This window comes from Populus nigra, chromosome 12 (assembly GCF_951802175.1).
Source record: "Populus nigra chromosome 12, ddPopNigr1.1, whole genome shotgun sequence".
Lineage (NCBI taxonomy): Eukaryota > Viridiplantae > Streptophyta > Magnoliopsida > Malpighiales > Salicaceae > Populus > Populus nigra.
The window spans coordinates 722,081-785,528 of NC_084863.1; the positions used below are offsets into that span (position 1 = coordinate 722,081).

Sequence of the window (63,448 nt, forward strand, 5' to 3'; positions counted from 1 at the left end):
TCGAGATTCATACTCTGCTTGTGGGTTCTTGATGGGGACATGCAACGTCTGATTGATGGATGGACGGTTGACATTTTAGGTGTCCTTGATTAATTGTTATTTTTAAAAAATTGATGATTAATTCCCATGACTTTAAAAAATTGATTTATGGTATGAATTATTATCTTAAATGTTTATTATGATTTTGAAAGAAATATTTTTTAAAAATTCATCCATTTTTCCCATGGATAAAGCTTTACAAAATACGATTAAGAGCTGCAAGTTAATTTATTAAAGGAAAAAAAATAATACATACGAAGAAATCATGATATAAACTTATTAATCTCTTCACTAATTAATATTTCGAAAGTAGCATCAGCAAACGACAATAACAAAAACCATGGGTGTATTGATTCAATGCAAGACCCGTCTTCTAAGGCACAGGTACACTCTTGAAACATTAAGTTACAGCAAAATCCATAGGATCCTCTCACTCTTGGGCAGCCACCACGAGGCCAGGGTTCTGTGTCTTTAAACCCTGTTCTAATTAATTATTAATTATTAATCATTATCTAATCCTGTCTTAAACAATTCGTTAATCGGAATAAAGAGAACATGCTAATCTGTTGACATGTTGCAGAACACAGTGCCCTCTTCCCAGCAGTTCCTTCCTCTGTGCAAGAAAGAAGAATCCTGGTGTCCTAAAAAAAATTAAAAAAAGGCTTAACCCAATCCAAGCTTGACATGTGCCCAAGCAAGTTCAGTAGCCTATCATGGCCCGCGCTAGTTCATGGAGTTCCATGAATTTTCCAAAGAAAAGGAAGAAGCTACAATCCATGTTGCCCTCGCACATGACCCTTGCAAATCTTAAAGTAAAAAAATGGTCACTTGTTTAAGATATAATCTTTAAATTTAATGTCAATTAATCTGTAAATAATTTTAAAGATATTTACCATGGTAAAATTAAAAAAAAACACATATTTTACCATAACTATAAATCTCAAAATAGTTCATGGCCCGACTCAATACTCTCTGATCATGGATTAGATAAGTCAATGGATCAGATAAGTCAATCCCAAGCAATGTTATTTTAATTTTTTTTAAAAAAGTTAAAGTAAATCTTGATAGGACTGTCAATTGATTTGCCGGATCAACTTCTAACCTAGTACAACATCAAACCTTGCCCGAACAAGTTTAAATTGATAAATATCGAATTAAACCGTTGAAGAAAGTAAAACTTTACAGCAATGGCGTGTTGCTATGTGAAAAACCCTCGACAACATGTTTTTAATAAAAGAGGAAGCCTATGGTGGCAATAGGTTACTAGCCTGTAGGCACCAGGAATAAATGAGCTATGCCTAGCTAGTTCAACTGTCAACCTTCCAACGAGTTACTGGATTCTTTCCCAACCGAATCTTTAATTGGTTTCGTATTTTCAATGGTTCAGTGATTAATGACTGGTCTTCTCTGTTTATCTGTGAAAACCGGACCGGTCTTGACCCTGAGTGAACAGGGATTGACCCACCAAGACATTCAGGGTTTTGAAACCGTGGTGATAACATGCTATGGGATACTGGTATTTTCTCCATGTTCATGTATATGGTCTGTGTACATAACATCTAACCATGCATGCAAGAAAATGGCGAGAAGCTATGGCTTCCAATAGAGCCATGCTATTAGATGTTATAGCGCGAGGAACAACTAGGGCCTCTCGACCTGCACAAGAACAATCACTTCCTCAAAACAAACGAGCAATCCGAGCCCCGTTACTGGAAATGCTTGATGTGATGCTTCAATCACCCCAAATGAATCACATAAAAGTTTCAGTTTAGACCTGAATATAACATTATTTGCATGGCTAATAAATTAAGGTGATGATGGAGTGTCCCAAGAGCACAGTCCACAAGTTCAAAGCCTAACAAGAATGGGGTGAGAAGCAGGCGGCGGAAGGAATACCGTGAATCAAGCTTTAAGCTCTTCGGGCCTCTAGGAAAAGAAAGCGATGATGAAAAGCGTGGAAGGAATTGAATACATGGCCCAAGAAACGTTTAAGTCATAGTGAGAGGAAGCTCGAAAGGTAATTTCATTAAGCACAGAGGTAGAAAACCATAGACACGAGGCTGAGAATTATGAAATAAAACCCTAATAATAGAGCGAAGAAGCTCCTAATATCAATCATAAACCGTCATTAATGTTATTCATCAAACTACAGCAAACAGAAAAATTGCCACAACTTCATTAAAGAACAGAAGCTTACCCCTACTATCCAATACGTGGACAGAATTCTAGCCGTTAGATTGTTATATCAGTGGTTAATTCTTGACGAGAATCTGGAGGGAACTAATATCATTGGAAGGGAAAAGTGCAGTTGGAGGAATGGTTATTACAGGTGGAAAGAATATGGAGATGTGAGTAGTGATCATATTCTTCTTAAAAGAATGCAGAGGCAGCAGGTTACCTTAAATACAGTGGAAGTTAAATGAGAGAAAAGCCTTTTTAAAGCGCTTTACAAGGGTAGTAAATCAGAAACCAATTCATCAACCAAAGAAGTTAGAATCCCATCCTCAATTTCTACACCATCTTCAAATGCTTCTATGCTAAAGTCCAGCCATTTCCCATTCGGAGTGCTCATGTCCTGCTCTACAAGTTCATCCACCATCAAGTCACCCATGCTTTGCCAACCCAAAATTTCCTTGTACAGTTCCTCTGCCAACCACCCCTTCCTTTGAAACAATGTTGACAATTTAGCCCATGCTTTGCAGCTTCCTACAAAAGTTTGTCTGCATTTAAAGTCTAGGAATTCACTAACACAATCAAACAAAAGCTTTCGCGCAAGCTTGGAGTGCTCTACTTCATTACTTTCCATACCCTTGTCTTGATTCTCCAACAGATCAAAAAGATTGGGGTTTATGACTTTGGAGGTTTGACCCAATGCAAAACCTTTCAAGTTTAGCTCTGCACTGTTAAGTATATCCCTTATGAAATCCAGCTCCCAGTCGCTTAATTCCTTCAATTCTGTTGTGCTGCACGTTCTAGTTGTGTATTTTCTTACCACATCCACTATAGATATTGAGGAAGCTGAGTCTGATAACTCAGTTTCACCCTCCATTTCTACAGGTTCATTTGTTGAGCAATGGCTACTTCCTGAAAATATGAGTATATACTTTGGTCATTATTTTCATTAAAACACTTAATTTTATCCCAAAAAAAGAGAGAAAGGATCGTAACCAATCTAGAAAGGTAATTTCGGCCAAAAGTGGTTCTTTAAAGCTTGTGTTATACATCCCACATCACGTTACGAGGATCTCAAATGGTGCACACAGCCCCAGACCTGATGTGAATAATTATGGGAGAAGTAGATGCTCTTCTTCCTACAACGCACTTGTACATCTCTCATATTATAAGTATTAGTCCCAAATTACCACTGCTAGGCTCCTAATTGGCATTTAACTGATATTGGTTTATGTCCAAATTATAATGCATGGAGATAATCCAAATTTCTTTGTGTGCTTACATAGTAGAAAATAAGTCAGGGAAAACAGTGTACAACTTTACCATTGAGATAAGAGTAACTTCCACTTGCAAAAGAAGGTTCGAGAATTGAAACTGGGCTAGTACGTTGACACTCAAGTTCTTTTCCAGCTTCACTGTAATTGCTGCTACTGCTTTGCACTTCCATCTCTTCTGATTGCTGAAAAGGTTGTCCGAGTGAGATTGTCAGTGTGCCAAATAAGATGTCAACTTATATTCATTTCTAAAGATGAAAATGTGAATTGAATTATTTTTTGTGAGAACTTCCAACCATGTTAGTATCTGCTTAGCTTTTTAAAACATATTAGAGAATTCTGTCTGCTGACATACCCATTAGTTAAGGAGCGTGTCAAAATTGGGAAGTTAAAAAAAAGATGTTGGCAATAATTTGCACACAAGCTCCGAGTTCTACAGCTAAAACCAATTATAAGGACTTGCATCTTTAGCACTTGCAAAAATGAAAATCAGAAAATCTAAGGGACAGCTTCAAAAGCAATTCTACCCAGCTCATAGACACTGACAATTTATGCATAATGCCAAAGAATATACCAAGTGTGCAGCAAAACTAGGAGAAGCAAGCGCCCATTTCAATTAAGGTAGAAGGTTTTCTGAACATTATTGGAGTTGACAGAAAAAAAAAGAATTCTTCCTACTTTATCTACTATATCTATAATGATGTACATGTACAATACAGTAGAGCCATGGAATAAATTAAACCTATTGCCAACCAGATAGGTCACATACAAAGGCATCTAAAAAAAAAACAGAAGGATGCAGCTGCGGATTGTGAAAATAAGACTGACCTGCCACTTTTGGTTCATTGCAAGCTGTGATTTTTCCACCAAAACACAATCAAAGTAACCAAGGCTGTCTGACTTATTTTTATCGTGAACAATTTGAAGCATCTGGTCCAGTCTTGCAGAGGAGGTGCTTGCTACATTGGGAGTAGACAATGAGTTTTCTAAACTGGATGAAGAAGTAGCAGAAGTCTCCTCTCTGATCCCATTACAATGGGTAGACTCTACTTTATTTGTTAATTCTCTCAGCTTTTGCTCCAAAAAAACACCCATAACATCACCTCCCACTACATTCAACCCAGGGAGATAAGATGTTGAGCTTCTGAAGGAAGGATGATCATTACTACCAAAAGAATCAATAGCAGAGTTGTTGCATTTATCCGACATTTGTCCAGATGACTGATAACTAGGCATGGCTCTCTTTATGGGAGACGAGAACATAAATGAAACAACATCCATGCCATTTTTCCTGTTATCCATAGCCATATTCTTGTTCCCATCTATTACAGCATTACTTTTTGTAGACCTTCCATCCTTATTGAATGATACATTAGGAGAAACACTTCTGTCAATTTGAAGATCACCACTTACAGACTGTTTCTTCTTTTTCTCCTTTTCAGAATCCATCATAACCGAGCCGATCTTCCTGGGCATGGTTTCAGGCTTTACAACAATCTTATTTACGTTCCTATATTGTCCAACAGAACCACTTGTGGATTGTGTTTTATTACCTTGCTGGTTAGAAACTGAATTCTTCAAAGTTGAACTACCTTTATTGGGTACAGAATTTTGCTTGAGGTTATTTTGCTGAAGTACATTATTGGTCCTGCTTTCAAAGGTTCTCTTCTGTATAGCCTTTTGTGTACAATGCTGGTTCTTAAGCAACTGGTTTGCTTTGACCTCATTTTGTTCCTTCTGCTTCACAATGCTCTTACTTCTCAGTGGTGACCCGTCTCTTTTTTGAGCATTGGACTTTGCTTGTGCTGCAATTGGAACAGACTTTCCTTTATTCCTCAAACTGTTGGGAGTGCCTTTTCCTGAACCCGTAGAAGCCTTGGCTGATGACAGGCCTTCTGATCCACTCCGTCTCTTGTCACTTTGCTGTTCTTTTGTATTCCTGGCAATAGAGGGTTCATTGGATCTTTGGGGCCTGGATGTTAAATGTGCAGCTTCCATTTTCTGTTTCAAATCCCGAATTCTCAAGGGAACTGAAGAAGTCCTGATTGATGGCACTTTACCAATGCTACTCGCCTTAGGACTTGCCTCAATTATCTTTGCAGCTGCCTCCATTATGTAAGCCACATTCTTTGTTGGAGTGAATCCAGGATTCTTAATTGGAGACAACAACTTATGATGGGTAACTGGAATTGATTTAGCCAATTTTGGAGCCAGTGCTTCAGTTTGGAACCTCGCAATTGGCCGGTTTTCCACCTTCTGCAGCCTTGATTCCACGGAATTCCAAGCATACTTTTCTTGCTCATTTGGAATGCTGCGGTAGTCCATTGGGTTATATTCACTCCATAAATTAGGGGTGCTCCTATCACATGGAAATGCCCTAAGAGAGCGTGGATCAAAACCTAGGGTAGAAGAGGGCTCAGCAACATTTGATGCAGGCAAAGAATCCAGACCCATAAGTCTAGCAACTGCCCCAGGGGCCCTTGTTCTATATCCTTCATCACTAGTCACTGACGAAGCACAACTAAACTCACTACTCCCTCTGTTACTCGAGTTTGCTCTTCTATCATCCAGCTCTGTCTGGATGTACAGCAGAAACAGACCATTTAATCATGTTTAAGATTTTTTTAACTGAAGTTGGTAGAAAAGAAGATTACAACAGAAGAGAGATGAATGCTCACCATATGAAGCCGCGGCTTTGCCATTTTCTCAACATTTTCCTTTCCTTGCTTTAATCCTTCTACAATCACAATGCAGACAGACATTAATCAAGTTAAAAACAGGATAATGTATCAGACCATCAGAAATTAACACATGCACAAACATAATCTACCACAAAACAACTGTACCAGGAAATTCATAATTATTCACGAACAGCTTCTTGCGAGACTTCCCATTCCAATCAAACAAGTGGAAAAAGCCTCCTTTTGTACGTTTTCTCTCAACCTCCATTCTATTATCTACAAATCATAATCGATACAGTTTCAACAATAAGTACCACCCAGAAAAACCAAGTCAGAATAAATTCTATCACATTCTTTCTTAACCATGAGAAACATTCAAACAAGCAAGTTTCTCTCATCAAAAACCAAAATTTACCATGGCATTTCACAAAATAATCAAACAGAATCCATCAGCCAAATTAGATTGCCATCGAGTTCCAATTTTAAAACTGAAGAAGCTCCAAAGATGAATTGAAACACAACTAGGACCCAAAAGATTAGACCTTTAAATCACAAGCACACCTAACATTAGCTACATTGCTCACTCAGGAAGCAAAAATCTAAAAAATGCTAGATGTTTACACATAAATAGATAGAGAGCCCAGAAACAATTACACAAACTGCCAAGTAAATCAGATAATTCTTTCTTTAAACAACCAGCATTGCCAAAATCACAAGCATTGTAGAGCCATATAACCTTCACTAGAATGAATAATCTCCAATCAACCAAAGAAAACAGAAGGAAACAAACATGAGTCACATAAATAAAAATCTTACCTGACATCCTCCAAGAGTCAAACTTGCAGCCTTTACTCGCATAAAAAACAAAATCATCCAAATCCCATTTGTTGTAGAACCAGAAAACACAATGAAAGCACAAAAAAAAAACTTAAATCAAATGGGTTTTCTTCAAAAGTCACAAATTTTGCCAACTAATTATCCAAAAAACCCACATTTTTTCAAACTCAAAAGCTCGCAACTTTGCATAAAAGAGGATGCTTTTCGAGCAAAACAACCAGATGTCTAAAGGCTTAAAAAGTCAAGAAAAAAAATGGTGACATTAGCAGAAAGTGAGAAACACAGAGAGATTTTGGGTAAATAAGGAATGGTCCAAAAAAATGGAGCTAAAAGAAGTCAGTGCGTTTTAAAAAGTGTAAAAAGGTGTCAGTCCGGAGAGAAAGAGAGGGAGAGAGTAGCCTGTCCGTGTTGTGTCGTTGTTAGCATTAAATTTTGAAGAAGATGAGACACCGCTTTGATTTTATGGCAAGACGGCAAGAATTAACAAGTCTCCTCCCCTGTGAAACCGTGAGTGTTCAAAGATTTATTTATTATCATAAATAATCGAACTCGAACCAACCAATTGGATTATATTTATTTATTTATTTATTTTGTTTTTCCAAAGTCGGTGGTCTTTTTTTAACTAGTTTTTCACTTGCATCAAAGATTAAAGAATCATTTTCCTGAAGTATGTTCAAAGACAAACAATCTAGTCCAGACAAAAAATTTAAATTCTTGGGACTTAACTTGGAAATTTCTTTTCTGGTTTTAGGTGAGAATGTACGTACTGGGATTAGGTTCCATTTAGCAAGATTAAAAATGATTTCTCTCCAGACTCCAAGCCACTCCAATCTTATAGCTGGAAAGTGGCGTGGGTGATTCGGAAAGATTTGGATTCAAGCAAATGTTTTGCATCTCAGGCAACTTCATATGGTGTTGACACATGACCTTGCTGTTGGAGGTTGTTGACATATCATCGTCTACAAATCTATTTCTCCAAATTAACTAATCAAAATAATTACATGGTTGTTGCATATGCTCGTGTCAAGCATATTCCCATGGAGAAGACTTCATTGCTTTGTTTGGTTCCTAGTTATAAAACAGGATTGGCCCTTAGGTCATTTCGATCCGGCAAATCTAGAACGATTTAAAAAAAATTAAAAAAATTAATTTGATTCGACTCCATAAAATAATTAATTTTATTTATTCTCTAAAAGAAAAAAATAATTTAGGGCCATGGGAGGGAATGTGGCATCAGGACTATTGGAGCTAAAGAGTTTTTTTTGGCACGACTCTTGGTGCTATTTTCTGTTTGATGGTGATGGTTGTTGAACATCACAAACGGTGCCGTATCAGTTCACTAATAATATTATTTAATACATTTCTTAAGTTTAATTAAATTCTCAAACTCCCAAGTTTTAAAACGATCCTTTTTATTTTTAAACCTTTAAAATAAAAACTCAGAAAAAATAAGAAATATATAGATGCGTAATTTGAAAATATAAATCAAGATGAGAAATAAAGAAAAAAATCTTTTGTAAGGGATGGATTTATTGTAAAGAGATATCGAATAGTCTAAGCATTTTTTTGTGTGCCAAGTCTGCAATTCAATGCCAAGCTTACACGTTATTTCTCCATTCCCAAATCATGATCTCCTTTTTTTTTATCCATTTTTTCTGTTTTTTTAAATTAAATTCTTGTATTTCAAATCTCTACACATGAGATGTTAATTTAGAAGTTCAGATTGAGTAAGGCAATATATTATATAATTTATTATAAAGTTTATAAGTCTAAAATCTCAATTTTTTTTTGCCTTAATTTCCATTCTAGAATGTAGAAGTGAGAAAAAAAAATTAAAAAACTGATTAAATTAAAAAAATTAAAAAAAAAATCGAACCGTAAAAAAATAATAATTAAACCATTAAAATTCATTAAATTTATTTTATGTTACTTGTAACGTCTTGTGTCATAGATTATGTCTTTGTTTTTGGTTTGATGGTTAAAGACATGTAGATAATGATTAATCTTTTTTTTTTTAAAAGATATATCTCAATATTGGTAAGGTATTTTTATTGAAATAAAATTTTCTAAGTAACTAATACTTGCACAAGTTCTTACATCTACAAGATCGATCAGAAGCTAATGAATATGGTTTCCATGATCAGAAGCTAATGAAGATCGATCACAAGCTAATATATTAATTAATCCATATTTATCTTTAGGTAAGTTGATCTAAATTAACTTAATTTTTTTTAAAAAAAAAAATCTGGATGGTGCTTAGGTTTCGGATCAGATCAGAGCATCATCGAGTTGATTTGTTTGGCCAAACATATTCTTATAATTATTCAAATTTAGGCTATTAATGCATGAAGCTCTATCATCTTTCTTTATCATAATTTACGCTATAATTAATGCATGAATCCAGCGGCCATGATCAAGGAGCTTGAGTTTGCAATACGTTAATGCATGCTCTTGCCTTTCCTGCTAGAAAACATATGAAAGGTTGGATGGAAATTGTAATTAAGACCCCTAATTAATCCAAGATCCAACAAGCGATATATATTCTCCCAGTGCCAAGAGAGGAAGAAGATATATGTACGTAAATCTTTGTTTTTCAAAATTCATCACCAGATACAGGAAGATCAAAAACAAAAGGAAGATAAGAGAAATGGAAGGGAACTAATTGCATTAAACAATGAACAGATTCACATCCCTTTTACAGTTTCTTGTTCATGGAAACCACATGAAACAGATCTTAATATTTATATAAATATTAAACAACAGGAAGCATTCAACGGTCACAAAGCCAACCTTAATTCGCAAATGCAAGAAGGGTGTTGATCAAGTTAAAACATGCACCTTTCAAACCTTCATCTCCTTAATATCTTGACTATTATATGTATAATTTGTTTGATCCTCTCTTTCAGGATTTAGCTATAGATGGATAATTCTATAGCAGGTTCTCTTGACCCAGCAAAGCCCTTTCTTTATAGAAGACTTGACTTTTCCCTCAACAGCATAAAGCTTATATCTTGCAACACGTTTTTTCCTCTTCGTCTCTGGTGAATTCCACCATGACTTGGCAGACTTTGAAGATCTCTTTGCAACATGTTGATCATGATACCGGTGATGATGCTTCCTGGAAAAATCATAGTCTGGGCCATATTTTGATGTTACAGTTCTGTCATGAACATTGATCCCGTCCATCTTGATTGATCTCCCTCTCCCTCTCCCTCTCCCCCTCTCTCTGCAACAGGAGGGGTCAAATGAGAGAGACAAAGAGAGAGGGATGCTCTCTGAGGCCTTTTATCAAGGGAAAGAAAGGGGTATGATTTGTTAGGAGAGAAAGGTAAGATCATGTTAATATAGCTTTGTACTTCTAATTCTAATGGTGCATAAGGTTGTCAGCTTGTTAGATTCTGTTAATTATGACAGAATGTTTTATTATTTCCCATTTTCCCTCTCATTAAATGAAATGGACCATCGAAAAAAATAATATTTACTAATCGAATCAAATTCCTCGAATAATATCAACCATATATACCTTAATTAGCTGATATTATTTGAGAAATATTTCATTTCATATGGATATTAATTTCAAGAAAAATAACACGGAATAATATAAGCATATCCATACTTACTCTAGATTCAAAATAACATTGCTTTAGCAATTTTTACTTAATTTCTAATCCAAGTTAATGTGAATATCTACATCATGATAATCTCATATCTTATACACATCCATGAGGATATGACACACACACACGCACTCATATACACATATATAATTATGAATAATTAATTAAGGGTAATTCAAACTGTTTTAGTTTATGTTATTGGATTTAATTTATTTGAATTTTATTGTTATGTTGTTCTATTCTAGATTTGCGTTTATTTTTAGGGAGTCTAATTGTCAGTTGTTTTAGGATCTTGGTATTTAAAAACCTCTTTGTTTTACGGTCCATGCAGATTAGAAGCTATGGTACGTAGGTGGAGAGTACTGTCAAGAAAGACAAGCAAGCAAGACTAAAATACCTGGTTGGCCCAGAGGCCGTAGTTCCCAATGGTTGCCTCGTCTTGTTCAAAACCATTCCCAGTATTTTCTGAATTATTGATGCATAAACAACAATAAGTAAAGGCAAGATAAAGAATCGTAAACTGAAATGGATTTATTTCACCATGGATAAAGCAGCAGCAACAAACGAACATGCAGAAATACCAGGTACAATTTGTTGTCAAGGTAATCCATCTGGGATCATTGCTGACACAACCCAGTCCATGAGTCATATGAACTTTTACAGTGTACTCAGTGTTTGGCATCTATTCTGGCGGCACTTAAACGATGATTTTTTCTGGAATACCTGAATAAGGGTAAGAATTCACATTCTCAACCATGTGTATGAGAGCCCATTTGATCCAATATAGGCGCATTCTGACACCAAGACAACTGACAAACAATTACAGAGGATAAGTGCAGGATAAGCATGTGAGGGGCATCGAGCTATAAACCAAGTGCAAGGATTGGAGTTTTCTTTTGCTCCCCAAACAAATTTTCCTTATCAAAATAATGTGCTATTCAGAGCAGTGAGTGCATGAAACTCATCACTATGGAAAGAATGATGGGAGTATGGTCAGAATTTAGAGAAAAAAAGGGCAGTTCTCCATGCAAATTGAACGCTAGAGTTCACAGAAATTGCTGACAAACAATTCAAACTGTATCCAACTACATTTCATAGCCACATGCCACCAAGTAGATAGATACACTGCAATCACCAAACATCATTGTGACATTGTAGGATACTCAGCTCATGGTCATGAAAAGGGCAGAGTACTTACCTTGATAATGAGATAAGACTGCTTTTGGTGACCCTTTTTACCGGTAATGAGCCCTATATTGTGAAGTTAAACAGGCAGCTTCGAGACATTCAAGATCCATTACATCCAAGGAGACTTTATGTTGATTGCCAGCATCCTCACCCCATTTTCTCAAGACCTCAAGAATCTCCTTTAGAAATCATCACGTCATTATTATACATCTCCAGAAAATTTCCTTTAATATTCTAATTATTATTTGACAAGAACTAATTAAGGAGAGGAAATCAATGATTCCCTCCTCATAAGAGTATTGTTTATTGAAGCAGTACTTTGTTATTATTATTATTTTATTTTATTTTATTTTTTAATATTATATTTATTAAAAATTAAATTTTATAATTTTTTTTAGTTTATTTTCAATGATGTTATCTCAATCTTATAATTTAAATCACAAATTTTACGGGTTAATCCAATTAACTCAATTTTTTAATTTTTTTTTATAATTTATTTTTTCAACTTCCTCATTCACCTTTTATGTTGATTGGAAATTAAGGTTTATAATTTATTTTGGTTTGCTTTTTATAAGATTATTTCAGTCTTATGACTCGATTCAAGGGCTTGACGTGTTAAATCGAGTTGACTCAGGTCTTGTTTTTGTCATTTTTTAATTGATTTTTTTTTAATTTCATCCTTCAATATTTGATTGATTAAGAATTGAGCTTCATAATTTGTTTTAATTTGTTTTCTATTGAGTTATCCAGATCTCATGATCCAGGTTTCGCAGGTTAACCGAAGTTGACTTGATTTCAATTTTATTCTTCAACATTTGGTTGATTGAGAATTATACTTAAATATGTTTTTGAATTTGTTTTCCATAAGATTATCTCGATCTCATAATTTGGATCGTGGATTATATATGCTAACCTGAATTGACATGGATCGATCCAAGGTTGATCCAATATATTGTTGTCTCAATATTAAAAAAAATGTAAAAAAAATGTTGTTTTAATTTTTTTTTAATCAAACTATATTTTTCCCCTAATTGTCCAAGTTGTTTTTAGACTTACTGAGTTGATTGGGTCACATCAAATCATTTTTTACATAATTTAATTTTTTTTCTTCTTGAAAACATATTAACAATATTTGAATATGTTTTATAATTTTTTTTAAAAAAATTAATTTAACTCGCAGCATAGCGCATGTAAATTATCCATATTTAAAAGAGAAGGTTTTTGTTTCTCATTTATTTATTTATTTATTTATTATTATTATTATTATTATTATTATTTGATTTTTGTGATTAAGAATATTCATTAAAAAAATATTTTCTTGCAATCTTCTGTTGAACTTAAATCCTAAATAATATCTTAAGAAACAAAATCGACTTAATTACAATCTTAAGCGTACCCATGAAGTCAAGTGGTGGCTACCCTTCATGGGCTTTAATGCCGTTGTTGCAAAGCAGCCTTGCAGGGGTCAAACATAAACCTCATTGCCTCGAATTTTCTTCCTTTCTTTGAATCCTAACCTTTGTTGATTTACCTTTTTTTTTTTTTGGGTCTTATAATTAATTAAAGGAAGGAACAGTATACCAAGAGAAACACAAGTTCCCAGAATTTTCCCAGATGATGGGATTTTCCAAGAAAATACATTGATCTGAAAGTTAGAACAGCCGGAAATTGCACAGAAACTTTGGAGCTCCATCTCCGACCAGTTGACTGACAAACCATGACTGTTGAGTATTGACCATATGTGTGGCCACCATAGCCCCTACACACCAAGCAAATAAATAAAAGGGATTCTCGAATATTTACCAGTACTTAATGCTGATTCGTCTGTCTCCTTCCCCTTTCTTCTTTCAAAGCAAATCAAGGACCTTTGCGCTCTTCTTTTGATGGGTGAACAGACAGACGAGATAATGTCAATGAATTCGGTGTCATGTGAAGCCGCGTGAAAATTGTGGGATTAAGAGCAAATTAATGTAGATGGGGTTGTTGTCTGATCTTTCTATTTTAACAATGCAGTGTGTGGGTTATGTTGATTCTATTAATTGCAGTACCGGCATTGAATTGAATGGTCCTCTTGCGTGTTAATTCGGATTAATTTTTAATAATATTTATTAAAAAAATTAAAATAGTATTGTTGGTTAAGCGTATTTTAACCTAGTTTTTTTTTCACATCAACTAGGTTTTGTATAAACACCCATTTAAATAGTGTTTTGAAGTGTAATAATGATTGTTTTTCAAAGTATTTTTCGCTCAAAATTACTTCAAAATAATATTTTTTTAATTTTTAAAATATTATTTTTAACATCAGCATATTAAAATAATCAAAAAACAACAAAAAATATTAATTTAAAACAAATAAAAAACTTTAATTTTTTATTAAATATTTTTTTTTAAAAAAAACAACCTTTTAATTTTTATATCGTGTGTGCACGAATCTGATGATTGAGGGTAACATGGGATCATCAACACCTTCAAAATTATCTAATTACCTTATATCTAAATAATTTATTTGAAATTAAATTCTTATGATTTGTTTGTTTGCTTGTAAGTGTCTTTAATTTATTTTTTATGGTACCATTAAATATTGAAATATATATAATTTATTTTTTATAAAAACCACTTTATTTGACATTACACATTTTTGACAATCAATGGTATGTTTTGAGGTTTTTTATTTAAGAAAAAAAATTACAAACCATGTCAAAATATCTCTTGATTTATTTAAGAGATGATGGGGGGATAAAATTCAAGACAAAACTAAAAAATTAAAAAAGGAAAAGTAAAGCGATTTCGCTTCAGGCACAAATAATACATTTAGTTTAAATCCAATGATTCGAGCCCCTTTTCAAGTGAGATCCTAATTGAATTTGACAAGTATGATTTTTACTCTCTCTTTTTTTTTTTTTGAAAAGAAGAAGAAGAAGAAGAAGAAGAAGGAATATGACAATGAATATAAAGTAAAACAAAAGAATTTGTCAAGATCTAGTTAGATGTGTGCCTTTATAACACAGATTTACCTTGAATACAAATTGAATTGAATTCAAGATTCAAATTCTCCTAGACCAATTCAATGGAAATCTAGATTTTAATTCAAAGTTGATGAATTCTTTATTCCCTTTGCTGTTTGTGTCTTTGCATTGCATCGTGGTCTCTTTCAAGGTCGTCCCTTTGCAAATCTAGAACGCGTGCATGGAAATTTTGGCTGTAACTTCCAGCAGCCTTCTATTCCACCTCCGGTGACCCGTCAAGCTACCGTGTTTTTCTACTTTTAATTATACACTTCCAAATATAATAAGAACATCGATCGCTTCTGAAAACCGTTTTCAGCCTGGGTCAGGTGGGGCTCAAGGGACTGGGTTCAAATATTTCTAAACCCTACAAGGACCAACATGTATAGTTTATTAAAAAAAAACCAATAAAATTAATAGGACCAATCGATTATTTAAATTATTTGGATAATTTGATTGGAATTTTATAAATATTCATTTTAATTTATTTTTTATATTAGCATATCAAAATAATCTAAAAATATTTTAAAAATAATTTCTTAAAAAAATTAAATTTCTAACCAATATTATTTTGGCTGCAATGATAAAGATAGTAAAAGAAGAAGAAGAAAAACACCACGAGGCACACAAGCATAGTCGAGAGGAGTACAAAAACACACACATCATAATCACTTTCTTTTACTATTTTTAATGATTATGTTTTATTGTGGGCACATAACAATACAAAGGGATTAGTGGTGGTCTACCTTTCAATCATTATCCACGCGGTTCGTTCGTTAACTGGCATAAAATTCCGACTTACGTCTGATAGTATCTAAAGGCAGGTACTATTCGCGCGCCAAGTTCTTGGTCTTTTTTTATTCATTTATACTTCAGTTGACAGGTAACTCCTATGTCTCTGAGTCTGTTCTGATACGTTGGAGTGTCCAATATCAGAACTTCTTGTTGTTTTTTGTTGAACTTTATCAAAAATTCATCCTTGACTTTTGAGTTTTAGCGTGTCCTTCGTACATTGCATGTTGTTTTTTCTAGTTTCAGATGAAACTTCCCATGTAGCTTCTCCTAGTTGATTAAAGAAATCAAACCACTAGGTTTGAGTCAACCCAACTTCCTATTTAAACCCTCGTAGTTCGGGTGGTTGCTCTCTCTCTACTTACCACAATCTTTAGTTTCAAGTGTTTCTTGTACATTTCTTGAAAAGGGCCTTCTTGTTGTTGTTGTTTAGAAAGTACTGTAGTGATGGTGCTAAAGAGGCCCTTTCAGTTTGATGGCGGGGAAGATGGGTTTGGGATGGGAGGCCCGGGAGCTCAAGAATCAAAGAGATTTAGGAAGTGGGTTGATTTCTTTTTGGTGAATTTCTAAGTGTTTTTAGCTGATAGTTTTACAGGTTTTAAATAATTTGGGTTTGGTGGTTTTTTCTTGCAGCGCTGTTAGAGATGTGATGGGAAGGCTTTCTGTGAATGATTTTGTGTCTAAAATGGAACCATTACTTCGAACTGTGGTAGGATTTCTCTCTGTTATTTATTAGTTATTTTTTCCATTTTTAATAGTATTCTTCTTAGCCAAAATCCATTCCAGTTAGTTTTATGTCCAAATGGCAACTTGTGATAGTTTAGAACAGCAACTTGACAATTTTCAAGTTCAATCTGTAATTAGGGTTTGAAAGAGGTTCTGCTACTTTGAGCTGTTTTTGTCATTGCCTTGCCTTTCTACTTCTTGTGTGTATGTTGGCTATTTTGGTTTCCATGAGGAACACATGTGATTTCATACCAAGGATTTGCCTGTCTTTTGAGTATGGCAGCCTTCTATCTGTTTGAAATAGCTCAAATTCTAAATATTGAGAAGTACTAATTGCTTGGCAGTCTTTAAAATTTTGCTCTGCTTCTTGTTTGTTTAGGTCCGAGATGAGGTGGAAAGGACGGTTCTAAGAGTTCTTCAATCATCCTCAAGGTAAATTCTTGCCTCCGTTGCTTGTTATCTTTGAAAAATCTGTCAATAAGGGTTCTGGTTCTGTAAGAATTTGAGTTTGAGATCAAATCAAGCTTGATCCAATTGAACAACTATCATGACTGGATCAGTTTCTTTACTCTGTTATAAGGTTTCTGTCTCTGCAGTTCTAATCCAGCTTGTATAGATCTTGCAAAACCTATTCATTATTTCTATAAGCTTTGGTACCCTCATGGTTCTAATCATTTCTGCTCACCTTTTTGCAGACCCTCATTTAATCAGAACAAGACATCAGGAGGCCTGATGTTGCACTTTGTTAACAAATTGCCCTCCACCATCTTCACTGGCGGTAGGTTAGAAGCTGAGGACGGCTACCCAATCAGAGTTGTGTTGATGGATGCTAATACGAGGACCGTTGTCTCATCTGGTCCTCTAGCTTCCCTGAAAATCGAGATAGTTCCCCTTGATGCTGATTTTGGTTTCGATGATCAAGAAGATTGGAGTAGGGGTGAATTTGCAGCCAACGTGATTCGTGAAAGAGAAGGTCGAAGGCCATTGGTGACAGGAGAGCTCACTGTTACATTACGAGATGGTGTTGGCCAACTAGGTGATATAGTTTTCACTGATAATAGTAGTTGGCAGAGAAGTAGAAAGTTCAGGTTGGGTGCTAGACCTGTACAAAAGGTTTCTGATGAAATGAGGATTAGGGAAGGAAGAAGCCAAGCCTTTGTGGTTAAGGATCACCGCGGAGAGTGTAAGTTCGAAGCTCAACTCCAACTCTACATGCTGGCTGTTTTTAGCGAAATCTACCGTGAATCAATAAGACTGACAGTTAATTTTTTTTATTCAGTGTATAAGAAACATCACCCTCCACACTTGCATGATGAAATATGGCGACTGGAAAGGATTGCAAAAGACGGTGCATTCCATAAGCGGTTGGCATTTCATGGAGTTGTGTCTGTGCAGGAATTTTTGCAATTGTATATGACCGATCCAGCGAAGCTGCGCGCTGTAAGAGAATCTCCTTTTGTTTCATGCCCTTCTTTCTTTTATTTAGTTATTCTCAGTTTCATGAGCACCGACTTAATGAATCTGTCCTAACCATGGGGCTGCAGGTTCTTGGATGTGGCATCTCAAACAGGATATGGGATACAATTATAGAGCATGCTACCACCTGTGTTCTAGATAATAGCAAGTTCTATAGTTACTTCGATGCTGGACAAAGCATCGGTCTGCTCTTTGATTCCATCTACAAAGTTGTAGGAGTTATGTTTGATGGCCAAAGCTATGAGTCTCTGCATAATCTCTCCCCTCCTCAAAAAGTAAGTAATGCATAAGATCATGGAGTTCATTGCAATCCTTGAATTTAGACACAGCTTTAGTTTCTATTGATTCATTAGATTGGAACAAAGAGACCCTTCTTGAAGTGTCCAGCGTTTCTTGGGTCTCAAGGTTTTTTTATGATTATCAATCCAGCACAAATAGTTCCGATGTGATTGATCAACTTCTCTGTTCAATCTGTCAGGCCTTGGTTGAAAACATCAAGCGGCAAGCTTATAAGAACGTGAACAACTTCATCCAGGTTGATGCTCGTGCTATTTTTGGCCCCTCGAGGTCCTTGACACCCCTGCAGGCTGAGCCATTTAATGGTTCAAATCTAGCACTGCAGCAACTTGAATTCCCAGTCACACGCCAAGGTATATGAACTTGCAATTGCCAAAATTCTCTGTAATTAGCATTTCCAAGTTCACGATTCTCATTTTTCTGAGATGTTTTGTGCGATCAACCAGAAATGCAAATGGATTTCAATAATTCATCCAGTTCAACATCTTATGGATACGACACAGAAAGTAGCAGTCCGTTGGAAGTTTCTGGAGCTCAGACTAGTCATCAAGAAGCATTCCCTCAAATGTTTCGGAACAGCTTCAAATTTACAGATTTTTTCCCCCTTCCCTACACTGAGGAAAACAGTTGGTCACCAAAAGGTTGGCCAGTTGTGACAACCGAGGAATTAAGCCCTGAGGACATTTCTTGTGTCCAAACATCAACCTGGTCTCCTGGTAATTCAACATGGGGAACAGGCAGTGCCTTTATCTTCACTGCAGGTGATGAAGGGGATGCGGGCTTTTTTTCTTCTCATCCCAGTTTCGGTATACACATGTCCCGGATTCGACCACCGAAAGCAAGGTGGTGCAAGCTCCGCGCTGCCCTCAAAATGGGGTCATTTATGCGAGATCTCGCAGCTAAAAGAATGCTACAAGGCCTCTGTTTGTAAGCTTCTCAACATTTAGGATCAGATAAGCTCTCCTAGATGCATATGAGAAATGGTTAATTAGATGTCATGTTCTCTTGCAATCTTTTCCTTCCCTCCATGTATCAAATGCAACAAAAGGTCCTCACTCCTTTAGCCTGTTAGCTTAGGGCGATAGCTTCCAAGTTGCCCTTCTTGTAAAAAATGTTACAAATGGCCTTCTGTGTGTTGGCTACTTTGTTTAGCTTTTGTTAGCTCATGATGATTCCTATAGTCATTTCTTCACCTTCTTGTAACAATTTACCACAAATGGGTTCTTGTACAGAATGTTCAGAATGATCAAATATGGTGAATCCTTTTCTCTCAAAATTGGGTGCTATCTACTCTACTTTCTGCAATCTTTTTTTCTTCTTCCTGATGCTGTGTGAGCTATCCCAGATGATACAGAGAGTTAAAACTTAAAATTTCTATATTTCAGTTACAAGGGAATAGATATAAAAAAAATTAAAAAAAAATTATTTTTATGATAATTTTAAAGTTAATTTTTATCCTTTCAAAATAAAAAAAAGTACCAAGATATTACAGTTTATCATGCAGCTATCTTTTTGGTAGTTGGAAAGTAAACAGTTTTACTGTAATGAAGCAACTCTTCTTCTTCTTTTATCTTTAAACTTTTTTTTTCAATTTAATTATTTTATATCTAATTTCATGAGATTAAGTTTTAAGTTATCATTGAAAAATAAAATTAAATAAAAAAGGATCACAATGAAAAACTAATTTTCTCATAAAGGAAAAAACAAATACATATATAAATATATAACCCTATTTTTATTTTAAATTTTGACTTTTTTATTTACTTTATCTTGGAAGTTTTTTTTTTTTTACCAGGAAAAAATGGTTTTTATTTTCATAAATTCATCATACAAATATAGTTTATTCATATGAAATATCCAGTTCGGTCTATTGTTGCCTGTGATTTTAAGCATTTCTCTGAAGGTAGTCTATTGCTTGGGAGTACGTGATGTTGTTTGTGTTTATATATAAAAACATCATTAAACACGACCATTTGCTGCCATCATCGTCAAGTTGTTAGAAAAACTGGAAATAAATAAATCATGTCTACTCATCTTGGTAATTCTTTAGCTTTAGGTCATTTGATTGATTGTGATATTTGATCTACTTGATGGTTGTTGATTAAAGGTATATTTAGGAATGTGGTTTAAATTATACTTTTTAAAATTTAAAATTTTTTATTTAAAATTATGTTTTTTATATTGTTTTAATATAATAATTTTAAAAAAATAAAATAATTATTATTTTAATATATTTTTTTTAAAAAAAAATAGTCTGAACTGAAATCATTACCCATATCATATGCACCATGTGTGGCTAATCCTTATCTTAAAAAGTAATCAAGCTGGAAAGGTGCCTAATTCCATATTTACAGGTGGATTGTTATCTGATTGGATACATGCCACCCCTTTTCCAAATGCCCATCATAATAGTCAATTTATAAATACACTTAAGTCCTCCTTAATAAAGATTATCTTTTTCTTTAAACCATTACTTTTTCCTTTTTCATTTATTTTCTAAATGAGTACATTCAAAAAAAAAAAAATTATCTATTAATAGTACCAAACTCATAATGATTAATGTCAGTACACCTCTTCAATCCATGACCAAGCTTAAGAAGTAGGTTATGAATTGATCTGGATTAATTTAAAATAATATTATTTAAAAATAAATTAAAAAAAAAAGATTAAAATTACATTATTTTTTAAAAAAAGTTAAACTAAATTTTACTCGAGTTTTGTCTAGATGGTTAATTAACTTGACGAGTCATTTGTTTAACCAAATCAAGTCTAGCTCAATATAAAATAAAATCTAGCTCGAGTCCCATCAAAGATCAACGAGTCACTAGATTTACCCATAATATCGAGTCGGGTTTAAGAAGACTGGTATAATAAGGCAGGAAATCAAAATCAATATCTCTAAGTAAAGCCAAATTTGTATTAGCTTCTAGAGATAGCATTTTATTTGTGTAAAGATTAAAAACACTTAAATTACTTGGAAAGTAGGTGATTAACAGAGCATGGTGGCTGGTTCGTAGAAGTTGCCACTTTCGAAACCTTAATGCTTACTCCACGTATTAAAGTAGAGACTTGTAAAAGCAATTGATTTTATATCCTTTCTTTATCAAATTAAATTAATATGTATTGCATTTGCTACCGTATTACGATAAATAGAGGCCGGGATAAAAAAAACAGTTGGGTTAGTATATCTATTAAATTGAAAATTAATTTGAGAAAATAAAATTATTGAACTTGATTAATTCAGGTTGCCTTTATCAATCTAAATCAACATAAATTAAAAAATAATTAAAATGAAATTATTTAAAAAGAATATATAAATTGGATCGTCCTATCAAGTCAGCTATGGTGTTGTTTAATTAATTTTAAACCTAGTGAAAATTAAATTCTAAATCTAATGAAGTAACCTGTCGGAACCGTACGAGCTTAATAGCCACTGCTTGAATACCTAACAAATTCAAACTTTCTGGGTGGCCTCTTTGCCGTCTCAAGCTTTTCCATTCTTTTCCTTGGTGTTTAGTCAAATTAACCAGACAGACAGGAACAATATTTTCTTACAGGTAAATGAATCAGCGGCGCGTATGTTTACAGTAAATCCAGGAAAAGCTCAGGAGGGAGAGGAGAGGAAGAATGTTGCCCCAATCTCTCTACAGCACACACGATTCCTTCACAGAAATTAAGAATAAAAAAGTGTTTCTCTCACCATCACCATCATCAAATGGTAAAATAATAGATTTCACGTCAATATTTCTTACCTGTTCACATCGTAATCAAAGGTTATCGCTGAGACTGTGCAAGATCAAAGGGGTTATCTGTGGAGACTAGAAACTGCTCTTTGACCTGATCGGAGGGCGTGCTTAGATGCCATCTCAGCTTCCACTCTCTTGTTTCAGAGATTTATTCCATTTCGTTAACAAATATCTAAATCCAAGGAGGACGCTTGATGAATAAATATATATATTTAATTTTTTACCAGTTAAATAATCAATCTGGTATAAATACAGGAAAGCCCACTGTCATCCGTAACAAAGATATTATAGGAAAATATTCATCCTTTCAGGAATCGAATTGGAATCTTTTCGACACGCAACGCGCCGCGATTAAGAGATATTAAAAAAAAGAGCGCGAAACGTGCCCAAGGCCCAAAAGGAAGCCAATTTGCAATGGCAAGTCCCGTAATTATTCCAAAATCAAATGTGAAAATCACAAGATCGCATGAAAATATCTAGCCTCCCGAGACCGTAAAGGGTTAGTGGCATTTTTATTATGTCCTCTTATTTTAACTTTTATCTCATTTATATCCTTCTGCTATTTTAATTTATATTTATATCCTTTTTTAATATAAATTTGATGGTACGTCTAGTTGTTTAGATACAATTTTATACCTTAAACGAGCTTTAAGAAGCTCTAAAATTACAACTTCTTCCGCCTTTTCTTTTACTTTTTACATCTTATAAAATATAAGCAAAATATTATTTTAATTATGTGTTAACAAATATTTTATTTTGTATTAAAACACAATCATAATTATAATTTATACATGTTTAAGATATACAATCACAGTTGTAATATAACTTGTATTTTCAAGCCAAAAGCATTAAAATAATGCTTTTACTTTGAAAACACTAGTTATATTATAGTCTCATGCTCGTTTTTCAAATATGTTTTTATCCATTAAATTAGATATATATTTAAATGTTAGATATTGTTATAACGGTTATTTTTTAAAGTGTTTTTAATTTGAAAATATATTAAAAAATATTTAAAAAAATTAAAATTTATTTTTGATATTAATATAAAAATTCAAATTTTATTTTTAAAAATTATAATTTTTAACGAATAACATTTTAACACGACACCCGGCACGCATATTGCATCATTATGCTTAGTTTGTTTGACTTTTAAGGGAGAATTCAACATGGACAAAGAACAAGTTGACTAACAACATGAAGAGCAGGGGATGGACTTTACATTTAAAAAAATCAAGTGACTGAAATGAAACTTAACCTTTAACAGTTTAACTGAAACACGAAAACTGTAATCGCTCTCAGGTCTCTCGAACTTTCCTCCCTCCCTTTTTCTCAAAGATATTTTCTCTCTACAGACACAAACATCCCTTTATAGCTTCAATTCTCCTCAATTCCTTAAAGACAAGAACAGAATCAACAGAACTACCCCCTTCTCGGACCTGAGTTCTTGATCTTGTGCATTCTTGTTCCTCTGCTATGCTCATTCTTTGACGACTGTGAGTTTTTAGGTTAGCTGTTTTGTGTAAATTAAATTGTAGTAAAGAGATATGGATAGAGAAGGAGGATCCAAAGGCGGATCTTGCTACTACACGATTCTTGGTATTCGTAGGGATGCCTCCTTCTCTGATATCCGTTCTGCTTACAGAAAACTAGCCATGGTAAATTCAAGAATTTAAAAAACAACCCACCACGTTTTGACTCTTCTTGCTGGTTTATCTAAAGTTTGTAACCTTTTCTTTTAATGATTTCAGAAATGGCATCCTGATAAGTGGGCTCAAAATCAAAGTCCTGGGATCGGCGGAGAAGCCAAACGGCGGTTCCAGCGAGTTCAAGAGGCTTATTCCGGTGAGAGTGGCGGTTTTAATGGTGGTAATCTGGTGTTAAGGCTGTGTTTTTGAACCGAAGGTAACTATGTTTAATGGGTTTTTGCAGTTTTATCCGATCAATTTAAGAGGTCAATGTACGATGCTGGGCTTTACGATCCTCTGGAGGAAGAAGACGAGGTACGTTCAAAAATACCCTCTTTGTTTTCTATTTTGTTCTAGTTCTTGCAAGGCAGAACAAAATGGTGTCGTTTTTAGGTTTTGGTGTTCGTGGGTGTGGTGTTTAATGATTGAGGTTTCCAAGGCATTTTCGTGGCAATTTGGTAAATAGGATTCTTGCTAAAGGTTTTTTTATTTATTTAAAATGCAAATTAAACATGATTGCTGACTAAAAAACCTATGGGATACTTCTTTTTGAAATCGATAATGTGTCATTCACACTACATTTTAGTGGTATTTTGAAGCTTAGTAGCATTTACTGTGGTTATTTTTGTTTAAAAATGTATTAAAATAATAATTTTTATTATTTTTAAAAAATTATTTTTACATTGGTATACTAAAACATTTAAAAAAAACATAAAAAATAATTTTAAATCAAAATCAAAATCAAAATCAAATTTTTAGAAAACATATTTGCAAACAGACTTTTATTAGATTAATGAACATATATATTAGGTACCGTTTTAAACTGTAGTCGGAATGAAAAGGCATAATTTTTCACCGTTTGAAATGCTGCATGCCACGTAGACAAACATTGAAAAGTTGATTTTGGAAACCTTTGACCTGATTTGGATTGAGTTTCAATTTGAATCGGTCTGGTTTGAACTTGTTGGGTCAACATCAAGAAATTTGTCTGGGTTGATCTCGTGATCCATGAGTTAATCTAATAATTCAGTGATCTAGGCTCTTTCCTGGGTCGGTCCAAGTCTAATGCGCGCAACAAATGCTTGTATTACATGCACAAATGAGATGCCACAGTATTGTGGACTACCTATTGTTGATGTCTCTTCTGTCTTTTTAGTTTGTTTTCTTTCAATAGATTGCCCGTATGTCTTCAATTTGTAAATTTTTGAAAACAGGAATTTTGTGATTTTATGCAAGAGATGATCTCCATGATGAACAATGTGAAAGATGAGGTATGAAATTGAGCTCCCACTCCCTCACTTTCCCCTGTTGCCCCCCTTTTGTGTAACCATTATTAGTTCACTTGAGCCATTTGAAAAGGGCAGAATGTAAATTTGACCTCCAAACGGTGTGTTGAATATTCCAGGGAGATAGTTTTGAAGATCTGCAGAAGATGTTTATGGAAATGGTTGGTGGGAATGGCATGGGCTTTGACTTCAATGATGAGCTGACGAGTACGAAGATGGCACGTGTCAATGCATCAAAAGGTAATGCAGCGAAGCGCAGCAGCTCTCGCGGTTGATGCATGAATTACAATGGATCATCCAACCAAGTGCATGAATTATGGTGGAAATTTGGTGTTTATGGGGGGATTAGTTTAGGTAACAATTTAGTTTGTTCTTAACTTGGAAGGCTTGTGATTATACTCAGATAGAATAAAATTTCCCTTTACTTGTTTGTCATCAACTTATATAATACACTATGTTTTTCCTCTGTTCATTGAACATTGAGTGAAGAAGAGCTATGAATGGTAACATTTGTCTTTGCCAAACATGAGACAACATGGGCATCCAAAGCCATTTCTTAAGGTCCTTCAACTAGGAGATGAGGCATGGGCCAGCATGGGAGAACAAATTTGACATTTGTTATGCATATCACTTGTACTATATTGTTTTGTAAAACAATATCTTAGACATGTTTCATGCATTAGTGTGATTCGGGCCATGTATAGTTCTATCACGCCAGTTACTTTTCGTGTGATAGGTGCATCTGCAAACTTCTTTTATAAATTCTTGGTGCATGACTGCAATCCAAAGAAATAATCTTTTTTGATTCATTGCTTCTGATACCAATCAGTTCTCCTATCATCTCGGTTATGCACTGGATATAGGTAAGGTGGGCTATCTTTTTTTTTTAATTTTATGCCCAAGTATATATAAAGCTCAATCTAGATCTGCTACACTAAAAAGCTAAAGGGCATTGAAATTGCCGAGGTCCATTGTGATCATTTCATGGTGTGATGCAAAAGCTTTCACAAGGTCCATGCCGCCTCCATTGGTGCTGGTGGTCGACGTCTCTAGTATTTGATAAAGTGTTGTATGGCAGGACTGTAGCTGTTAGTGCTTTACTGGTGTGTCTGTAGTGCAACTTGCAAAGTTACATTACATGGTATGTTTGTCTCTGGCTTGCTTTTCATTTTCTAGCTTTCGGCACCCTTTCTTTACAGTGCTTGTCTTATCTTGGTGTCTGTTGTGCATGGAGAATCATGGTAGAGAAGATTGTTGTTAAAGAATTCAAGTGGGTCGCAGCAAATAGGAAAACTTTAGCTTAAATTTTGCATGCTGTATTGTGCATTGCTGTGGGGATTAGGGATAATCACTCGATGACACTTCAACATTTTCTTCTGTGCTGTTTTTAGCAATGTTTATTATTACAATGAACACCAAAAATACGGCCCGTCCTTGTTTCCATGGCCAAAGAAGTACCATGCCCTCACTCCCTTCAAAAGCAACCTGGTTCAATTTTTTTAAAAATAAAACGATAGTACGTTTAAAGGGTGAACTGACCCAGACGATCAGATCAGCTTCAGTTTTGTCAGGCCCTGAAAAGCTGCGTCTTGAACCATTAGAGCACACTACTTTCAGGTACAAATACATTTAATTTGCCAATTATTTCGATAGATCTAATATCTATGGTAAGAATTTACGGTCGCCATGCACAGTTTTCAATGACAACCAACCAGTCACCGGCAGCTATGAACCAGAAGCATCTTGGGGTGAACTGTGAAGCATGCATAGTTGATTTATTTAATATAAAACATGCTTTCTTGATTCTTATTTTTTATATATTTCACACTTAAGAAACTTGATCAATAAAAAAAATTACAGCTAACGAAAAAAAAATAAAACAAGAAGAGACAATTTACAGTCATATTTCTACAAGAATATTATTGTATAATCATGGGCTCCGTAGCTAATTAATTCAAGTCTTTTTTTTTAATCATTTTTAACACTTATTTTTTTAATACCACTAAATACCAAATAATTATATTCAATTATTTTTATTAACATAGTCAAACGATATATAACAACATTTTTTTATAATTTTTTTTATAAAAAATAAAATCATAAAACGTGATGGGATTTAGATTATTAATATGAAAAAAATAATCTAAATCCCATCACATTAACATTAAATTCATTTAATTCACGTGCCACATTCATGTACTGATGTTAAATAAAATCATAAAACACTTATTTCAAAAAAAAAAACTTAGGAAATCTTGCTGCATTAGCCTGTATTGAACTTAGAACCTCCGTACATGAATCATTAAATTGTTTTTTCATCTCCTATAAAATCATATGGAGCCATGTTATAGCAAATAAACCTTCATTTCTCAAGGTAAATTCACACAAATCTCACGTTTCAGGGTCCGATGCACAGGAAGAGGAATAGAAAAACTGAGGCTGACTTCTGCCGAGACAGGTAGCCCAGAGCTCGTACTCGATTGTCCGCATTAAAAAATATATATTATTTTAATATATTTTTAATTAAAAAACACTCCTCATCACATTACTGCACACACTTTCATGATCCGGGAAAAAATTGAGCACCAATCATAGTTGTTAATTCTACCTTAGCTTAATGGCAGGACCTTGTTGAAAATAAAAGAATGAAGAATGAAATTAAAAAGTAAATAGTAAAAAGGATAATGATATACTTTATCTTTAATTGTTAAGAGAGAAAACAAAAACCACCAATTATCACATATCTACACACATAACACCATGTATAAGAAGTGACGGTTACGCATTTAGTGAAATGTCAGATTATCAGATTTGGCTACCAGGTAAAGTTGCACGTGCCAACCTAAATTACGCAAACATCATTCACTCGTTGACATGTTTGGAACATGCGTCACAAGTCTTTGAATAAAAAAATTAAAAAAAAAACATAGTAATTCTAACCTAGCTTAATGGCAGGACCTTGAATTTGACCTGGTTGAAAATAAAAGAATGAAGAGTGAAATTAAAAAATAAATGGTAAAAAGGATAATGATATACTTTATTTTTAATTGTTAAGAGAGGAAAAAAATAAAAAAACAACCATCAATTATTATATATCTACGCACATAACATCATGTATAAGAAGTGACGGTTACGCATTCAGTGAGATGTCAGATTATCAGATTTGGCTACCAGATGGAGTTGCATGTGCCAACCTAAATTGCGCAAACGTCATTCACTCGTTGACACGATTGGGACATGCGTCACAAGTCTCTGAATAAAAAAATTGGAAAAAAAACATGAAAATATCAAAACGCGCCCACAAACTTGTTAATTACATAAAAACCCTTGTGAAAATACCAAAATGCTCCCAAACACAAAGCTTTACTTTTGTATTTTCTAAGATTAACAACATGCTTTCACTATACACGAACTATAAGCACCCTTACCCAACGGCTCAACACATCTCTAATCTCGGGGGGCAAGGAAATATATTTACTGCTAAGAAGCGTGTGAAAAGTCAAGAAAGCACCTGATCCATAATTATAAATTTCGTTGACTTCTGAATAATTGAGTATTTTTACTGTATAAAAAACTAGAAAAAAGTACATACACACCCAAATTTTTTTTAATGAGTAATGGGTAAGTGGAAAAGACTAACAAATCTCCAGCTTCAAGCTTTAAGTTTTTTTTTCCACCAAAAGATAAATGAGTAATTGGATTGTAGCAATACACATACACAGTTAACTGTCTGCAAAGCTACACTGAAACTCACTATTCTCTAACCTTTCTTTTAGGGTCTCTCTCGGCATCTCCCCTCAGGTGTCTGGGAAATCCCCAGCCCAAGAAACAAAGGACTCATGCATGGAATGAACTGCCTCTAACTTTAAAGCATCAATCATTGAAAAAGCTCTTCATCAATCAATCAATCAATCAACCATCTCCTCCTCTTGAAATTGATATTTCTTTTCCATGGGCACGTGCTAAGCTCACGTGAAGAGCTATGTCTTTAACATCAAACAATATCCCAAATTTTTTTTTTATATAATCATTTTCGTCTTAGCATGCACAGTTGTTAGACTTGAATCGAAAAGAGGTTGGATTATTCAATCAATAGTTGATTCAAATCAATTATTTTTATTAAAAACGATAGCGTTTTGTTCTTTTTCCTTCTTGTTGTTGACTCCACCTAATTTTGATTTGGTTTGGTTAGCCAACCAAATCATTAAAACCTTAGTTTTATCAATCATGTTAGTTGGATCAATGTTCAATCAAATTGGCATGCAGCGACCAGGCTAGCTTCCCTCCATCAGTAAACGGCGTCGTTCGAGCAGTTCCCTCAAAAAGGTCACCCGTTTTCTTCACTTTCAAAATTCAAATTAACCCGATCAATGGCACGTCTCGTAATAACATAACGATCAAAACCCATTTTCTTATCAAACCCTACATATATAATGCAAACCTCTCCGCTACGCCCCCCTCTCTCTCCTCAACTTTCAAAAAATCAAACAAAATCCTCACTTTATTGTTCGATTAATTGCTTAATCCTTCAACCAACTCGCTAATCCAAAATAATCATCTTATTAGCTAATCCTTTAATCCGAAACGATGTCGTTGAGGCCGAGTGCAAGGACCGAGGTCCGCCGGAACAGGTACAAGGTGGCGGTGGATGCGGAGGAGGGAAGGCGGAGGAGGGAGGATAACATGGTGGAGATCCGTAAGAATCGGAGAGAAGAGAGTCTTCAAAAGAAGAGACGTGAAGGACTTCAGGCTCAAGCCATGCCTGCTAGTCTCCACTCTTCTGCTGCTGAGAAGAAGGTTAGTTTCGTGATTTTATGGATTTTCGTCTTCATTTTCGAGTATTTTTTATTGTAATTTGCTTTGAGTGTTTGTGTGTGTAGGATTGCAGTTGAAATTAGGGTTTTTGTTGAATTTGGTTTTGAATGGTGGCTTTGTGGTTAAATTTAATGAACTGCTGCTGTTGAGATGGTTAAGGTTGAGTGAATTTGGTTAATAATATTTTGGTGTGATTGGTGGTCTGATTGTTTTGGAGCGTTATAGTGTGTTAGTTTTGTTGGGCTTAGTTAGAATTAGGTTTAAAAGATTTAGGTTTCAGTTGGTTTGGAGCTTTGATGAATTTTTATCGGAACTGGGTGAATTAGATTATCTGAAGGGCTTAAGTTTTATTCATTCAACGGTTATGATGCTTTTAATGGTTTCACTGTAATGTCTGTTTGCTAGGTTGAGCTATGCAATAGGAATACTTGTCTCAATCGTGTAGAGTGCAACCAATCCCATCGCAATGGTATTGGGTGCCACTTTGCCAGGATCTCTTGTTGGAATTGATCAAACCATTGGATATTGGTCTTTGATTGCTTGATTGAATGGGTTATGTATTCTGTTGAATTGTCTGAACCAATAATTGGGGGATGCTAGTTTGGCTATTTCCAGGTGTGTTAATTCATTAGCTTTTTGGAGGTTTGGATGGCGGATACTTGTAATTTAGGTGAAATTTGGATACTTGTTTGTTTCACTTTTGGTGATCTTAAAAGATGTTCGAGTTTTGATTTATTCTCTATGTTGGACTTGGTTGCCTGCAGTTGGAACATCTGCCATCAATGGTTGCGGGTGTTTGGACTGAAGATGGTAATCTGCAATTGGAGGCAACCACTCAGTTCAGGAAATTACTTTCAATTGGTGAGAAACTGCTTCTTGGAATGTCTTTTATAATCGCATTAATGCTATTTGCATAACATGTCTCTGTTGTCAATTTCTGTTGCCAGAGCGCAGCCCTCCTATTGAGGAAGTTATACAAGCTGGTGTTGTTCCTCGATTTGTTCAGTTTCTTATGAGGGAGGACTTCCCACAATTACAGGTATTGTAGATGCCTTTGACTAGTTGTTTCTTTTTTTTGTTGTTGTATATGTTGGAGTAATCATGTGAAAATTACTGTAGTTTGAAGCAGCTTGGGCACTCACAAACATTGCTTCTGGAACATCTGAGAACACCAAGGTGGTGATTGATCATGGGGCTGTTCCTATATTTGTACAGCTTCTTGCTTCTCCAAGTGACGATGTTCGTGAGCAGGTATGAAAATCAATCATGACCAGTGTTAACTGGTTTGATTTTCTTTTGTTTATCTAAATTTTGTCTTGGGTTAGCTCTTAATGTTTTTGTTCAGTGTGAATGGATTTGGTTTTTATTAATTAGTTGCAGTCAGTAGCTATCCTGCTAGATAATTGTGACCAAACTCCACCCTTATATGTTTGAATGTGCAGGCTGTGTGGGCATTGGGAAATGTTGCTGGAGATTCTCCTAGATGCCGTGATCTTGTCCTTGGCAATGGAGCTTTGCTTCCTTTACTGGCACAATTAAATGAGAATGCCAAACTTTCTATGCTCAGAAATGCTACATGGACACTCTCAAACTTTTGTCGAGGCAAGCCACAACCTCCTTTTGATCAGGTTTGGTTATTTATTAGATCATTTTTATTTGCGTTTTGACTGAATGTGAAAAGATCAGTGCTCCACACTTTATTTGTTTTCACTTGATAATGGTCGAGCCATTTATCCTTTTTTAATATATAGTTATGAGGGATTTCAGGGATTGTTGCTGACTTGAATCTTTGTTGTTGTAATGTTTTATGTTCTGGTTCTTAGGCCACAGGTCTTGACTTTTTGTTACAATCTCATTTAACAGGTTAAGCCTGCACTTCCAGCTCTTGCACGCCTTATTCATTCTGACGATGAAGAAGTCTTAACTGATGCATGTTGGGCACTCTCATATCTCTCTGATGGTACAAATGACAAAATTCAAGCTGTTATCGAAGCAGGAGTATGTCCACGGCTAGTTGAGCTTCTGCTGTGAGTATTAGATTGTGGGACTTCTACCTTTCTATTTTGTTTGTTAGGCACCCAAATCCTGAACTTTTGTATCATGTTTCAGGCACCCATCTCCTTCAGTTCTGATTCCTGCTCTTCGCACTGTGGGAAATATCGTCACTGGGGATGATATGCAGACACAGGTATTTGTCGCTTATAGCCACATGTTTCTCATGTGCATAAAAGCTACACTATTTTGTTATCCCACAATCCTAGAAAATTCTTTTAATGGAGATACTGTCTCCGTTTTAGCATTCCTGTTAGTACCTTGCAGATACGAACAGGCATTTTCTGGAGAAAGCTAACGAGGGCATTCATGACCAGGAAATAGGGCATTTGCTTATTTGCATAATATAACTGCCAGAGAAGGCAGTAGGAGTTTGTCTTTTTATTTCATGGTTATGAAAAGAAATGCTTTTCTTCAATCATTTTCTGTTATTGGGAAAATCATTAAGGATGCACACGTGGACCCTTTCATTGTAAGAAGAGATTTGTTTATCTCACATGTTGACGTGTTCTGCTACCATGTAGTGTATCATCAATCATCAAGCGCTGCCTTGCCTTTTGAACTTGTTGGCCAACAATTATAAAAAGAGTATCAAGAAGGAAGCTTGTTGGACCATCTCTAATATAACAGCTGGTAACAAGGAGCAGATCCAGGTAACTCAGAAATACTTGTTGGTTGCATTTATTTATTAAATTGCATCAATTCAGTCTGAAGGATGAATTGATTTTCTTTATATCTTGTTCATGAAATTTTGCAGGCTGTTATTGAAGCTAATATTATCGGTCCACTTGTTAATCTGCTTCAAAATGCTGAGTTTGACATCAAGAAAGAGGCAGCATGGGCAATTTCAAATGCTACATCTGGTGGTGCCCATGAACAAATCAAGTAAGAAGCAGTAATCTTATTAGTTTGGAAAACATGTTTTGCAAGTTGAGGAGTGAAATCAATCAGCCTGCTCATCCGGGTGTACACGTGGTTTACAGGTACCTTGTCAGCCAGGGTTGTATCAAGCCCCTGTGTGACCTTCTCATTTGCCCAGATCCAAGGATTGTAACAGTCTGTTTAGAAGGCCTTGAAAACATCTTAAAGGTAGGAGAAGCTGACAAGAATGTGAGTGAAACTGGAGGTGTAAATCTCTATGCTCAGATGATTGATGATGCTGAAGGATTGGAGAAAATTGAGAATCTACAGTCGCATGACAACACTGAGATATATGAGAAGGCAGTGAAGATTCTTGAGACATATTGGTTGGAAGAGGAGGATGAAACAATGCCACCAGGAGATGCTTCCCAATCTGGGTTCCAATTTGGGGGTGAGGCTCCTGCTGTTCCCTCTGGCGGATTCAACTTCAGCTAAAGGTATATATTAATCGTGTGATGGTTCATATTCTGGTAATCCCAGGCTAATTTTTGGTGATCAGCATGGAGGGCCAATGGGCATCTAAGTTTTGCTACCCAAGGTCCCAAAAACTGAAAAATATTTTTCCAGCACTCAATGATGTATTATTGATTGCAGGAGTTTTAGCTGCAGGCTCCATTGAAGTCCTCGAGGAGTGTGGTGAGATGGTTGTCAGGTTCAGGTTCAGGTCAGGTGTCTTGGTGTCGTGTTTGGTCTATCTCTGGTTTCGGGCAGTGGTTGATAGGGTGTTGGACTGGCTTAGGTTTCATTATGGCCAGAGTAATACGTTGCGGGAAGAGAAATGAATGTGATTGGTGGCATGATTGAACTTGGGTTTCCATGTCTAGAATATTTTGGGAAACCTGATTTCATTTTAAAGGGAGTAGTTATCCCAGGAGACTGGGGTCTTATAAAAAGGACATGGAGTCTCTCTCTCAGTTTTTTGTTTTAATATTTCTATTGTCCTAGTCGTCATGGTAGCATCTCTGCTTCCCTTTTCATAGTGTTAATTTTTGGCACTCAGAAAATCTTTATATTGCCATGCTTGTAGTTTCAAGGAATATTGGAATGATGTTTCCTTTACATTGTAAGAGTCAGTTGCGAAGATACGAGTCTCCTAGCTGTTTTCTAGGATATATACAGTGTACTGGCTTGTTATTTCAAAGTGTCAAAAACTCTTATATTGAAGGGAAATGTTGAACTGCTATCAGTATTGATTTATTATTTTGATTTCACCGTTCACCATCTTTGTTCCAACTTTCCTATCAATTTCTTCTTATGAAGACACCTTCTTGCATATAGTTCTTGGCACTTTTATCCCAGTAACTCCTAAGAGTTTTGTTAGTATCTTGACTGGTCACCTCCTCGCAACTTGCAATTTTAGATTTAACTTCTTGTCTCTCTACACTTCAGCAGCTATAGGGAAGCAAACAATGACAAATATAGGACTTCTGTTGTACGAATAAATCTGCATAATTCACTCGGTTCAATATGGAAGAACCAGTTTTCGTTGAAAAACAGGAGGGCATGTGCCCACTACTAATGTACAAAAAATTGCAGTGTGGGGAACCTTGGGGCTTGCCACCGCTGCGGTCCACAATCTCTGCTTTGCTTGCCTTCGAGGGTGGAGAGCGACCATGTTTATATTTATGATCTCACATGTTCCTTGTAGTCGTTACATGTCCTACGATCGTTTTCTTGATTTGGGGAAGTTTTTATCAAAATAATTGTTTTTGGGTTATATTCTTTATGTGAAAATTGTTCTTTGTCGAAGAAAATATGACGAGGAAGAAATGAAAAATGATTTTTTTTAGTTTGGCTAAATACTTACCCTAAAATCTAAATTTTAAACCAGATATTTTATGAGGAAAATTCCCAGTGCATTTGTTATTAAATTTCTTATTGATTTGAAATGAATGTTAGAATCTTTAGTTGGCTAGTCCCGGTGTTGGTTCTCGTGATTTGTTGCTATTTTTTTACATAAAAAATAATGTTTAGATATTGAAATGTGGTTAAAAAATAATAATGAAAAAAATAGTTATGATAAATGTGTAATTAATTAAGACAACATTACTTATTAAGTCACCACAAAATTGACAAGGAAGCTACACTGTTTTTGCCTTGTGTTTTAGTTGTCTTGTAATAAGGAAAACCAGATGTCTTAAGTAATTAGCGTAATTAAGTAGCATTTAACATGAGCTAAACCAGATGTCTAAGACAAAACATCATGATAAACAAGGTTCCGACGATAACAAGCTGTCCTAGAGCTTATTTAACAGTGGTTAAGATAGTAAGGTGACAACATCCAAGCTTCACTCTTCATTAGAAGTCATCAGTTATGGCACCTGAGTGGCTCCTTCTTCCTCAGCTGCATAAAGAAAACACAGAATTTCTCAGAAAATGTTGAACAACAAAGTAATGGAAATCAAGCAAAAACAATGACAAGTACAGGACCTGGTTGCTACGACCACACTACTTCTTCCTGCACTTATCAGCCTTAATTGGTAGACGAGCATAGCACCTAACAATCCAAAACCATAAAAAAGACCACCTAGTGTTACAAAATCACGAGTATCAGCTGAAAAAGCAACGCCAGATCTTTAAGGCCAAACTGCTATTTAGCATCCCTAAAAGCAACCTATTTAGTTTTGAAAAAATCCACCCAATTCAGTTGGCTCTACATAGACTCAGTCACTATTAAGTTCCAAACTTTTAGGCAAAGAAAACGAGATTCCATGGTGAATTCGAGCTTCCTGAAATAATAACCATCCAACCAACATATAGTAAAGCTAACTACTGTATCTTCAAAAAGCTACCAAAAATCACAAAGCATAGAAAGTTAGAAACTAGAGAATGCCAAAATGGAAATACTCTGCTAAATCACCTAGCATTATGTAGGAAACTGTTCTCCTTTCACTTTCCAACGCAACAAAAACACTACAATATCTTCAAGAAAACCTCAAGCCTTCTCCTTTCATTAACCCACCTTCATTTTCATCAATATTTCTCAATTCTTCCTAACCCACCACTCCAAATCTGAACCTCTTTGCTTTTCTTATTGCACTTTCCTCTTCTAATCTCTCAAACCCCAACAAAAATCTCAGAACTTGAACTCCAAACCCCATCAAAATGAGGGATTTTTTGCTTGTAACAAGGCACCAAAAGTGTTCTTTTTTTTTTAATTAATGTGGATGTCCAGATTAACTTATACGTATCTCGACAGATTTCATGGACCCAGAAATTAACGATCATATAAACCTTCAGTGACCATCATATTAGTAACCACAAGACTTAAACCTAAAACCATAAAAAAAAACAAATTTTTTAATCCTAAATTTTCATCATTAAATCACTACTAGATGGTTCATCAAAAAAATATTTTTAATGGTGAAAGTGATGTCTTTATGGCAGAGAGATTATGAATCATTTTTTCATGGGTTTTAAATAAAATAGTTATGAGTGGGCTTTGTGTCAACGAAGGCTATTATCAATGGGATGAAAGAATTTATTATTGTTATTTTTAAAAAATTGTTAAAGAAAAATAATTAATCTCTGGAAGCAGACTGCATATAATATATTAATAAAAATTGGCCACTGTTGATTTTATGATCTATTAATTTATAGCATAGTTTAGATTGGTTTTATTTTGAATAAATTTTTTATTTTAAGCCTTTTTTTACCTCACTTCATGGTTTTTTTTTTGTAAAAAAAATATTATTTTTTATTTTTTTGAATAATTATTACTTATGTTGACCGATAAATCTGCAGGTCAATCCGTACAGCCCTCTACGAATTTATTGGGCTGGTCGAACCTCCGACAGCTTCTTATAAATATGCAAGAGACCCTTGGTCTGTGTTAAAAAAAAAAATTACAAACATGGCTTAATGGACAGATAATTGGGCTCAAAGAAAAGTCCAAAAAATCCGTGGCCCAATACATTGACCCAGACTCGGTTAAATTAGGGTTCCAATATATAATAACAGCCGTGATATATAGCTCGCGTCTCTCTCAACCTGCAAGGACTTTAGAAGCCGCAACAGGGGAGGAGACTCAAGAGAGGAGCAGCTCCGCAGAGTTACTTAGGAACCTTTACGTTTCCAAAATGGTTAGCTTATCTTTTTCTCTATTGTTTATGCTCTTAACGTTTGAGTTAAGTGCTTTTTGGTTTTGTTTTTGGATTCGGTAGCTCACTGGCTTTCAGCTTGTCTCAGTGATGCTTACTAGTGGTTGTGTAGTTGATTTCTTTAAAGAAAACTTGGGACTTGTTCATTTTGATGATGTTGAATTTGTGGAAAGTATCCGTTACTTTGTTTTGTTGAATAAAGTGAAAATTGGAAAGAAACAAGTTTTCTGTAAGATCTTGTGAATGATTCTTACAAGGTTGGATTTTGAAGTGAAGGGCTTTTCCTTGATTTGTCACACCTTTATGCCTTTTGTTGATTCGTTTTCCTTTCGTGTGTCTGGCTGTTGTTTTAACCTGGGTATGATTTAGTAATGTCATCAAGATGTTTTTTACTTGCTTTGGATTAATTGCTCTCTCTGTTTTTATGATGCATTACAGGCTAGAGGGTTGAAGAAGCATTTGAAGAGGCTTAATGCCCCTAAACATTGGATGCTTGACAAACTTGGTGGTGCATTTGTATGTTAACAATCTCTGACCCCCTTTGCTGCAATGTCAATTAGTTCCTTGTGGTTCCTTGTAGCCTGGTGTTTCTATTTTGAGTGTAAAATGTTTTATTTTGTGTTGTGTAGGCACCCAAGCCATCATCGGGACCCCACAAGTCTAGGGAATGCTTGCCTCTGATTCTTATTCTGCGTAACAGGCTGAAGTATGCTCTCACAGGCCGTGAAGTGCTTGCTATTTTGATGCAGAGACATGTCCTTGTTGATGGCAAGGTCAGGACAGATAAAACTTACCCATCTGGTTTCATGGGTATGTGCAATTCTGTCTTTACAATGATTATTTCTCTTATGTGGATATTCTAGATGGGTGTAGGATTTTGTAGTTTTCAATGCTTTGGGTTTGGTTCTAGATGGGTAAGGAGAAGTTTTTATCATTAGTATCTCTAGCTGAAAGTAATGGATGAACTTGCAGTAGTTTAATTTTTCACTTCTCTTGGTGGGCATGACATGATTAAGAAATCGAGGGATGCAATTCAGTAAAATAGCTGTTGGAAAGTGATCTTGTGTGAGAGGTTATAAGTGCTCATATCTGCCAGAAATTAATGCTTGTTTTAAGTGATCATTATGTGACAGGTTATGGGTGCTTGAGCTGCCAGTTTTCTGTTATGCTAGATTGGAAGTGGTTATTATGTGTGATAAACTATTAGAGTTTCTCCCCTTTTTCGCTTATATGATCATTTCTTTTTCATTTTTTCCCTACATATTCTAGTCTTCATTTGGGTTGCTCACTTTGTTTTGCTTTCTGCTACAGATGTTGTGTCAATCCCAAAGACAAATGAGAGCTTTCGTCTCCTGTATGACACCAAAGGCCGCTTCAGGCTCCACTCCCTCAGAGATGATGAGGCCAAGGTTTGTGATAATTTTGGCTATTATGTGGTTTTGTCGTTTTGATTTGTGATGTTTTTGTTTTTTCGGACCGTGCACTAATTTGATAGATCAATGAATTGTATTTTTGTAAGTTCATATCTTAGAGTGGAACCGCCAGTTAATGATTCCATTTGTTTTTTTAATGCTTACGCAGTTTAAGCTTTGCAAAGTTCGGTCTGTTCAGTTTGGACAGAAAGGAATCCCATACCTGAACACTTATGATGGGCGCACCATCCGCTACCCAGATCCCCTCATTAAGGCCAATGACACCATCAAGCTGGACCTAGAGAACAACAAAATAGTTGATTTCATCAAGTTTGATGTTGGAAATGTTGTCATGGTCACTGGGGGAAGGAACAGAGGCCGAGTTGGAGTCATCAAGAACCGGGAGAAGCACAAGGGAACTTTTGAGACAATCCATGTTCAAGATGCCACTGGCCATGAGTTTGCCACTCGCTTGGGCAATGTATTCACCATTGGAAAGGGCACCAAGCCATGGATTTCTCTTCCCAAGGGCAAGGGTATTAAGTTGTCTATCATCGAGGAGGCTAAAAAAAGGCTTGCAGCATCCCAAGCTGCTGCCTGAAGTCAATGATTTTTCCAATAATCCTAGCCTGAGTTATGTTTTGTTAACGCTATAATTACTGTTTTTGTTTAGGAGTGCACGATTTTGAACGATGTTTTTACATTTCAATGATAACTTTTGCAAAATGCATCGAGTATTGACGAAGCGGGTATGAGATTTTCTGTAGCCTTTCAGATCACTCATTCTATGGACTATTTATTTGCCAGGTTGTGTCAAGAAAGTTATGTTAGTTTTGTTATGCTACACAAGCTATATCATAGAATTTAATCTGAAGGTCGCCCGGTGGTGTTTGAAATTCTAAATTAAAAAAATCGGCCAATACAGACTGGTCTGGTCGCGCGGGAAATGGGTCAGACAGGTTGAGGTCTAAAATTGCCATAATTTTTTCTAAATTATTATTGTTATTTTTATTTAAATTAATATTTTTTTTATTTTGTTCAAAAAAACCTCTTTTAAATGATTATATTTTTATTATTATTTTATATCATTTAATTTTCAAAGAAGTTTTTCTGATTCATCTACGATGTTTTTAATATATGTATTCTTGCATAATATTTTTTTATTTAATTAATTTAATGTGTATTTATTTTTATTATTATTTAATTAAAAAATAAATTATTTTAATAAATAAATTTAGCAAATACAATCAATAAATATTGTGAAATTATTTTAATAAATAAATTTAGCAAATACAATTAATTATTTTCTTGGTGTTTTGACATGTTGCAGCTTCAGAGTTCATCTATTTATATTTCAAAAATATTTTTGGATTTTAGATTTTTTGATTTTTAGAATAATAAAAAAAAAAGAATTCTAGGATATTTTTCATAATTCTTGATCACAAACCACATACAAGTCACCTGATCACGGATTACAAACAAGTTGTCCAATTATAGATAATGAGCAAGTCAATGGCTTTACTTGTAAGATGATAGTGTTTGATATTATAATAATAATTATTTATTAAAATATTTTTAACATCAATAAATTAAAATAATATAAAAAAACAAAAAAAAAATGATTGTATTTCGAAAACAAACGAAGTTTGTGTGCTGCTGACTGCTTGGTATTGGCTAGCTTCATGCAGCTCCATTTTATACCTCTGTCCTCTTGGAAACTAACGAGGTGAATTGAAGATGTCTTTGCATCCGCCTCACAATTAAAAAAAAAAAAAAAAAAAAAAAACCGAAAAAGGAATAGTCGTGTTGCTCTCGTTGAGAGTCGAACTCAAGACCTCCCGCTTACTAAACGGGTGCTCTAACCAACTGAGCTACGAGAGCTTGTTGATTATATAATTGGAAATAAAATATAATTACTATTTCCTTTAAGGTTTATATTTCGGGCCACAGATGATCACAAAGGCCTTTTCACATTATCCCTTGATCAGATTGCAAGAATGTCCAAATCACTCTCCGCGTTGAAAATTCCAAACTCCGTCTCTCTGTTTGGTCAAATGCAGAAGGGGTTTTGTTCACCAGGATATTTATGTTGTCCCGTTTGTAACTACTGTTCCTCTACATAAATACATGCTCTGTTGGTTCAAAAAATTGTTCTGTCGATTACAAGGCATACCTTATAGCTTCTGCCTAGATAGGAGCCATGAACCAAATATATGCATTTAGCTCTTGTTCCCAAAAAAATAAAAAAATAAAACATAATAATTCAGATGATCTGATAAGAATAAGCAACAAGCATAGCTTTGCAGGCATGGTGAAACACAAAACTCATCACTTCGAAGTTTCATCCGTGCATGGTAGAATTATCATACATCTACTAGGTAGTTAAAACTGGGATAACATGAAATTAATGGCAAACGAGAGAGATTGATTCATATTTTTTTATATTACATGAACCAAAATGGATACAAACAATTAAAAAGGCCTCAGGCTCCTCATAACAGGGAGCCTTGGATTTTGAAAGCACCATGCTCCAACCTCCCAAAAAATCAAAAGAATCAACCTAGCAGTTCCGTGACAAAGGAACAACGTACAGTGCCAATTCTATACATCTTTGAGGACATTTTTCTCCCCTCTTTCCCCACAAAATTTTGAAAAAAAAAAAGTAATGTAAGAAGGTAATCGATTAATATGGTACGTGTATTCGGGAAATTCAAAGCGTTCGCATAATTGGGCAAAGTTATAGCCATCTACAAGAGTAACATTTGGCGGGGGGGCGTCGCATCATTATGAATGAGTGAACTTCAGGAATACTTGTGCTCGCAAATAAAAAGAGAATCTTCAGGAATATCTATGCTCACAATCAAAAGAGAATCGTCTTGAGGATAAGAAGGATCAGCATGACAGCGCACATTATAACAAGCACAGTGGCGCACATCACCATTCCCCCTCGCTTCTGTGTTCTCTCAGCCTGCGGTGCCAAATCCATTCAATACAAACAATGCCATGCAAAATGAGAGCGAAAGAGAGAGGCTTTTGAAAGTAGAATGAAATGATTGTTGAGGGTAAGAAGGGCACCTTCTGCAGTTGTTTAAGCCCCTCCTCAACTGTAGTTGCTACATTCTGAATGTTGTAGTCTATTCTATCAACAATAGTGCCCTGTTTGGAGGGAAATAAACAGTTAGTGATCAGTGACCTGAACAAGAGCTTTGCAGATTTAAAAAAGAAGATAAGCTGCTCTTAACCTGGTCTATCACAAGTACTGACAAGTCCTTCATAATCTGAGCAAGCTCATTTACTGATTCGACTACCTACAAAGATCAATAGGAAAACATAAAGTCTTAACAAATAAAGGAGACTACCAAATTTTTGTTGATTAAAAAACAAAAGGCCGAGAGCATTTGCTTGCCTGTTGGATCTCTCTTTCCCTTTCTACAGTGAATGCCTCACTCTTTTTCAGCTTGGCCATCTGATGCTCATTAAATACCTAACATATCATTGATATATAATATTCTCAGTAATTAAAAACAGTGCAAGAATTTTGACTACAAAAACGAAATTTAACTTACAAAACTATTTAGATAATTTTTCTGGACATAACTGATAGATACAATGACGGGGAAAAAAATTAGACTATACCTTCAGGGCACGAAACAAACAAAAAGAATGAAGAAAACAGAAGATGTGGTTCAACCTAAGCTTATGTTCACAGGCGAAGAAAAAGAAGAGATTTTACTACATTACACAAGTAAATACAAAGCACAAACTCTCTCATAATCTGTTGAATCTTTGAACACCCAAATATCACCTATATGCAACTGGAAGGGAGAGACCCCAAATCCAAAAGGAAATATAAAAAACATAGCCCTGATTGATATTGGTATAGGCCCATATCAAGTAGGCTTTGACCTTGAACCACCAAACAGATTAGTGGAGGGCTCCGACAAAACATAGATCTCACAAAAATTCTTATGCAAGTTTTGTCTATCAACTTGCTATGCAGGACCAAACAATTTCATGACTCGTCATATCTAACAATAAACCAAGGCGGAGAAGGTTACGACAAGTATACCATGTCGTCCAAATTGTCATCATCTATTATAGATCTACCACCATTTAGGTTCATTTCTAAATCATCCCCGTCCTGACCCTGCATATCAAAAGAAAGCAAAACAGAATGATTATAAGAAAATGTTAATATATTCCTTGCTTATTCAGTAATTCAATAGGGAAAGCAATCCTTCCCAGACCTCTTTTTGTTGCCTGAGGCGCTTCAAGTATGTCGACTGTTTCTTGCGAAGTTCCATTGAAAGGTTCTGAAGATCAGTAGCGAGGGAACGCTGCAAATAAAAATATGCCAATATAAGCACAATTCACAAGACCAATTCACCATGTAAAGAATGTGTAAGTTCTCATGTTTAACTGCATATAAAATTCCAAAGAGCAATACAATGGAATAACCAGAAGAAACTATAGGTGCATGGTCCAGAAGAAACTCACAAGAAGATATTCTAATTTTTCAATTGGTTAAGCAAGAGGGGAAGAATAGGAACACCAGAGGCCTATTAACCATTTAATCAGTTCGAATTTCTCCTTTAAATTATCAGGATATTATTGGGGCTGCTTTCCCCATAATTGTAATTTAAAATTTGCTTTTTGTAGGGCTTAGGCAGCATTTTCTACCAAAAAAATCATATGTAAGTGGAAATAAATCATTAGCAGTTTCACGTGTTTAGTTGGTTCTTGAAAGAAAATAAAGGCTTACCTGCACATTTTTTCTAACATTTGAATCCTCTGAAGGCCCAGCTGCAGCAAGTCTTTTTAGTTGCTTCTCTGATTTCCTTAAAAGACCAGTTATCTCTTGGGTTAGACCCTCAATTGTCCGTTGATCTTCTTTACCATCACCAAATGAAGGCATCAAAGCTTTGGCATGAGCCTTCGCTAACTCAACCATTTTCATACGTGCACGTTGCACATTTGCTGCTATTTCTTCAGATACATCCACCCAAGCTGGAGGTAAACCTACTGTAAATGCACCTTTACTGCATCAAGACAACACCTCTTAATGTTCCTACCAGGATACCATTAAAATTTACAGCAAATGCTCAACCATTAAGAAAGCAACAGTAAAAAACAATCATTGTTTAAAATTCAGAAGAAATACCTAGAGAGTATTTAAGTTAATATTCACATCTATCAAAAATTCTTTCAAAAATCGTTTAGCTTAAAGTAGAACCATCCCCAATCTTCAAACTTCCAACACAACCATTTCACTCCTCACAAGCAATTCCATAAAAGCCTTTGACTAAAAATACCTACAGAAACCAATCCGATATTTGAGAATTGCAGGCAATAAGAGATCTCAAATCCATATAACCCAGTTCGATTCAACCTCTGCCATGCTCTTGCACTACAATTTAGAGAAAAACATCTGATTCTCCCATCATCGACAAACATTTTCAACACCCATTTCAATCTAACAAGAAGATAATCATGCATCACCAACAGCTAACACCAAATCACAATTCCCAAAACACACATACAACCAAAAATAATTCCTTCGAAACTTTCCTTCAATGCAGCTATATTCCACATTACCTCCATACAAATCCACTAACTTTCACTTCAAAACTAAAAAACCCATCAACAATTATCTATTTGCCACACATTTTCGACATTAACTAACAATAAAACACACTAAAAATCTCCACAAAATCACACTGCAAAAACCTCTTATTTCGTATCTCATTTTAGCTAACACTCTCAATTCTACATATCACATTGCTAAAATCAATCAAACTAAATGATTAATTAACAACAAAAACACCAAGCAGATATTTATACGTGTATGTACATGTATACGGATACGAATGTGAATATGTACCTTGAATTACCGGGATCTTCAGTACTAAGAGGAGCATATTTCCGATTAGGATTGAGAAGCGAAGTGCTGGCCAATTCGATCACCGGACCACCACCACTACCACCAACTCCTCCGACAGAGCTCGTCGACAGAGATGAGCTCGTCGGAACCCTAACGCTCTTTAATGCATCTCTGTACTTCCTAAATATCAACGTCCGATTCCTCGTTGCCATAACAAAATCAGCAAGAAATCAAAAAAGGGTCACTCTCTTTCTCTCAGGAATCGATAATTTATGGATCTGGAGGTGCTGTGGAGGTCACGTGATCGAGATCGGAGAAGATGGCGGGAGGTCACGTGACCGGAGAAATTGGAAATGTTTTGGGAGACAGTGGAGGTGTTGTTGGGGTTAATTAATAAAAAATTGAAGTAGAGGGATTGCCTTTTTCTTTTTAGTTTACGTAACTGTTAAGTGGGGTTCTTTGAATGATTGTTAACGGGGTACATGAGTTTAGGGCTGTCGGCTTATAAAAGCAGCAGTTAGTTACTGTTGTATTTATTGTTTTTTTTATTTAAAAATATACTGAAATAATATTTTTTATTTTTTAAAATTTATTTTTAATATTAAAATGTTAAAATAATATGAAAAAATTAAAAAATATTTATTTAAAAAAATAATTTTTTTAAAAACATTTTAAAACAAAAAAATTTTTAATTTTAAAATTCAATATGATTTTACTTGGATCGATAAAAAAAATAATATAGTTTTAATAAAATATTTTTAAAATATTAATAGATTAATAGTTGAGTTTTGATTGACCTGGGTTGAATTAACCAAGTTATTAAATTAATTTAATTTTTTTTATCAGGTTAGTCAGGGTTTTCTATTTAATTTTTAAATTTAAATTATTTTAAATTTTACATTAATTTAGTTTTGAGTTAACTCATTGGCCTTATATGGATTTTAAAACAATAGACAACTCAGCTCGAATAATTAAATTATTTAAAATATTTGTAAAAATTGGCTTAAAATTAGTTGTGTTAAACAATTTTCAATTTACTTATAAAATTTTATAAAAAAATAATTTGATTGGGTTTAAATTTTTTAAAAAAAAACTAGATGAAAATAATCATTATATATTTATAAGTCAATTAACCTAATCAAATCAAATCAATAGCCAAAACATTTCAAAATAAATCCTACTCAAATCTTAATTTAGTTTATTGAATCTTTAAATCAACTCGTCATCGTCATGTTAGATTAGACGTGGCAGGGAAAAGAAGATTGACTCTCTCTCTCATAATAATAATAATACTCAATTTATTAATAATAATAATAAGAAGAAGAAGAAGAAAAAGAAGAATATAACTATAGATTTTTATAGGCAAAGAGAGAAATGCATGGTAAAAATTCTTGTAAAGTAAAAAAAAAAAAAAACACAGACAGAGTACTTGTTCAATATATTATTATTTTAGAGTTAAATTCAAGAAAAATTGTAAAAAATAAAAATATTATTAATATTATACTATACTTTAAAATACATGGGAGAAACATTATACATATTCGGTGAATATAAATTTATTACACAGTAAACCATACTGTAAACATAAAGTGTTTCCATCGTGAACGATACTATACCACAATGAGATTTAAATTTAAGAAAAATTGTAAAAAATAAAAATGTTATTAATATTATACTATACTTTAAAATGTATGGGAAAATATTGTGCATGTATTGTAAACATAAATTTATTGCACAATAAACCACATTATAGACATAAAGTGTTTGTATTGTGGACGATAATGTAGCACAATAAAAATGTTGTCTTCACTATTTTTTATGTTAAAAGTTGTTGAGTCAAGCATGGTCGCCAGGTCTAAAAAACCTGAGTCTGATTTTGCTCTTAAACCCAAGGTCATTAAAACATAAAATATTTAAAATATTTTTTATATTCTTAAATTTTTTTACATTTAAAAAATTATTATTATTAATTTGCTGCGGAATACAGGTAATATGCTAGTATTATTTAAAACATGTACATTTCAAAATGATGTAATAAAGAATTTAGTATTTTTATATAAAAATTGATAGATTTAGAAAGTAAGTAGTTGAAAAAAAAACTTTTATTTTGTACACCAACATGATACAAGTTTTTTAAAAGTTAAATTTTTTTTAAAAAAACCAGCTAGTAAGACAACCGGAACACTATTGCTTTTTATTTCCAAAAATTGATTATTTATTAAATCTTTTTTTTTTTAAATTAACGGCAAAAAAATTGATAAAATTTATCAAAAATACAAAAAAAAAATATTATAAAAACAACGGCACGACAAACACCAGACTCCCTTTTTTTCGACGAACAAAACACAGCTCCTTGTATTATCTCTCACTCCTTTTATAGAAAAAAACAAATAAAAAAACCCTCCTTATCAAGTATCATCATTTCCACTGATTCAACCCCTAATTTCAAGGGTATTCATTTGCGTAAATTCAAGATCAAAGCCTCAAAATTCGATTAGGAAACCCACTGTTTTTTTTCAACAACTGAGGATCGGTCGAGAATTTCGGAGTTTCAAAGAAAATTAATTTTAAAGGGAGGAGCTATGGATGCTGATTCATGGAGTGCTCGTCTTTCTTCAGCTTCTAAGAGATACCAATCAGCTCTTCAATCACGATCTGGTGAGATTATTTTTTTTGAGTTTTGGAAATTATCTTATCATGTTATGTATGGGGTTGTTTGGTTGCTTAGAAAATGAATGGAAAAGTTAAGTATTATGGGAGTTTAATTGTCTCAAATTTATAAATTTTGGATTTTTAAGCAATTTGAGCTTAGTTGTATCAAACCCAGCTGTCATTTCTTTGTCTTTTGCCTGTTTATTGGTCTTTTTGGTAGCTCAGAAATGATTAGGAGATCGAAAAATCATTGTAATTTAAAGTGTTGGTGTTTGAAGTTTGGATTTTTAAGTAATTTGAGCTTGGTTGCACCAAACCCCGAAGTCGTTTCTTTGTCTTTTGCTTGTTTACAATGGTCTGTTTGGTTTTTGAGAAATGATTGGAAAGTGAAATGTTATGGTCATTTAAAGTGTTAGTGTTTAAAGTTTGGATTTTTAAGTTGTTTGGCCATGGAAAATATGAATGAAACTGCAAGGATTTGGAATCCAGTTTTCTTTTCTTTATTGAAGAAGAGTGTTTTGTTTTGGTTGTTTGATGGGAAAATGAGGAAAGATGAGAAATTTGGGTTTTGTGGTGTTAAGGTTTTTCATTATGGCTTTGGTATAACCCCTGAAAGGGAAACTACACTTCACTGAGCTTGACATGGTTATTACTTGAATGTTGAAACTCAAAGGTTCCTTCTTTTTGATAAAGAAAAAGAAAAGAAAATTGTTTCTCTTTGTGAAAATCTTGTGTTTGTTTATGGAGTGAATGAGGAACAAGTGTTGTTGTCGAGGTTTGGTGAGGTGCAAAATAAATTCTCGTTCTGAGGCAACTAGTAATCTTTTTTGGGAGTTAATAAGGGAATCAGCCCTCTTAGCTGATATCAGTGGTGACTGCTTGAGAATCATGAAATTTAACAGATTGAGTTGAATTTGACTATTATCAAATAGAGGCTTAGTGTTTCTGAATGTAATAAACTAAGGAAATTTTCTCATAAACTTCAAATAATAGTTATAATGTTTGCAAATGCAGATATGTTTATGGGGTTTGAAGAAATTGATGGAGATGATGATATAAGGGAGGAGTTTCCATGCCCATTCTGTTCTGAATATTTTGATATTGTTGGGCTGTGTTGTCACATTGATGATGAGCATCCTGTTGAATCAAAGAATGGGGTATGGACTATCTTTCTTTATATATGTTAATAGCTGAATTGCATATGTTCATAGAGTTCAAAATTTCATTTATTTTGCCTATCAGAATTCTTCTCTAGTCACACATGTAGCATGCTACTCCATGTTTATGACCTCAAAATATGAGAATTGAGATCCTACTGTCTAGAATAAATGGTTCTAATGCCATGCCTGTATCACTGACAACCAGTTGGGTACCAGCTTAGTTCATCTTGAACAAGCTAAGTTAATTGTATCTACTGGGTTTGCCCGAGTGCTAAAAGTACCATAAATGTGCATATTTAAGTTTTTGTAGAGTTGAGTTAGCCTCAAATGTCTTCCTCCTTCTGTGTTATTGATGCATGGAGTTATTCGAAGTGATTTTTGAGGAAGTATTGTCTTTATGTGCTATTCAGTAATGCTAATCCCTTGATGGGCATAGACATTGATAATAATTATGAGATAGGAAAACTTGACCTTACTAGCTTAAGAATTCATCCATTCCAGTGAGCTCTACTTTTGATGATAGGATAGGAATGGGGGTTATTACCCATAAAGCCACTTGTTTTGTATGATTATGATTCCCCTGCCCATGATGTGGTGTACAGTGTTGTAAAATAGTAATTAGGGCACTACACTAGCTGTGATTTATAAAACAAAGAGGCCATTCCCTATCATATTAAGTGTGCATTTTTTGAATCACGATTATTTGTTATGGGCTCTGATGTTGAGATCTTATTGAAGGTTAATTTTGCTCATGATAGATGCTGTTTATTTACAGGTTTGCCCAGTTTGTGCAATGAGGGTGGGTGTTGACATGGTTGCACATATAACCCTACAACATGGAAATATATTCAAGATATCCTTTTCTATTGAGTTATCACTAGCTCTAATGATTTGTTTTCCTTAGGTGATCATGTGTTCGTTTGCTTCCAAAACCAATTTCAACTTCGTGTTTCTTTTATTGTGGGAATGTTTAGATTACTTTCTTATGCTCTTGGTTATTTGCTAGACTTAATTTTTCATTGTTGTTGACTTGAGCTTCAGTATCAAAAATCATGTGAACCAAGATGACTTGCCTGTGTTGAGTTCCTTGACAAGTAATTACATGCAGCGCAAGAGGAAATCACGTAGAGGTGGACCTCATTCAACCCTTTCTTTGTTGAGGAAAGAACTGCGAGAAGGAAATCTACAATCCCTTCTTGGCGGTTCGTCCTGTATAGTTTCCTCATCCAATGCAGCACCTGATCCATTATTATCTTCATTCATTTTACCCATGGTTGATGATTTCACGAGTTCCCAGCCTTCCTTTTTGTCTGAAACAAGTTCAGCTAAGAAAGGCACGGATGGGAATGTTTCAGAACGGTATGTTATTCTGTTGTTCTAGCCTGTCTCTCTCTGTTCTGCCCTACTTAACTCATGCAGTAGATTCTTTGTATGTGCTGTAAATGTTTATCCTAATCGCTTTCTTCAGTACACTGTCACAGAGAAATTATTTCCTTTTTGTAATTTGCTACTATTGTTGGAAGGGGATTGATCTTAGATGCACTTACCTTTTAATAGATATTGACCATGGGTCTTTTTATGGTATCATATTTGTCATATTCAATTTGCAGACTTCTAACTAGTTGATAAAATTAATGTGAATAGTGCAAATATTTTGCTACATTATTCTGTGCTGGACTAGAAATACCACAAACACCTGACCATGCTGTTGACTTTAAAGATTAGAATCTCAGAAGTTGCTCATACTAAGTTTGTCCTGCTTTCACCTAGCCCAAACACATTAAGCTGTGTATCCTAGGACACACACATGTGAATTCTTTTCTGTCACCCACGCTAAAAAGTTGCAGATTTTCTTCTTTTTTTCCCACTAAATTAATTATTATATATGTTGCATGATAAAGTATGATTTTTTGCTCATTTACTGAAATAGAGCACATTAAAGCGTGCATTGCAATCATTTTGGTCAGCCACCTTGATGTTTAAATGATTTTTTCAGAGAAGATAGGATCAAAGGAAAGGGATATGTGGTTTGGATGGTTTATGGAATTACCACTGATTTATGTATCAAGATCTGCAGTTTTTGCCCATCCAATTCTGTTATTTCTACATTATATTTACCAATAGTCACCAAAAGCATTTCAGTATACAGAGTGAAACTATAAAGAACGTGAGAAAAAGTTAATTAATTAGCCATTTTTTCCAAAGCTCTAAGTTGATCATAAGATCTCTACGTCATGCGTACCATGGGAGGATGCTGCTCAGTCGTCTTTGTTATAGTTTCACTCTACGTTATGGTTTCAGCCATTGAATTTTTTTTCCGGAGTACCTGAATCTTGACTTTTGGGGATCATGCTACTCTATCATGTGGTCCTAGATGTACTTGAAGTCGGTGCTTGAATAATAACAAGGTCACTCTAAGTCTATAACCCCTTCCCTATACTCAAACTGGAATCCATCCCTGGCTGCTGCTGTTGAAATATAGTCCTGCATTAAATGTAGGATCATCTGTGTACATTATGCAAAATCATTTGGCTATCCTCATCCAGTTGCTATATTTTTGTTTTTGGTTGCAGAAATAGGAAGTCACCTCCAATGTCAATTAAGGATAAGGAAGAGAAGGCCAAAAGGAGTGAGTTTGTACAAGGGCTGTTGTTGTCTACAATTCCTGATGACATTTTATAGAAGTGGATTCATGCTGGCTGCTACAGTATCGAATGCCATATTTGCGACTAAGTGCCCTGCAATCTTGGTTTGTTTGCGGTGAAGATGGGAATGTATTAAACACGGAGTGTTAAATAAATGTAGGAATGAGTGTAAGTTATGTTGCATGTGAACGTTAGTTGTTGGACAGACTTACTTTCAGGTCATGATTAAATGGAAAAGAAGAAAAAAAGTTACTTCCTAAAAGTTCTATCCTTTGCTAATGGATATCTGTGTTACTTTCTTGTAAGTTATTTGAAATTACAAAATATCTTAATAAATAAAACACACATCTGCTCTTTGAAGGCATCTCCTGTCAGCCTTGTTAGCTGCAAGAAATTATTCTGCATGAAATATATTTACCCACCCACCTGTTGCAGACTGTGGGAGTGTTTGCTGGCAATCTTTGTTTTGATGGCCACATTAGGGTAGTGTTGTGGATTGGTGGGGCTGGCTCCATTGTTAAGCAGTGGTGAGTTCTTGATCAGCAAACTAGTCTCTCAAAGAAAAGCATTTTCTCGAAGACATTTAGTTATTAAAGATTCTGTGTGTTCCATTATCAAGTTCAAGCCATTGGGTTGCTTATTTTCTGCTGATGATGTTGACCTGAAGCTCAAGTATAATATAAACAAAAGGAAGACTCAAATTTGGCTATCAGACCAGCAGATGTCAGGCAGTTGGGTCAAGGGATATAGCAATACCCAAAATACTGGATCCGCGAAAATAACTGAAACAACTAATATTTTGTCTTCTGCGAGTGATAAGAGAGACTTTAAGACCGTAGATATCTCCTGCAAGTACATCTGCCTGCACCAACTAAATTCTTTTAGGTACTACAGGTTGGCCAATTGTTGAAAACAAGTTTTGGAGTACAACCAATTCCAGATCATGACTAGCCTGTATGAAGGAGCAGATTTGCCTGCACTGTTATGTCACTTTTATTCTGACATGCCCAGTCTTTTGACACTGAGGGTAAAAAGTACAAATAAAGAACATGAATTCAGGCCACAAATGGGAAACAAAGATTTGATGAAGTATTCAGCTAATGTGCATTGTGCAACATGCATAATGGCGGTTCTATCAACAATGACGATTATCAGGTGTTTCTCCATTAAGACTCTGATCATCATCTTCCTTTGCTCAAATGCTGTGATGCTCACTGCTCAGAGATTTCCATATTCAATACAAGTCTTTAATCTATCATAAATAGCTGGTTCGAAATGACAATTTTCCATGACTAACTTGAAAAGCTCTTCTGATAATTCCACATCCAACCGCGTGGTTGGCCACGTTAACAAACCATGCCCATATTGCTTTCTTTATTCTTTCTGTTGCTTTCACCATCAGATCGCCGCCACTATATCCAGTTGCTAAAAGATCAAATGAGTATGCACCAAGCTCCCACTCTCTGCAATCTTTTTCACGAATGCCTCGGGCCTTTCACCAAAGACCTTTTTTGGAATAACAAGTGAACATTGCATTTGGAACTTGAACGTCAAACAATGTCTTCAATGATAACCACTCCTCCCAAACCTCCTCAGCGCCATCAAAGTCATCCGATTTCATCAATGAGCTTGTAATATGTAGATAGCCTGAATTATAGAAACCTGCAGAATTCTTAAAGAAACGCCAGAAACGATGTAGTTCATACTTATTACCAACATCATTCTCTTTGGCATATCTTCTCTCATTACCCTTGATAATTGTTCTGAGTGCTTCAATATTGTTAAAGCTTTTTCAGTAAAGTCGGCTTTCAAGTGACCCTTTGCCACAGCAAGGCAAACTTTCCAGTTGATCCGACGATCTCTTTCCATATTCATCGGAACTTTCTCCATTCTCTCAATATTAGAAGAAATTGCTTAAGCTTTTAATAGGATCCTGAACGAGTATTTGTTGCACCAAATGCCCCTGTCTTCCATCTCCTACATCAGAATCTCTACATACTCAAAGTGAAAAACAATGGTTGTGCTAGGCCCAGTTCCTTCATTGTCTGCATCATGGCCTCTGCCTTCTCCAAATGTTTATTCTCCACATACCAGTTTCAAAGAGTACCAATTGTTCTCCTATGGTCAGGAAGGCTTTAACAATATTTATCTACTTCTAAGCGGACTTTAGATATTAAGTCTAGTTGAACCACCATGTCTCCCACTGCTTGGCCATGACCTCTTCGCCTCATCCATTTTTATATCTAACACAAAAATGGGAAACAAAGGTTCAAGTTATGTAGTCACGTTTCACTGAACAGGATCGTTTAATCAACTTCGTGACACAAAAACATAAACTTTTCAATGATAACTCCCAAACACATTGAATCTTGAAGAGCCAATAAATAATAGAGACGAGAGAGAAAAATACCTTCAAGATCCTGGCTAAAGCGGTTATGTACTTGTATTTATGCAGCTGCTTGATGGATTGTTGGAGGTCAGATTGCTTAATACTTTGGCCTTCTTGAAGCCATTTCTCTATCACTGGACTAATAGAGACGTTTAGGTCTCCTGGCTTTGTCATTTGGGTTGTGGTGGTGTTTGTGGAAAAGCAGAGAGAGCTTAAGACAAAGGAAAAGCCTTGACCTTGATGACAAAGTTATGGGTTTGGTCTTCGAAGATTTTTTTTGTTCTCTGGTGAAATTGTTTCGGACAAATATCTTTTCATTTAATCAATTCTTTTCGAAAATAAAATATTTTTATCCTCCCTGATATATATTTTTCTATATCCCACTTCTTTTTAAATGGTAATTTACAGGCCTACATATCTTTTACACTATTCTTAGTAATAGTTAAGTACCTGTCATGGCATCAACTTGGCTTCGATGCATGTTATAATGAGCATGAGCAGAAACTGATAGGAAGGAGTCACCAAAATAAACTAATAGCCTGGAAAGAAAATAGGATTGGCAATAAACAACAACAGTACGGTTTAGTCAGTCTAAACAATGAGTATCATGATCAAATAAGAATGGAGCTTTTGTGTGCTCAATGTCAAGTCATTTATGTTTATGAACAAGTTAACCATAAATGTTTGTCCAACTCTAACAAAAAAAGGGAGTGTAAATAGTTTCTCCCTGCATCAAACCCTAAAGACCTAAAGTCAACCACTGTCGCGGTCTTGTGTCCATGATCCTCTTCACTACGTTCCTTACAAAAGAATCAAAACAAGATGAGCAACAACCTCTCAGCACACTTGTCTGCCCAGCGACCACTCTATCATTGTGTGTACAAGTTGATGGTAGGGGCACTGTATGAACTTCACTCCTCTTGTGCTCTAGCCCGCAAGCAGCTAATATGGTATGTGTAGAACTCCTTGCTATATCCTTGAAAGTATCATGGTCTGCATTTGTAGAAATAAGCCATTTTTAAGCATTTCCATTGCATGGTTAAAAAGCGATTAATACAACATAACTGTCATGTATCTAACCAACAAATAAGAAATATAAGAATTCTCAAGCATTTCAAGCCTGCCTGAAATAAAGAAATCTAAATAAAATGTCATGTCTGATGATGAATATTGGAAAGCCGTGATTGCATTACAGGGATTTTAACATCCCAGAACAGGAAGCCTGTTTCTCTCCATCAACTTCCTGTCTCCCCAGGCCCTCAACAGCAGAAATGCTGAATAAGTAAAAACTACTTGGGTGACCACAAAAAAGAGAGCTTCACATACCTAATTCAATATCTTGTGACAAGCTTCCCAAGTGTTTTTTTACCATTGATTGCAATTGTTCCTTCACGTCATAGAACTGGCTTTGTTCTCTCACTTGGTATGAGGACAAAGTACCATCGGGCTCAGTGCTTGATCTGCTTCTGAACTGATGGGATTGTTCAAAACCAGGTATTGAGTTGATCCCCATGAGATCAGGCCATAAAGTCAAATTGACAGGTCTATCAGCAGTTGTAATAGTTGGATTCTGAACTGTTTGCCTTCTCGATTGATTTGGTGTCAGATAATAAGAATCCGTATTTTGAAATGAAGAAGAGGGATGATCATTAGCCTGCAATCTCTCCTTGTTGGGTGTCTGTTCTGATGTCCCAATTTCTTGTGTCCTTAAATTTTGAAGAGCCGTTTCCCTAACTGGATCAATTTGTGAGTTTAAGAAATCACTATGCAAGCTGGCAGCTGAGATGGCATCGATTCTATTAGCCACAGGATTCATATTTGCTGATGGATTCCTATTTGAAAGGAGAGTCCGTATATGACGGTGGAGATGACGCCTCCCAGAGAGAGTAGATGCCCCTGCTACAGACACTGGTGAAGCTACATGAATATCTCCAGTCAGAAATCTGGGAGACGATAGACTCCCAGATACTTGTGGGATGATTAAACGAGGTGCAGACTCTAGATTGGGATCTAAACCTTCATCTAAATTCAAAATGGGTGGTGGTCTATTAAATATGTTGTTGCTTGAATTCCATTGATCAGGCGAAGGATCTTGAGCTTGGGAACTTGTGGATCCAAGAGCAACAGGCCTGCAATCATCACAGTACCAATTGCCTTCGGGTACTTGCCGCCCCAAACCGACACAGTAGGTATGCGCAGATGAATCACAGAGATCACATAGTAGCATGAGGCCATCATCCCCGCCTTCATGGCATTCTTTACATATCACATTCTCATATGGATCAATGTAGCTCCTGATTTCTTCCTCAGTTGGTTGATAAACCTATATGAAGAAATAAACCAATCCAAACACGAAATAAGAAAAAATAAAAGAACAAAGCAAGTAAAAGGCACAGAGCACTAGCAAAGACAGACCTGGTCACGCATGGGGACTTGTATCACCATATTTCTCAGATCAACCCCCATTGCTGATCTTCCATTTTTAGCTATTGTACTAAATCTTTGCTTGCACAAAGGGCAACGAGATTCTACTTTGGACCACTCCATGATGCAAGTGAAACAGAAATAGTGACTGCAGCAGTCCAATGTTCCCCTCAATCTTCTTTTGTCCTCTTCAGAAAGACAAATTCCACATACCTGCTTTCCTAACTCTGATTTTACTTCCTTTACCTTCTCCTTACCTTTTCTTCCTACTGGTTTTGTCTGCTGGCATAAATCCCCATTCTCCTGAATTCTCTTCCCAACTGACGAACTTCTCAAGCTAGTCTTCAATTCTCCATACAACTGACTGGCTTCCCTCACTTGCTCTCTCTCTTCCTCAGAAAGGGTATATTCATAATCAGATGATCCATTAGACACAAAATCCGAATCTGAATTCACAGAAAATTTCCTCTTTCTCACACCTGAAGTTTTCTTGCTCTTTTCTCTCGCAACTGGGCTATCGGCTAAAAAATCACCATCATCTTCTTCTTCATATTCACACCTCTCTTTCTTTTTCAACCTACGTTTATTTATCCCCTTCTTTGCCAAAGGCTTCTTCATAACCCTAGATTTTCTCCTCCTTTTCGTAACTCTTCCAGAACCCCTTTTTGGCACTCTCCTCTTGACCACTTTCACATTTCTGTTCTTCCTTTCCGCTGTCAATTCATCATCCTCATCCAAACAATCATCATCTTCTTCATCTAGTGTGAATTCTTCATCATCTTCATCCCCGTCACCATTAACATATTCCTCGTCGTCGTCGTCGTCCTCCTCATCCTCATGAGTTACCCTTTTTCTCTTCCGAGAAGCTTTACCCTCAATTTTCCCCTTCCCTAAAGAACTCCCTTTCTTCTTTGATCTAACAGGCTTCCTAAACTCTTCCTCCTCCTCGCCCTCTCCCCCCTCCTCTTCCTCAACAAAACTATCAAAACTCTCCTCCGATGCATACCCATCTAAAGAAACTTGACAATCCTCCGAATCATCATCTGATAAATTCTCCTCATTCTCAACCACGTAATCCTCATCGGAATCATCAGAACCCTTATCTTTATCCCTAACCCTTTTCTTGAGATTCCTCTTATAATTGATTTGCTCTCCCCTTCCCATCTATCTTTGCACAACCCACATAAACACCAAAAAACCCAAATATTAAACCACAAGTTTCAACCGTTCATCCAAGAAATACACTTTTTAATCCACACATCTACACATCAAATCAAATTATATCAAAATAAATCCCAAGATTCTTGAATTAGGATTTTCTCTTTCTTTCTAGCTTATCTCCTGGTTCAAATGGGCTAACAAGATTAATGCGAATCCTGCCAGGAAACTTCATTAATTACCAGTCATTTCTCATAACCGATCTGTATTAACATAAACCACGATAGATAAAATAAAAAATAAAAAACAGATCAGATTCCAAAACCATTCCTTTCATATACGCCTTAAAACCAACCCGAAAAAGCACCAAATCCCAAAGAAAAAAGAAAAGAAAAAACCTTTAGCTACCCTTTTAAGAGCTAATGAATAAATTAAATCCCCTCTAGAAGGAACCCATAAGAGCAGGTTAATAATTGAAATTAAAACTAAAATTATTACTAAAACCACAAAAGAGACTTTAAATCAAATACAGGTTTTAATTTACAGTAAAGATTGTTCCTTAAATATAAGAAAAATAACGTATATAAATACAGAGAAAGAAGTTTGTTTGATACCTGAGAAAGAGATGGAAGAAGATGACACAGAGGAGAGAAATGTTATCATTCGTGGAAATTATTGTAAGAAATGCCATTTTATTACCAGTTAGGTTGTTGCGTTTTGTTTTGTGTTATGATGTCGTTTTTGTTCGTATACATAGAGAGAGATAGAGAGAGGGGGGGGGGTTTTTTTATAAATTTGATTTATTTTTACTATATGAATTACTACTGGATATTGTGAAAGTTAACATTTATGGCAAAAGTTTCTATTTTTTTTATTTTCCATAATTGTTTTTACTTTATCTTTGACATGATTAGTTGGATTTTCCTTAAAAGACTACAATTGTTGACTTTACATAAATAGAATCATGTAACTCATCGTTTGTCCATGTATTTTTTTTTTAATCGAATTACAAAACACTAAAAACTACTGTAGCTATACTTATAAAATACTATTTATTTAAATAGTAATTGTTTTATCTAGCCTTTTCTTTTTAATTTTTTTTTAGTTTACCTTTCAACAACTCTTTCTTTTTCAATTTATTCTTCAAATTATTTTGAAAAAACGTATTTTATGTTTTTTTAATATTCTTTTAGTGGAGTTATCTTGATCTCATTTTTTTTTCTCCATTTCATTTTTCTACATTAGATTTGTTGAAAATAAAATTTTATAATTATTTATTTATTTTTTATGGGATTATTTTAATCTCATGGCTCAAGTAACGGATTTAACAGATTAATTCGGATACTTTTTTTCTTTTTTTTAATTTTATTTTTTTTAATTCTGTCATTTAACATCGAGTTGATTAGAAATAAACCTTTATAATTTATTTTTTATTATTTTATTATAATCTTATACCCTCGCAAATTATAAAGGTTCATTTCTAAAAACTATATATCACAATTTGAAAGTATAAAAATACCTCTAAAAACTAAGCTTATGTCTTGTCTTTTCTAAGGTTAAAAATGTAATTGCACTATACATCACAATTTAAAAACCCTAAAACATCCTTATGCAAATATATATTTTCACAATTTTTTTTTACCATGAAGACAAATATATATTTTCACTGCTAAGAAACTTATGCAAAGTTAAGAAAAGTTCTTGATAAACAATTATATACTTTGTTGACATTGGAGTCAAAAAATTATTTTTACTGTGTAAAAAAAGAAAAAAGATATCACCACTTCCACCTAAAAAACTTATTTTTTTTTTTATCAAATGACACATGATTAATTTTATTGTAACCTAGGACATATTTTATTGAGGGTTGGACTACAATAAAACACTCACATCATTTAGTTTTTTAGGTAATGGAATAATTTTAAACATAGTATTTACATTTAAATCAATATATTGATATGGGATATGTATTCATAGAATTAGTTATAAATAATTTTTGATCCTGTAAATTGATTTTAAAATATCTTTTACAGTAAAATGAAAAAAAAGGAAAACTTTTTGGCATACCTTTATTTTGTATTAAATCAAGATGACAATGGAAAAGCAAATCCACTCAAGCCTAACTCCTAAAAGAAAATTATCGATTGATTGCTTGGTGTATATATTTTTGTTTTATGAGCACTATTAGTTTTATTTATTTATTTATTGACGTTATTATTTATTGAGGCTTAAAATAACGGACGGATGCTAGGACGTTATTATTTATGGCTTAATTACGCGATGGTTCGACCTCATTAGCTGGCTCCTAGAGGATCTCATTAAAGCATCCTTGGCCCCTTTCCACAACTATTAATAGGAAACGTATTTTGTGAAAGAAAACAGGCAGGTTTTATTTTATTATATTCCATGGTGAGAATATCCACATTTTTACCTTTTGTCTGATTAGATTAATTTGCTTGAGTAAAAGGCTGGTGAAAAACTGTGTTTCAAATGGGGATAGGATAAAATTTAAAAATTTTATTTTTATTTAAAATTATTGTTTTATGTTTTTGAATCGTTTTAAATGTGCTGATATCAAAAAAAAAATTAATATATTTTTAAATAAAAAATACTTTAAAAAATAATTATTATAATACTTTTAAATACCCCAAACATGCTCGGCGTGATTTAGTTCTTTATTTATCATCATAAAAATATAAGATATATAATATGTAATCCACATGTGTGTCATAATTAGGCTTTTAAGTAGTTTCATAAATATTAATTAATTTGAAAATGTTGTTTTCTATTTATTAACAACATATTTGATGGATACACGATTGTAAGAAGTTTATTTAGAGAATTGGCTCTCTATACATTTTATTTAAGTAGAAACATGCACAAATTAACCGAGAGTTACAAGAGAAATACAATTTTTTTAGATAAATTTCAATATCTAAAAGAATTTATTATGGATCAAGATATATATATTTTAAAAATAATTATCTATGAAAATCATGAGCATTGTATTTTATACTTAATCGTTCATGAAAATTGCTTACAAGAAAAACACCATTTCATAATTATATAATCCTATGGTGCAATTTTCATATTATATAAATCACATCAAGTATTAAAAACACTAATTTATGTATCAACCAATTTTATTTTATTTTTACAGTATTAAAAACACATCTGCAATACTAGCCCTGTGCATTTATATAAATGTAATAATTTTTTTTAATATTAGTTTCAAGGTTTTAACCTATAAAATTTTAAAAAACAAAGCTAATCTAGACCGAAAGTTTTTCTTCTTCTTAGAAGTCTTACAAACTAATTCATGTGTGTTTTTTTTTTTGTAATGCAATTGAATGAAAGTTAATAATTTTTTCAAATTCAACAAAGTGTTTTTAATTGTAAAATTTTAATCATTATTAAATCCAAAGCTCCAACAATTTGAACATGAATGGCACCGGAGCATCCTATTCAATAAGCTTGTAATTGAGGGAGTAATACAAACCCTTTTTTTTATTTTCTTTTTGTAAAAGTGTTTTTAAGCTCATTTTCATCCATCAATATTATTTATTTTTAATTAAATCTTAAACAAATCACTCATATTTGAGTTGATGCATTCATAGTAAATTATTTTCTTGTATGAATTAGTCCTTGCATGGAGAAAATTTACTTGCCAATCAAACCTAAAATCTTAAACGTCAAATTATCATGTAAATATTTAGCCTATCATCTTATTTATAAATAAACTAGGTTATTAAACATAAGACATTAGAGTGTCATTTTATGTTTTTGGTAATGTGGTGAGATGTATTTTTCAATTAAAAATATATTAAAATTATTTTTTTAGATTTTATTTATTTCTAACGTTAATATATCAAAATCATAAAAAACCACTTAAAAAGCATTCATTTATTTTTCAAGCAAAAACTTAATTTGAAAGTATATTGAAAATCAAAAGCGAATGTTTTTATTATTTAAATATGTTTATTTTATCTCAAATTGTGGTAGAAACTTGAAATTGAACTTTTCTTAAATCTTTTTTTTTTGTCAAATCACTCTCACAAAAGTTATAACAATGGTGAAGACACACTAAATTTTCAAGATTCTTATTTTTATTTCAAATCATGCCCTGGTTCCATCTTTAATCATGAACAAACCAAAAGTGATGACTATGAGAATCTAGGAGTGGAGATATGCTTTATTTTTCTACTAGCCAGTCCTTGTCTTCCACCACCCCCATACGAACACGCATGCGGCGGGGCTTCCTGCTCCCCGGCTGTATCCTCCCTCGGCTAAAATCCCTAACCTTACCGCGTCCGCCGGTCACCTTCTTCATTTTTTTTAAAAAATTCAGCAGCTAGCTAGACATGAAGAGAATTCAAAGATTTTGAGATCGAGTTGATTGAGCCCAATAGTTAGGAAAAGTACTTGTTTTGGAAAATTACAACATGCACTGTGTTTTTCGTAAATGAATTTGCCAATGAACTCTTGTGATTCGTGTTTTTTTTTTAATTTTTTAATTTCTTAATATTTTGTTGATTGATGTGGTATTTTTTTAGAAATCATTCGGTAATGTGATGCGAATCATATTTTTAAAAAATTTTAAATTTTTTTATTAAAATTTAATATGATTTATATGTTTTGAATTGTTTTGATGTGCTGATATCAAAAATAATTTTTTAAAAATAAAAAAATATCATTTACATATATTTCAGTACGAAAAGTTATTTAAAAAGCAACCGTTACCCACTACAAAACATACCTAATCTATCAAAATTCCCAGTACTTCTCTAGAAAATACTATTAAATCTCATATTTGTTTAAATGATACATCAACTGTGTTTTTACTTGTGTTTGATTAGTATTTTAATATAAATGACATGGATATATTTGATTGAAAAAATAGAGATAAAAATATAAAAATAAATATATATTTTTTATAAATTTAAAGTAATTTTTATAATTTTAAAAGAAAAAATATAAAAAATACATGTTTTTAATATTCTAAAAACACATATCGCCAAAATTTTTAAATTCTTACAATAAAGTAATTTTAATCAATTTTCATATACCATAACAAACATGCTATATTTAGTCAAGTCATGTGCATTTATTTTATTTTATTTTTTTAACATTTTTTCATTAAATTTGAATCCTTTACAGCAATGCGAGAACAAACTCATTTAAACGCTGATTTTTAAGAGAATAATGTTAAGCAAAAAAATGATTTCCCATTAAATTAGCATATTATTCTCCATGAAAAAAACCAATCACAAAAAAATTATTCTTTCCTTTTATCCTTTCAAAAACAAGAAAACCACGTGGAATTCGCTCACCCATAGACTTTCGTTTGACCTTTCGTCCGAAAATGAACATCAGAAAATTACCTGGTTACCCTTCACTTTTGTCAATTCAACAGTCAAGCCACAAAGTTGACAAGAAAGCAATGATAACTTAGGTTGGCGACCATTAGTCTTTGGAAACGCGGCCCACGCGCTCTTTGGTAAAAATTTATTTATTTTTTATTTAAAATAATTTTTTAATATATATTTTGATTTTTTTTATGTATTAATATTAAAAATAAATTTTTTAAGAATTAAAAGTATTATTTTAATATATTTATAAATACAAAATATTTTAAAAAACAACTCAATACAGTATCAAACGATATCCCCTTACTCGTTATTCAATCACTTAATGTACAGCGGGACACGTACTTGAAGAAATCAGCACCGTCAATATGGAACATCATAGGCCCACATGGTTATTGACGACGAGTTGAGAGACACGTGTACGGCGTGGATAACTTTGGGTTTCTCTTGTTTATTTCAATCTAAAGAAACAGTGGATGTACATGCACCGCAAGTAGATTGGACCAGCAACTGGTTTTGATTGGTGTTTCACACTGTTTCTGTCCCTGTTCTTAAGTTGTTTTTTACTATGATTTTTAAGTGTTTGAAATGTAGCACGTGCTGATTGAGAATTTTTTATCCGAGAGATTTTACTGTATTCAAAGAATAATTTTTTATTTTTATTTTTATCATATTTGGTGGGCTCAAACTTGATTTTCTCTTTTATTATATATTTATCTTTTCAAAGTGAGCCCATCAAATAAACACTCAGTATTGTGGTGCTACACCGTAACAAAAAATAAAAAATTAAAAAGTTTTTTAATTATAAAAGGATATTTAAAAGTGTAATAATAATTATGGTTTAAAGTATTTTTTAATTGAAAATATATCAAAATAATATTTTATTTTTATTTTTAATATCAGCATATCAAAATAATATTAAAACATAAAAAATTAATTTTAAATAAAAAAAATTTTAAAAAACATGATTGAAACCGCATTTCCAACTCCTCTTAAAACACAAACTATATATATATATATATAATTAAAGAAAACAATTGGGATAAGGGGAGTAACCTCCGTAGCTTCAGAGCAGTAAACAAATATCGTAAAAGACAAAAAGCAAGAACGGATTGGGTATCCAAGTTGGCTTGGCCTGGTAGACATGGCTTCTCTTTCTGTGGTTGGTCTAAAAGAAAATATCGGACATGGTCGTAATCTAGCGGCCGCTTCCACCATAGTCAAATTACCATACCAGCTCATTCTCTTTTCATGCGAGGCAAAAGAGGAAATTCATTCCATTTCATATAAATAACAAATTAGGATCGAAAATATTCACGTTCTGGATCGAGTTACCATGGATTATAAAACTCCCTAAACGGGAATGATTCTTTTTAATCATTGAAATTACATAAATTTATTTTAAAATTGTTTTATATATAGATTTTTTGCAATATCTAATTTCATCTAACAAATTATTAAATTCTTGGATTAAATTGGTTGTTTGACATTGTAAATTTATAAGCGACTCAAGCTTTTACGAGTTTTGCTTCAAAATTGAGATTTCGGGCTCGAATCCATATTCCTTGATATTCATGGGGCTTGGCAAGAAAAAGAAAGAATGATTTGGAGGTCTAAAGGGCCGAATTAACTAACCATTTTGCAGTAGA

General features: G+C 34.2%; 9 protein-coding genes, 2 long non-coding RNA genes and 1 other non-coding gene across 18 annotated transcripts; 5 read left to right on the top strand and 7 right to left on the bottom strand.

Moving 5' to 3' along the window:
• Positions 1-2,310: 2,310 nt before the first annotated feature.
• LOC133669838 (uncharacterized) lies at positions 2,311-7,583 on the bottom strand. 3 transcript variants are annotated; one of them, XM_062090167.1, is made up of 7 exons: positions 6,983-7,583; positions 6,332-6,442; positions 6,164-6,222; positions 4,314-6,062; positions 3,535-3,670; positions 2,848-3,123; positions 2,311-2,745 (listed from the first exon to the last, which is right to left on the bottom strand). In XM_062090167.1, the coding sequence occupies exons 1-7, from the start codon at positions 6,987-6,989 to the stop codon at positions 2,486-2,488; spliced, it is 2,598 nt and encodes an 865-aa protein (XP_061946151.1). In that variant the 5' UTR covers positions 6,990-7,583; the 3' UTR covers positions 2,311-2,485. The 3 variants fall into 3 exon arrangements, with proteins under 3 accessions (XP_061946151.1, XP_061946150.1, XP_061946149.1); XM_062090166.1 differs by having other exon boundaries at positions 2,311-3,123; positions 6,164-6,219; XM_062090165.1 differs by having other exon boundaries at positions 2,311-3,123; positions 6,983-7,582.
• Positions 7,584-15,587: 8,004 nt separating this feature from the next.
• On the top strand, positions 15,588-19,380 carry LOC133668972 (calmodulin-binding protein 60 B-like). Of its 2 annotated transcripts, XM_062088987.1 has the most exons (9): positions 15,588-15,696; positions 16,039-16,144; positions 16,239-16,314; positions 16,711-16,763; positions 17,027-17,514; positions 17,611-17,771; positions 17,876-18,082; positions 18,286-18,457; positions 18,551-19,380. In XM_062088987.1, exons 2-9 carry the CDS (start codon positions 16,053-16,055, stop codon positions 19,033-19,035), a joined length of 1,734 nt encoding a protein of 577 aa, XP_061944971.1. In that variant the 5' UTR covers positions 15,588-15,696; positions 16,039-16,052; the 3' UTR covers positions 19,036-19,380. The 2 variants fall into 2 exon arrangements, with proteins under 2 accessions (XP_061944971.1, XP_061944972.1); XM_062088988.1 differs by lacking the exon at positions 16,039-16,144 and having other exon boundaries at positions 15,630-15,696.
• Positions 19,381-21,524: 2,144 nt separating this feature from the next.
• On the bottom strand, positions 21,525-22,085 carry LOC133669333 (uncharacterized). Its single transcript, XR_009833881.1, has 2 exons — positions 21,857-22,085; positions 21,525-21,766 (listed from the first exon to the last, which is right to left on the bottom strand). It is a non-coding gene; the product is annotated as an uncharacterized LOC133669333 (long non-coding RNA).
• Positions 22,086-23,149: 1,064 nt separating this feature from the next.
• Positions 23,150-25,259, top strand: LOC133669360 (uncharacterized). The gene is made up of 5 exons (XM_062089460.1): positions 23,150-23,508; positions 23,602-23,695; positions 23,783-23,853; positions 24,753-24,809; positions 24,944-25,259. The coding sequence occupies exons 1-5, from the start codon at positions 23,398-23,400 to the stop codon at positions 25,097-25,099; spliced, it is 489 nt and encodes a 162-aa protein (XP_061945444.1). The 5' UTR covers positions 23,150-23,397; the 3' UTR covers positions 25,100-25,259.
• A 4,015-nt stretch (positions 25,260-29,274) lies between these two features.
• Positions 29,275-33,830, top strand: LOC133669770 (importin subunit alpha-1-like). Its single transcript, XM_062090042.1, has 11 exons — positions 29,275-29,621; positions 30,404-30,500; positions 30,587-30,678; positions 30,759-30,890; positions 31,082-31,267; positions 31,503-31,666; positions 31,749-31,827; positions 32,216-32,344; positions 32,449-32,576; positions 32,675-33,049; positions 33,207-33,830. Exons 1-10 carry the CDS (start codon positions 29,412-29,414, stop codon positions 33,045-33,047), a joined length of 1,590 nt encoding a protein of 529 aa, XP_061946026.1. The 5' UTR covers positions 29,275-29,411; the 3' UTR covers positions 33,048-33,049; positions 33,207-33,830.
• Positions 33,831-34,638: 808 nt separating this feature from the next.
• LOC133669153 (uncharacterized) lies at positions 34,639-35,704 on the bottom strand. The gene is made up of 3 exons (XR_009833847.1): positions 35,473-35,704; positions 35,043-35,109; positions 34,639-34,956 (listed from the first exon to the last, which is right to left on the bottom strand). It is a non-coding gene; the product is annotated as an uncharacterized LOC133669153 (long non-coding RNA).
• Positions 35,705-36,559: 855 nt separating this feature from the next.
• On the top strand, positions 36,560-38,930 carry LOC133670173 (small ribosomal subunit protein eS4y-like). Its single transcript, XM_062090679.1, has 5 exons — positions 36,560-36,694; positions 37,151-37,228; positions 37,342-37,522; positions 38,024-38,121; positions 38,294-38,930. Exons 1-5 carry the CDS (start codon positions 36,692-36,694, stop codon positions 38,723-38,725), a joined length of 792 nt encoding a protein of 263 aa, XP_061946663.1. The 5' UTR covers positions 36,560-36,691; the 3' UTR covers positions 38,726-38,930.
• Positions 38,931-39,931: 1,001 nt separating this feature from the next.
• On the bottom strand, positions 39,932-40,005 carry TRNAT-AGU (transfer RNA threonine (anticodon AGU)). Its single transcript has one exon. It is a non-coding gene; the product is annotated as a tRNA-Thr (tRNA).
• A 523-nt stretch (positions 40,006-40,528) lies between these two features.
• LOC133669263 (tlg2p-like protein a) lies at positions 40,529-44,469 on the bottom strand. Its single transcript, XM_062089327.1, has 8 exons — positions 44,006-44,469; positions 42,887-43,163; positions 42,372-42,461; positions 42,194-42,271; positions 41,531-41,608; positions 41,367-41,432; positions 41,200-41,280; positions 40,529-41,092 (listed from the first exon to the last, which is right to left on the bottom strand). The coding sequence occupies exons 1-8, from the start codon at positions 44,215-44,217 to the stop codon at positions 40,985-40,987; spliced, it is 990 nt and encodes a 329-aa protein (XP_061945311.1). The 5' UTR covers positions 44,218-44,469; the 3' UTR covers positions 40,529-40,984.
• A 1,845-nt stretch (positions 44,470-46,314) lies between these two features.
• Positions 46,315-50,724, top strand: LOC133670163 (protein DEHYDRATION-INDUCED 19 homolog 3). The gene is made up of 5 exons (XM_062090662.1): positions 46,315-46,663; positions 47,672-47,814; positions 48,593-48,670; positions 48,920-49,176; positions 50,391-50,724. Exons 1-5 carry the CDS (start codon positions 46,588-46,590, stop codon positions 50,497-50,499), a joined length of 663 nt encoding a protein of 220 aa, XP_061946646.1. The 5' UTR covers positions 46,315-46,587; the 3' UTR covers positions 50,500-50,724.
• A 462-nt stretch (positions 50,725-51,186) lies between these two features.
• Positions 51,187-52,352, bottom strand: LOC133669848 (pentatricopeptide repeat-containing protein At2g20710, mitochondrial-like). The gene is made up of 4 exons (XM_062090177.1): positions 52,212-52,352; positions 52,051-52,134; positions 51,760-51,954; positions 51,187-51,324 (listed from the first exon to the last, which is right to left on the bottom strand). Exons 1-4 carry the CDS (start codon positions 52,350-52,352, stop codon positions 51,187-51,189), a joined length of 558 nt encoding a protein of 185 aa, XP_061946161.1.
• A 1,080-nt stretch (positions 52,353-53,432) lies between these two features.
• LOC133669631 (uncharacterized) lies at positions 53,433-57,188 on the bottom strand. 4 transcript variants are annotated; one of them, XM_062089843.1, is made up of 4 exons: positions 57,048-57,188; positions 55,267-56,651; positions 54,178-55,174; positions 53,433-53,844 (listed from the first exon to the last, which is right to left on the bottom strand). In XM_062089843.1, exons 2-4 carry the CDS (start codon positions 56,437-56,439, stop codon positions 53,591-53,593), a joined length of 2,424 nt encoding a protein of 807 aa, XP_061945827.1. In that variant the 5' UTR covers positions 56,440-56,651; positions 57,048-57,188; the 3' UTR covers positions 53,433-53,590. The 4 variants fall into 4 exon arrangements, with proteins under 4 accessions (XP_061945827.1, XP_061945828.1, XP_061945830.1 ...); XM_062089844.1 differs by having other exon boundaries at positions 55,267-56,696; positions 57,048-57,160; XM_062089846.1 differs by having other exon boundaries at positions 55,267-56,439; positions 57,048-57,152.
• Positions 57,189-63,448: the final 6,260 nt, after the last annotated feature.

What these genes read in the sequence shown, in the direction of transcription:
- LOC133669770 (XM_062090042.1), top strand. Translation starts at nt 29,412, where the DNA reads ATGTCGTTGAGGCCGAGTGCAAGGACCGAGGTCCGCCGGAACAGGTAC. An exon ending in CGGCTAGTTGAGCTTCTGCT is followed by an intron (nt 31,667 to 31,748) that starts GTGAGTATTAGA and finishes ATCATGTTTCAG; the next exon opens with GCACCCATCTCCTTCAGTTC. An exon ending in GTAACAAGGAGCAGATCCAG is followed by an intron (nt 32,345 to 32,448) that starts GTAACTCAGAAA and finishes GAAATTTTGCAG; the next exon opens with GCTGTTATTGAAGCTAATAT.
- LOC133670163 (XM_062090662.1), top strand. Translation starts at nt 46,588, where the DNA reads ATGGATGCTGATTCATGGAGTGCTCGTCTTTCTTCAGCTTCTAAGAGA. An exon ending in CTGTTGAATCAAAGAATGGG is followed by an intron (nt 47,815 to 48,592) that starts GTATGGACTATC and finishes GTTTATTTACAG; the next exon opens with GTTTGCCCAGTTTGTGCAAT. An exon ending in GATGGGAATGTTTCAGAACG is followed by an intron (nt 49,177 to 50,390) that starts GTATGTTATTCT and finishes TTTTGGTTGCAG; the next exon opens with AAATAGGAAGTCACCTCCAA.
- LOC133669838 (XM_062090165.1), bottom strand. An exon ending in CAAAGCCGCGGCTTCATATG is followed by an intron (nt 6,063 to 6,163) that starts GTGAGCATTCAT and finishes CTGTACATCCAG; the next exon opens with ACAGAGCTGGATGATAGAAG. An exon ending in AAGTTACTCTTATCTCAATG is followed by an intron (nt 3,124 to 3,534) that starts GTAAAGTTGTAC and finishes TCATATTTTCAG; the next exon opens with GAAGTAGCCATTGCTCAACA.
- LOC133670173 (XM_062090679.1), top strand. An exon ending in ACAAACTTGGTGGTGCATTT is followed by an intron (nt 37,229 to 37,341) that starts GTATGTTAACAA and finishes TGTGTTGTGTAG; the next exon opens with GCACCCAAGCCATCATCGGG. An exon ending in TCAGAGATGATGAGGCCAAG is followed by an intron (nt 38,122 to 38,293) that starts GTTTGTGATAAT and finishes ATGCTTACGCAG; the next exon opens with TTTAAGCTTTGCAAAGTTCG.
- LOC133669263 (XM_062089327.1), bottom strand. Translation starts at nt 44,217, where the DNA reads ATGGCAACGAGGAATCGGACGTTGATATTTAGGAAGTACAGAGATGCA. An exon ending in GAAGATCCCGGTAATTCAAG is followed by an intron (nt 43,164 to 44,005) that starts GTACATATTCAC and finishes GTCTTGATGCAG; the next exon opens with TAAAGGTGCATTTACAGTAG. An exon ending in ATGTTAGAAAAAATGTGCAG is followed by an intron (nt 42,462 to 42,886) that starts GTAAGCCTTTAT and finishes TTTTATTTGCAG; the next exon opens with CGTTCCCTCGCTACTGATCT.
- LOC133669631 (XM_062089843.1), bottom strand. Translation starts at nt 56,439, where the DNA reads ATGGGAAGGGGAGAGCAAATCAATTATAAGAGGAATCTCAAGAAAAGG. An exon ending in AAGTCCCCATGCGTGACCAG is followed by an intron (nt 55,175 to 55,266) that starts GTCTGTCTTTGC and finishes TTCTTCATATAG; the next exon opens with GTTTATCAACCAACTGAGGA. An exon ending in GTCACAAGATATTGAATTAG is followed by an intron (nt 53,845 to 54,177) that starts GTATGTGAAGCT and finishes CTACAAATGCAG; the next exon opens with ACCATGATACTTTCAAGGAT.
- LOC133669360 (XM_062089460.1), top strand. Translation starts at nt 23,398, where the DNA reads ATGGATAGAGAAGGAGGATCCAAAGGCGGATCTTGCTACTACACGATT. An exon ending in CTTACAGAAAACTAGCCATG is followed by an intron (nt 23,509 to 23,601) that starts GTAAATTCAAGA and finishes TAATGATTTCAG; the next exon opens with AAATGGCATCCTGATAAGTG. An exon ending in TGAACAATGTGAAAGATGAG is followed by an intron (nt 24,810 to 24,943) that starts GTATGAAATTGA and finishes TGAATATTCCAG; the next exon opens with GGAGATAGTTTTGAAGATCT.
- LOC133668972 (XM_062088987.1), top strand. Translation starts at nt 16,053, where the DNA reads ATGGTGCTAAAGAGGCCCTTTCAGTTTGATGGCGGGGAAGATGGGTTT. An exon ending in GAATCAAAGAGATTTAGGAA is followed by an intron (nt 16,145 to 16,238) that starts GTGGGTTGATTT and finishes TTTTTCTTGCAG; the next exon opens with CGCTGTTAGAGATGTGATGG. An exon ending in ATCTCTCCCCTCCTCAAAAA is followed by an intron (nt 18,083 to 18,285) that starts GTAAGTAATGCA and finishes TCAATCTGTCAG; the next exon opens with GCCTTGGTTGAAAACATCAA.
- LOC133669848 (XM_062090177.1), bottom strand. Translation starts at nt 52,352, where the DNA reads ATGGAGAAAGTTCCGATGAATATGGAAAGAGATCGTCGGATCAACTGG. An exon ending in ACTTTGATGGCGCTGAGGAG is followed by an intron (nt 51,955 to 52,050) that starts GTTTGGGAGGAG and finishes CTTTGGTGAAAG; the next exon opens with GCCCGAGGCATTCGTGAAAA. An exon ending in TTATCAGAAGAGCTTTTCAA is followed by an intron (nt 51,325 to 51,759) that starts GTTAGTCATGGA and finishes TAGTTGGTGCAG; the next exon opens with GCAGATGTACTTGCAGGAGA.